This window comes from Mytilus galloprovincialis, chromosome 8, assembly GCF_965363235.1.
Source record: "Mytilus galloprovincialis chromosome 8, xbMytGall1.hap1.1, whole genome shotgun sequence".
In the NCBI taxonomy this organism is placed as follows: domain Eukaryota; kingdom Metazoa; phylum Mollusca; class Bivalvia; order Mytilida; family Mytilidae; genus Mytilus; species Mytilus galloprovincialis.
In genome coordinates this window covers 55,987,318-56,057,935 of record NC_134845.1, presented here as the reverse complement: position 1 = coordinate 56,057,935, position 70,618 = coordinate 55,987,318, and the positions used below count along the sequence as shown (strand labels likewise).

General features: G+C 31.9%; 3 protein-coding genes across 3 annotated transcripts; 1 reads left to right on the top strand and 2 right to left on the bottom strand.

The window, feature by feature from the left end:
* Window positions 1–17,405: 17,405 nt before the first annotated feature.
* LOC143042237 (uncharacterized) lies at window positions 17,406–23,214 on the top strand. Its single transcript, XM_076214497.1, has 2 exons — window positions 17,406–17,610; window positions 21,097–23,214. The coding sequence occupies exons 1-2, from the start codon at window positions 17,598–17,600 to the stop codon at window positions 22,983–22,985; spliced, it is 1,902 nt and encodes a 633-aa protein (XP_076070612.1). The 5' UTR covers window positions 17,406–17,597; the 3' UTR covers window positions 22,986–23,214.
* A 9,297-nt stretch (window positions 23,215–32,511) lies between these two features.
* On the bottom strand, window positions 32,512–41,106 carry LOC143043727 (uncharacterized). Its single transcript, XM_076215909.1, has 3 exons — window positions 41,100–41,106; window positions 33,729–34,463; window positions 32,512–32,528 (listed from the first exon to the last, which is right to left on the bottom strand). The coding sequence occupies exons 1-3, from the start codon at window positions 41,104–41,106 to the stop codon at window positions 32,512–32,514; spliced, it is 759 nt and encodes a 252-aa protein (XP_076072024.1).
* A 3,549-nt stretch (window positions 41,107–44,655) lies between these two features.
* LOC143043726 (cyclic GMP-AMP synthase-like receptor 2) lies at window positions 44,656–51,027 on the bottom strand. The gene is made up of 2 exons (XM_076215907.1): window positions 50,268–51,027; window positions 44,656–44,739 (listed from the first exon to the last, which is right to left on the bottom strand). Exons 1-2 carry the CDS (start codon window positions 51,015–51,017, stop codon window positions 44,656–44,658), a joined length of 834 nt encoding a protein of 277 aa, XP_076072022.1. The 5' UTR covers window positions 51,018–51,027.
* Window positions 51,028–70,618: the final 19,591 nt, after the last annotated feature.

The following is a 70,618-nucleotide window of genomic DNA, read 5'->3' as shown; positions in this document are numbered from 1 at the left end:
TATGACCACCTGAATTTGTGTACCTTCAATTGCAGCTGTCTTAAACTATTACCAATCTCTCCAGTTTCTTTTTCTATAGATGAATATAATCAACCTGTCCAGTCACTCAAAAGTGTTATAGTCCATTGTAAATAAATACACAACACATAATAAGTAACTGGAAAGGTACAGCAGTTGCTGAAAAAAGAAATGCAGAAAAATAAATACATGTACTCCTTGCACTTCACCTTTTTGTATTAACATGGTTAAGTGGACTAGTGACATTAATATATATTTGATATTAGATTGATTTTTTTTTAAATTGTCATGATCAGAATTCCTTTACTCCTAGTTTTTACTTAAAACTAAACAAAAAGTGATCAGCTTACTTTGAACAAAATACATCATTTGTAAATTTTCCTTTTTGAAGAGCACTCTTTGTGTTTATTAGATTAAAAGAAAAAAAAAAACACATCAGAACAATAAAAGAATTTAAGTAGGCAGCTAAATATACATATAGATTCTTACATACAAAAATAAATGTACAATAAATGTATATGAATGGGGTGTCAGACTGTCTGGTTTACACCAGCCAGATGTCTGTATACTATTTTATTTTTTAGCATATAACTGTGCACAAGATGAAACAAGCACCCTAGCCCCCATCCCCTTTGCCAAATTGGCCATATGTTTATGGTGAGATCAAAAGTAGTAGTAGTCTGGATAATTATGACAAAAAAACCTTTCTAGACCTTTCTAGACATCATATTTATTGGTCTAATCAGTTACTGAGTTAGGCTAAGGTTTAGTTTTTTCAAATGGATGTGGAAGATTGACCAGGACTGGAGCAGCACCCCAGCGTTGCTTTATAAAACTCATGAATATTCATACTACCCTAGGCTAGTGCTACGTAGAGCCATAATCGGAAATAATTTCACAGATTATGATTAACTGAAATAATATTCTGAATCATGACATTTTATAGAAATATCATTATTTTAAAAGACAATTATCATGAAACAGATGCAACAACACCAGAAGTAATTTCGCATATATTAATTGTGAAATAATGTCATGATCAATAAGAAAATAAGGAAAGTGAAAAGGTAAAAAAAGAGTTGTTTTCCGAGGGCCCACTGAGAAATGTCAGAAATTAAAGCTAAGAATTAAAAAGATTGAGACACCTTTACTTTGAATTCCAGCTTTTAAACGTTGTGAATCATGGTTTTGACGAGGTCAAATATGTCAGACCACACTACCTAGAAGATTATAGTTAGGACCTTAAAAAATACGTATTTAAGCAATATCCGCGAGTAGTTGGGCTTACATCCAGATCACTACATGCTACAAGTTTATATTATTGTGTTTATATCGATTTTGTAAACGATATCCGTTTTTTTTAAATTATTAAGCAGAGTTCAATCTATAACTATGTGCAGCCGAAGTACTTCCATTATTCATTTTCAATGCAATAATGATTACAGAAATAGATCATTATTCACTTTTAAGTACAGCTCTTTATAAGAACCAGGCAGAGTGCCATATACATGTGATATATGGGGGGTTCCAGATCTTATTTATAATTGGCCTAGTAGAAGCAATAAATGAATACTGCTCATAAAATAATTTTGAGTGTGAACATATGAGTGGTTGCCATGGTAACGGACACACTATGTTTGGGTTGTTAAGCCTTGTAAAATCATTAAAAAAATCAGCTAAATCACCACATTTTAGAGCCTGATTATGAATAGAATCATGCATTTTTCATTAATGTTCATAAGTAACATTTATACAACTTGGTTTAAGCTTCATTTTAGTGAAGATTGCATGTCAACCAAGTTTGTATATTTTTTGAAAAATTTTGCGAAAAAATGCATATTTTCAACATTTCTGAAATTGGGATTTTTTCGAAATTATCAAATTTTCTCAGGTGTTTTTAAAAAAAGTGCAAATGTGTACAGAATAGTTAGCACTGTAGTAATGAAGTTTGAATACTACTTTACCAAATTAAATAGAAAAATGTGTGGGATTTTTTTCAGTTTTATCACCATAGCAACCGATTTTTTCCTTGGAAACAGAGTTTTTATTTGCAGAATATTGCAGTTTTAGAGCTTAAATATCCTGAATTGTTTTATAACCAATAAGAAAATACATAAAAGCCAACGCACACTTTAAATTACTATCGTCAAGTGTTGTTGACTTCAATTGTTACCACGGAAACACATATTATCCATAGCAACATCCACTTAAAAACTGCAAAAATAGAAATTTATGTAAAAAAATACATAAATAGAGGGTGTTTATTTTCAAATTGGAATATGGCTTCATTCTTTGCTTCACTCACAGTCTTGTCTGGGTTTTCTTCCTTCAGATTGTTCAATAAATGTAATATATAATGTAACATTTGGGTTGGAGGGGGGGGGGGGGGGTATGTTGATTTTTTAAAATGTTGCATACAAGTAGATACTTAAAAAGATATTTGCATTTGGTCGGACTTTGTTCCGAGTTCATCATCTGATTATCAATTTTTGGAAGTTAGCAGATGATGAACTTCATGGGTTTACAATAACTGGACCAACCTGGCTTATGGCAAGGCAAGATAGATATGGCCCTAACAATTGTAAGAAAATTCTTAATTTCTTATGGCACACACCCGTCTAAGATGTTATTCCAGCATAAATCACAAAATTGACCTGTAACATAATATTAACAAACCAATAATAGAATCATTTGGTCAAAGCATTTCTAAACTGAAACTTAAGTGTGATGGACGGACGGATAGACGGACAGGCAAATTGAACACATTTTAAGTTGGTGATGACTTAAAAAAAATAATAATAGTCAATTGTTGATCGCTAATATCAGAAGTCCAGTATAATGGAATCCCCTTTAAATATACATGTAGCTATTAACATATCATTAATAACTCCTTTGTTGTACTACTATTCCGCAATTAAAATTCAGGATCTCCGAGATAGACAAATAGAATACATCTGCTAAGTTGGAATTGTGCTAATCCCGGTAAAATAATTTTGCTATTACCGGCGAGATTATCAAATCAAAATTATCAAGCAAAATAATTGTATCAATTATTAATTATTCCTTACTATGCGTCGTTCTACATACATCTCATAAGTTCAAGATTCCGATAACATTATATCTTGTTTTAAGTGTGTGTGTGTGTGTGTGTGTGTGTCAAAAGGAAGGTTGGGATTGATTTTTGGAGTGTTGGTCACAGCAGTTTAGGAATTAGGAGCCAAAAAGGGCCCAAATAAGCATTTTCTTGGTTTTCGCACTATAACTTTAGTTTAAGTAAATAGAAATCTATGAAATTTTTACACAAGGTTTAATTTGTGACCACAAAAGAAAAGTTGGGATTGATTTTGAGAGTTTAGGTCCTAACAGTTCAGGAATTAGGGGCCAAAAAGGGGCCCAAATAAGCATTTTTCTTTGTTTTTGCACCATAACTTTAGTATAGGTAAATAGAAATCTATGAAATTTAAACACAAGGTTTATGACCACAAAAGGAAGGTTGGGATTGATTTAGGGAGTTTTGGTTCCAATAGTTTAGGAATTAGGGGCTAAAAAAGGGCCCAAATAAGCATTATTCTTGGTTTTCGCCCAATAACATTAGTATAAGTATATAGAAATCAATGAAACTTAAACACAAGGTTCATGACCACAAAAGGAAGGTTGGGATTGATTTTTGGAGTTGAGGTCCCAACAGTTTGGGAATAAGGGGCCAAAGAGGTGCCGAAATAAGCATTTTTCTTGGTTTTCGCACCCTAACTTCATTACAAGTAAATAGAAATCTATGAAATTTAAACACAAGGTTTATGACCATAAAAGGAAGGTTGGGATTGATTTTGGGAGTTTTGGTCCCAACAGTTTAGGAATAAGGGGCCCAAAGGGTCCAAAATTAAACTTTGTTTGATTTCATCAAAAATTGAATAATTGGGGTTCTTTGATATGCCGAATCTAACTGTGTATGTAGATTCTCAATTTTTGGTCCCGTTTTCAAATTTATCTACATTAAGGTCCAAAGGGTCCAAAATTAAACTAAGTTTTATTTTAACAAAAATTGAATCCTTGGGGTTCTTTGATAATTATGCTGAATCTAAACATGTACTTAGATTTTTCATTATGGGCCCAGTTTTCAAGTTTGTCCAAATTGTGGTCCAAAATTTAACTTTGTTTGATATCATCAAAAATTGAATCCTTGTGGTTCTTTGATATGCTGAATCTAAACATGTACTTAGATTTTTGATTATAGGCCCAGTTTTCAAGTTGGTCCAAATTGGGATTCAAAATTAAACTTTGTTTGATTTCAACAAAATTGTATATTTGGGGTTCTTTGATATAAAGTTAATCTAACCATGTATTTAGATTTTTGATGTTTGAGACTGGTTATCAGATTGGTCCACATTGAGGTCTAAAGGGTCTAAAATTGAACTTTATTTGATTTCATAAAAAAATGAATTCTTGGGGTTCATTGATATGCTGAATCTAACCATGTATTTTGATTTTGGATATTGGACCATAATAGGTAATGTCCAATTTAAAATTTAAAGCTTTTAAGTTTAAGTTCTGAGACCACATTCATTATGTGTCAGAAACCTTTGTTGTGTCAACTATTTAATCACAATTCAAATTCAGAGCTGTATCAAGCTTGAATGTTGTGTCCATACTTGCCCCAATGTTCAGGGTTCGAACTCTGCGGTCGTATAAAGCTGCTCCCTGCGGAGCATCTTGTTTTAGGTTCAAATTTCAAAAAAAATATTTTGCTATTCTCAACGTTTTTTTTAACCTTTACATGAATTACGCCCCTATTTTCTGTATCTGTCTCTGTAACCTTTATAAAAGACTGCATTAATCCCGAGATTTGGAATGAAACAACTAAGCTGAGAATATTTGCATAAATACAAGATTAATAACAGTAATAATTTGAAGACAAATTCCACACATTATTCTTATTTAATCAAATGCAACACTAGAAACAGCGCAGTACATACCAATGTTATTTTTCTTTGTAATTATCAATGTTTTCTAGTCCCAACATGTTGTAATCATTCATGAATACAAGACTTTATTGTCCCATGTGTAAAAAAAGAATAAATTTCCGATGTCCTACGCGTTGTGCACACATTTGATCGATTCAAGGTACAATGGCAAAAACTAAAATAAACACTTTTATGGCCGCACCGCAATTTGGGAGGGGGGAGGGGGCGTTGTAGTAGGTTTAATCCATGTCCGTCAGTACATTAGTCGTCACAAAGTTGGTTTCTATTTTGCAATTATAGTTTGCCTAACTCAAATCTTATGAAACATGTATACACAATGCTTATTACCACAAAACAGAGATCAAGTTTGAATGTTGTTGGTGTCACTGTTAACTGTATATTTTGCCTTAAATGGCCTGGATAACTACTAAAAGTGACCATTTGATCTTAAGATGTGGTATAATTGTTAATAAGACAACTCTCTACAAGATACCAATGATCATAAGATAGTATCCAGAAGTAAATTTTGTAAAAATAAAATTCTATTTTTTTCCGTATTTTACTTATAAATGGACTTATTTTTTTTTTGCGGGGGAAACATTACATTTACTCTGTGGTTAAAGTTTTTAGAATTTTAATAACTTTCTTAAACTATCCTGGGCATGCTGGGTTTGTACCAAACTTGGACAGAAGTTTATTTATGATCATAAGATAGTATTAAGAAGTAAATTTTGTAAAAAGATAAATCCATTTTTTCCGTATTTTTCTTTTAAATGGACTTAGATTTTCTTCCAGTTAACATGACATACAGTCTGCAGTAAAAGTTTTTAAAACATTTATTAGATTCATAAACTATCCTGGATTTTTACCAAACTTGGACAGAAGCATCTTACAATCAAAAGATAGTATCAAGAGGAATATTTTGACCGATTTTTTTCCTCATTTTTGTTGAGCCTGCGATTTACAGCAAAAGTAGGCGAGACACTGGGTTCCGCAGAACCCTTACAAATTTATTCTTAAGGCATTCGAATGAAAAAAACTTGAGGTTTCCCAAAATCTGACAAAAATCCCAAAACATGACAACTACAATGTACCTTAACTTAAGCTCTGAAGCTAAAACCAAGTTATATCGATGTTATATAAGAAATTTCTGAGAGAAAAAAAATGATTCTATTTATAATCAGGCTCGCCGACCAAACGTTATCTTTTCAAAAATCTTCATGTATGATGTATCTTTGAAAAAATGAACCTACCCCCCCCCCCTTTTTACCTTCTAACCCCAATATTACATTATATATTTCATTTATTTGAGAAATCTGAAGGGAAAAAAACAGACAAGACTGTGAGTGAAGCAAAGCATGCAGTCATGTTCCAATTTGATAATAAACACCCTCTATTTATGTATTTTTTTACATAAATTTCTATTTATGCAGTTTCAGAGTGGATGTTAATGTTGCTATGGTTAATATGTGTTTCTGTGGTAACAATTGAGGTCAACAACACTTGATGATAGTAATTTAAAGTTTTTGTGTATTTTCTTATCGGTTATGAAAAAATCCAAGACATTTAAGCTCTTAAACTGCAATATTCTGCAAAAAAACTCCGTTTCCAAGGAAAAAATCGGTTGCTATGGTGATAAAACTGAAAAAAAATCCCACGCATTTTTCTATTCAATTTAGTAAAGAAGTATCCAAACTTCATAACTACAGTGCTAACTATTCTCTACACATTTGCACTTTTTTGAAAAACACCAGAGAAAATTTGTTAATTTCGAAAAAATCCCAATTTCAGAAATGTTGAAAATATGCATTTTTTCGCAAAAATTTTCAAAAAAATTACAATTTTGGTTGACATGCAATCTTCACTAAAATGAAGCTTAAACCAAGTTCTATCAATGTTAGATTTGAACATTAATGAAAAATGCATGATTCTATTCATAAGCAGGCTCTGAATTGTGGTGATTTAGCTGTTTTTTGAAAGATTTTACCAAGCTTAACGACCAAAAAATAGAGTGTCCGTTACCATGGCAACCACTCATATTTTCCCACTTAATTTTTTTTTTTAGCAATATTCATTTATTGCTTCTACTAGGCCAATAATAGATAAAATCTGAAACCATCATGTATCGCACTCTGCCTGGTTCTTACAAAGAGCTGTACTTAAACGTTTATTGATGAATAGTGAATAATATTAAATAGTTTATATCTCAATATTCAAGTTAAAAAAGTGAATAATGAAATAGATTTCTTTTTACCGTGACACCATGCCTGCCATATCCCGTATTTCGTTGACTAGTTTGTAATTTTGTTGGTTTAGCGCTAAAAACCAGGTTCAATCCACCATTTTCTACATAGGAAAATGCCTGTATCAAGTCAGGAATATGACAGTTGTTCTCAATTCGTTTGATGTGTTTGAGCTTTTGATTTTGATATTTGATTAAGACTCATATCTAGTAATTGACTACGAGGGTTGGTTAAATTAAAACTTTACGACACAAGAGATGATTTCAGCTTCCCAATTGTGACCTCTTTCTGATTTTTAGGCCAAGAGTTCGATCCATTTTGTGAAGTTGAAATCATCACTTTACGTTATATTTTATATGCAGATGATATCGGATATGTTCCTTATGTCGTAACTACAATCCCGTTCCCTTTTTCACGAATGTGACCTACCGAATTAGACTATTTACCGGATTTGTAATAACATCAGCAACACGACGGGTGCCAGATGAACGTTTTTTTTTGTAATAGTGTTTTCTTTCACGTCCGCAATTTAATTTCGATGTTAAAAATAGAACACAAAAATCTATAAATAGATACATGTATAAATAGTATATGGTTTGAAGATTTATAAATGGCTTAGTATCCTAATAGTATTGATTCGTATGGTTGTCTCCTCAAAGAAAATTGTTATATATATATATATCTGGATGCATCAGCTACGTACTCTTGAACCTGATGGACTTAATGAGAGGGATGAAAAACAGTTCTACCCAAAACCAAAGGAATAAATCATGAATTTCATTCTATTTAACTAAAACAACTATTTGTTTAGATTTAAAAATTGTCATGTACAGTAAACGGCAAAAATATGTTGTATATACCCCATCAATCAATATATTAAACTTTTACACAAAAACGTCAAGCTACAAAGATATTTTTTGTCATGCATCCGATTTCATCTAGATAGATGCACACGCCCGATGAAGCTAATTTGTTTAGCGAAATATTGCGTGATTAATATATAAAATATAACAACTAATTTTATAACACTCATTAGTGTGTTAACGTTACATTCTTAGACACTTATATACAAGTCAAAAAGGGTACAACATCACCATTCTGTATCTGTAATCGTAATTCTGCCAATCAAGGCACACCTCCATTCACACAGAGGAAAATGTCAATACGCAATATAACACAATACAACGCGCATCACTTCATATATTAAAATTTTCCGCCACCTCAAGAATTTATGTTACATACACAAAATAAAACATTAGAAAAAACTTTGATAGAAATAAAACTAAAATGTTCTTTGAATACAAAAACAACTCATTCTGGGACCATGTGTGCCCGATATGTACTTGCAAGGCCAATCTTACTAAACTACACTATTAAGCAATTAGAAGTTAGATTTTCTACTGCCTTGCTTATCTATATTAGCTAATAAAGCATAGCGTTTGTTATGCATATTATAAAGCAACTGTCTACACAGGGGTTCCAAAATGTTACTGGTTTCCTCAAAAACAGCTCTGTTTGCATTAATGTCTACATAACAGAACGGATTGATGATTAGTTGGATAAGATCAATTGGAAACGAAGTTGCAACTTTGGCTAGGATCAGGCTTCCATTATCTAAGATCTTTGACAAAAGTGGTATTCTTGTCTCTTCTAACTTTTCACACAATAGAATAAAATGTTCCACCGTTTCATCCGCTTTACCACAGAGTTTACAAGTTGGACTTATAAAGTTATTCTTTGAAAATGATGCCTTGTGGGTTTGTAGGATATAGTTCCCAGTTGAAATTTTAAGACGTACAGGAATTTTTCTGATGTCCTTTAGATTTGCATTAACTGATATAGCTAAAGGATGTACAGATCCAATATTATATTTATGGTCCATAAATTTAAGAGTTGAGTAACCTTTTGACTCATCAGTAATTTTAAATGTCCAATAGTCATGAATTTTGGATTTAACTAGCTTTTTCCATTGGAATTTTGATAACGGATTGGTTAAATAAGCATATAAGTCATTAATTTCATATTTTAAACATAATTCCTTGACTTCAATAAACCAGCTGCAACTATTATGAGATTTTATCTGTAACTGTCTTTCGGCTAGCCGCCATTCAATTGAATCACAATTCGCTCTAGATATGTTTCCAAAAAGATTGATAGCTTTGACGTGGATTTCAGCTTCTATAGGGAGTAAACCAGATAAAGTATAAACTGCAGAATCTGCTACGTTGGAATTTAAAGACAGAATTTGTTTGATCCATTTTTTATATTGAATAGATATATTATTTAGTATTTTACCTTTAGGTAATAAAATTTCCAAACCATAAGTTAATATTGGCAGAATATATGTTCTTATCAATGCAATTGAAGTTTTACTATCTAGACCATTCTCTCCATGGAGGCCTGTACCCATTAAACTGTACATTGCTCTACGTGCTTTCTTTATATTTTCATTTACTGTCGATTCAGCAGAATTTTTGTCAGATTTTTGAATTCCTATGTGTGAGGCGTTCGAAACAATTGGCATGTTTTTTCCATTTAATTTCCAAAATCCATCTTCAATTTCATAAAATTTGCGGCATGTTTTTACTGGAATAGTAACGCTTTTTGTAGGCTGTAATAAATACCCTTCTCTTTTGCTAAAATCCAAAGCAATGTTAATCATGGTTTGTAATTCTAGAGGGTTGTTGGAGACAAGTGCTACATCGTTAGCACATGTAGGAGCACAACAATTTATGTTCCCTACTCTTCCACCAAGACCTGATGTACTTAAAATGTTAAGCAGAGGATTAATGTAGATTTTATATAAGTCAGCGCTGAATGCACCTCCTTGACGGACCCCTTGATCAATAGTGAACATCTCTTTTGACATTATATTATTCCATTTGATAAGAGAAGATGCATTTACATATAGATTATTTAGTAATAGTATGGATTGTTCCGTGAAGTCTATCTGGAACATACGACGGATCAAATTAGCATGTACCACAACATCGAAAGCTGACTTGCCATCTAATAAGGCTATGTAGACTGGAAGTTTAAGGTCTTTGCTTTCCCTTTCAAATTCTTCTATAAAAAGTTCACAAATCAGTGGAGACGTGCCCTCAGTGAATCCTTTTTGAAGAGGGTTTTGTGAAATTATAATTTTTGGATTTTCTCTTTCTGTCAATATTTTTTCTATAATTTTTGAGTATGTTGGAGTTATAGTAATTCCTCTATAATTTTTGGCATTTTTTACATCCCCTTTATTTTTGAACACAGGAAATAAAGTTCCGATTTTCAGTAAATCCGGTATGTAGCAGAATTTAAAGCAGATATTCAACAGATGTTGTAAATGTTGTAATAAAGATTCGCTTCCATGGATAAAATGTTCAGCTGTTAAACCATAAAAATCCTCAGCTTTGTTTGTATTGAGTTTTGAGACAGCTCTTTTTATCTCTTCAGTAGAAATTTCCTGATGAATATATGTATCTTTACATTTGTTAATAATATGGGTAGCTTCTTTTTCAATTGAATTTAGATAAATAGTGTCAAAAGAGTTATTGTTGGACTTTTTTTGCTAGGTCACCAAAATGTTTATTCCAGCCCTTCATTACATTTTCGGGAGATTGGAAAATTTCTTCATCAACAGTTAGTTCCTCAATAAAGCGTGAAAGTCTACCTCTTTGTTTTTTTATAAGGCTGTAGAAAAGTGCCGGATCGTTATACCCTGCATCAATGATTTTCTGCCGTTCTTGTATTCTCTGTAGTGCAGTTTCTATTCTGCATTGTTTACGAAGAGAGGAAGTTGTGATTTTCTTCTGAATAGTAAGAGGATGGTTGGGGTCAGGTGGACGACCATTTTGTTTCCACTGAAAGAATGCTATTTTTTTCTCTGATATTGCTTGAGAAATATTTTCAGTCATAATTTGTAATTTCTTCTTCCGTATCTTTTTTTTCTTTTTGGGAGCAACAGCCAAAGTAGCTTTAGTAAGAGTATGGTTGAGAGTCTGAAAAGCTTGATCCAGTTCATTAGGGTTCATTGGATCGACTTTTAATAGAGCTATGCCTTCTTCAACTAGAATTTTATATCTATCTCTATCTATATTGTTCCATTTGACCTTATGGTGGGTAGTCACCTGTGTTTAACTTACGGAATTAATGCAGGGAAATTCATATTTGAGTTGTAGTAGAATTGGAAGATGATCCGAGACGTTTGAAATAATGTCAGGTTTTTCAATATTTATTATGAAGTCTTTAAATTTCTCTTGGTAAAGTATATAATCAATTGCAGAAGATGATATGCCACTGGTATGTGTATAGGTAATTCCAACTTCTGTAGTAGACAAGTTATGGTCTGACATGAAATCAAGTATATAACTTTTTCTATTAGAGTTATTTTCTTTAAAAATATTTTCATTAAAATCTCCACCAATAATTATCTGGTGAGTGGTTTTATAAACCTCCATGATCTCATGTAATTGGTCAATACATTCATAAAGTTCATTTAGATGGTTATCTGACGATTTGCAAGGAAGATAAATAGAAATAAATAAAAGTTTCTGATTTCCAGACAACTCAATACACTGTATTCTCTCATTTCCAATTGGGAAAGTTGTAACAAGTTTGTCAAGATTCTTTTTCCACAATATAGCTACACCTCCATAGCCACGAGGCATATGAAGAGGTTGAATAGGATCATTAGAATCAACTGCTTTACCCGTTCCAGTAAAATCACTATGTAGTTCTTGTAATAGATTTAGTTGGCAGTCATATAGCCAGTGTTCTTGGAGAAGAAATATATCAATTTTGCTTTCCAACTCTTTAAATAGTGGACCACATGTCAATATGTTTTTGCAGTTAAAATCTAAAATCCTCAGAGTAGAGTTGCTACGTACATCTTTATCTTTATTTACACAATGTACATTTATACAGTCATTTTTAAAATCTAAAACATCGTATTCAATAATTCCATCACTGCTTGTATTCATTTGTTCAGTAAGTAACGTGTCGATGTTTATGACAACATTTTGTGCCTTTCGAATTGGAACAGTTCCTTGTATAAAAAATCCTGCTCCGATTTGTCTTGTGAATAATATAGGGGTTGACCTATTCTTGAACCGTGAAGCATTGGAGAAGTTTTATCTTTCTCTTCTGGAGTGTTCGTTATAGAGGAAGACGAAGAATTATGAAATCTTGCAGTAGATGTTTTTTTTCTACAATTTGCCTCTGTATTACTAGCAGAATTAGCAGAAAGTTGAGTCGGAGTAAGTGAGATTAAATTAGAAAAACAAACATGATTTTCAGCAGAATGCCGATTATGAGAATGATGAAAGGTTTCTGGGGGACGTTGTGGTAAGTCCCACCATTGCCCCACCAGTTACCTTGGGTATAATAATCTGGAGTACTTGTTTCTGGGTAGTAACTCTTGTGGATATTGTCCTGATAATTATTCCAGTTGTGAGAGTGTGGATAGCACGGATCATGACTATCAGTAGGGACGTTGTGGTAAGTCCCACCATTGCCCCACTGATAATGTGATGTACTATTATAATTAGTGGCTGGAATATTGTAATCTCTGGAATAGTGAGTGTTGTATGGGTAGCTCGGAAAATGTGGATTTGCATAGACAATGTTGTGTTGGACGGAACTAGTTGGAGCACTATTGCGATAATTTGCATATTCAACGTTGTGTTGGACGGAGCTAGTTGGAGCATTATTGCCATGTGTAGATTTCTCTTGTAGAGGACTATCTGTATCCAAGGATTGGAGAAGACTAAGTTCCCGATCAACTTTTTTTAGGACGTACTCGGTTACTCTTTCATGTATACCTCTGATGAGATCTTCAGCTGGCTGTTTTTGTTTATGGTTGTCAGTTGTCTTACTATCCACGTGGGCTTGATTCTTCACAGAGTTATCTAAACATTGATTTAGGGTTTTAAGAGATTGTTCTAGTTCTAGGTTTCTACTTTCTGCTTTGAATAGTCTATCTAAAATACTTGACTTGTCATTTGATTTGTCATTTAATATAGCTTCTTTAATCTTTAATTGTTCTTCTTTTTTCTTTAACTTTTGCTCTAGAAGTTTAAAGTCTTTGGCCGAAATTTCTTTACCCTGATCTTTTTTACTTGTTTCTTTTGAATTTGTAACATGATGATTGTGAGGCATAGGAATATCCGGAATGGAAGAATTGGCAGTTTTAGGTACTGCAGACGTGTTGGTACATGCTTATTCAATGTTGTTGTGATTACTCTTAGCTACATGGCTATTAGATTCAATAGATTTGCATGTGGTTTGAACAACAGTTTCTAGATCTGAAAAGGATGTTGATAAGTCTTTAGTATTGAGATTGGGTAACTGTGTGTTGAGACAATCCGAATGGTTTGAAGATTTTGTAGATAATGGATGTCCATCTTGAGATTGATCAATAATGTCCTGTACCAAGATAGAATTTGTAGAGGTATGGAGTTTGTAAACTGTTTCTAATGTATTTGAACTGGACCTCTGATCTAACAAGCCAGCACAAGTGTAACAGGAATTTGTATTGGTATCAAGACAGCTGTTATGACATACTAAATTGCACTCTGGACAGATATTTTCTGTATCATTTAGGGCTTCATCACATACAGAGCATTGTATAAGGTTCTCCTCTATAAGTATGGCTCTTGCACTAGTAATATGTCTTACTTCTGACTGGATGCTATTTCCATATGTTTTTAGATGTGTTTCAGGACTAGTAGTACAAGTTATATGGGATTGGTGGTACTTTAACACAGAAGGGACGTTGTGGTAAGTCCCACCATTGCCCCTCTGTGTGTCAAGTATATTTACCTTTGTACTGTCACAACTTTTACATTGATATGTTTTATCATTCTTTTCGATGGAGGAAATATCTTCTACAGACAACTTGTCACATTTATAATGAACCCAGTGATTGTTATGACACAATACTGCCCTAGATTTGCAGTTCCTATTGCACTTAATACAACGTTCCTCATTTGAACTTTTTGTAGATTTGTTCTCAGGTAAGCCAGGATTCGGTGTTGCTGATTTTTTAAGACAATCTAGTGCCTCAATTAATTTTGATGCTAGGTTTTTATTCAGGAGGTCAGTGTTTATATTTGCACCATTGATTTGCGTATTAGACATGATCTTGTGTATGTGTTCAATATCTCTATAGAACAATTTGTCCACATTTTTCCCATTGATTAGTAAGTTGCATTTTGTTAGGTATGCATTGATTGTGTAACTATCAGTTGGATTGTCAAAAATATGGTAGGTATATTGAACATTATTTCCTCCTTTGTCTGTTGCTATGGTTTTGCGGTAATCATGAAACTTGAAAGAAGGATCGTTAAAATATTGCTCCAGAGCATATATGAACAGTTCAAAAGATATGGTGTCCATTTTGATAGTAACGCCACCGCCAGTATAGACATACTCTATTACAGATCTTTTAGTACTTTCAAGCTTTTTCTTCAGTGATTTTTCTATATTGAGAGTGTAGTTATTGTTGTAACTATTTTGAGCAAGTGCATGTACACTTACCAAGTTGGTTTTCTGTATGTTATCAACTTTATACGGTTGGATATTCATCATGAAAATTCTAAATATTTATGATGTAAATGGTAAGAAAGTTGCAATATTCAATATAAATATTATATGTCCATCAAAATATTTATTGCGATTACTGTAAGGACGTTGTGGTCAGCCCCACCATCGCCTTATACAGTTTTATAATAAAAGTGGAATATAAATTTGTTGTATATTAAAATTTAAAAGAACTAAATTATCTATAATAATATTTTTTTTTTTTATTTTCTTTTACCAACAGTCCAATTTAATTCTGTGAGCTAATTTACGAAGCCTTACTCTGGCTAACGCACTTTTTGGATGAATGCCATCAAGGTATAAGTTAAAACTGTACAAGTCTCTACCATGCCTGTGTGTGTTTTTCGAGTTACAGGAAATTGGATGATATATGTCGGCTGAGAAGCTTGGAGATCTTGACGAGTGATCGTTGTTTAAGGCTCTTATCTGGTCATTTACAACTAGAATTTGCTTGATTAATGTATTGTCGTCTGCTTTAAATCTGTTGGGATCAGGGTGATCATGAAGACGGTTCCAAATGTATATAGAAAATATAGGGATTTCTAGAAATGTGACTTTACATCCAGGATATTCAGCTAGAAGGGTTGCAAATTCTTTTAAATTGTTTATAAGTTGTGATGCTGCTTCCTCAGGGTTATGTTTTAATGTGATAATCTTATCACAACGACTATAATCTGTGAAGTCGCATGTACCTAGCCACACGTACAGGGAAATATTATCGAGATGTCCAATTTTAGACGCTAAGTTGTCTTTTAGCCAAGCAAGACCGCTTGTTGAAGTTTGACCTGACTTAAACCACCATTTGATATCTATCTCGGGAGACAGTTTACATTCACTTTGTAAATATCTTGCTTTGCTGTCGGACAACACAACTGGTACAAGTCTAGACGGACCAATAGGCGGATTGAAAGTTTTTTTGAGATATTTTTCTAGCTTATGTTCAGTCATTTGTGTTTCAATTTAGTACAATATTTGCCAGGTACTAATGTTCTTCCGTATACCCTAGTAGACAGTTGCTTTTCCTTATAATTTTAAAAGCTTAATAAATAATGACAGCTGGAAGCACTAGTGAAGAAGCAGAGTCATGTATTAACTTTATTAATGCAAAAAGTTTAGGTCTATTTGTTTTAGTAAATATATATTTATTTTTATTTAATAATGGATAAGATGTATATAAGAATAATAACTGCTAGTATATAAGTCTTTAGTAGATAATAGATATGATGAAAAGGTTATACAAGGGTGTTAAATGTTTAGTGAGAAGATCACACTAGGTCAGACAATAATTTAATTTATCTGAACTTAAGACTATATTTAAATTATATATAATTATGTATGTACTCCTGAAATGAAATTTAATTGGCAAATAAGATGATAAATATGAAGGAAAACTATACAAGGGTGTTAAGTGTTTAGTCAAGAAATCCCACTTGAACAGACAATAAACTAATTTATCTGAACTTGAGACTGTATTTAAAATATATGAATTTGTATGTACTCCTGAAATAAAATTAATTCAAATTAATTCAATTGGCAAATAATATAATAACTATGGGGATATAAAAATAATTAAAAAAAAAAAATATATCAAACGCACGTGGCCAGTGAAAAAAAAAAAATGTAAAATCGGTCAAGTGCACTTAAAATAATAAAATTTTAAAGGAAATATGCGTAGGATAATATGTAATATAAGCAAATGGAATGAACTTATTACTTATTAAGTAATTTTAAGGGCACACATGGCTGCAGTATTAACTTTTGTAAAAGCCCGCCATTTTGAATGATTGGCGCGTCAGGTAAAATTTGTTTTTTGTTGGAAAAATTGGAAATGTGATCAATTAATTGCAATTTTCTTTTTAAGTAAGTGATAAATATGTATTGTATGCGTATTCCTGCACTTTCAGCCCAATAAGATGTTCAGGTACTCTGTAAAAGGTAAAAATTGTCGCACGATATAAAAACACATCCACCACCTTCAATGCACATACCATTAAATAACTATAAAATGAACAAATATTAGATATTTCGGATAACTGATATCCTTCTTCAATAATAGCACGATGTCAAATGAATCATGTAAAAATTTTCAAACTGAGAAACTTTTTCTAAATCTCGAAATTTATACAATTTAAGCGAACACCACAGACGCTTATACAATTTTAAAATTTCCAAACACGGCGCAAAGATACAAAGATATGCCAAATGAAAATAGTTATTTTCGATGTGAACTGGCACAATTTTAAATTTCCAAAAGGTTGTGACAGTTTAGATGTTATAACTGCATTGAGGGCAGTCCTCAAACAAAAAAATCAAAAATGTCCTAACCGATCCAAGTTTGAATAATATTTCAAATTTGACAACGGTAGGGCAATTGCAACAGAAACTACATATTTAAGCCTCCCAAACGTCACATGAAGTAAAAAAATATTTTTTTGTAAAAACGAACTTTTACGATTATTTTCTGAAAATATATAAAAATCAAACGGACTATATACTGCCTATTGTTAAGAACAAAAGCAATGAATTTAGTTTCATTTACTTAGAGATTCATGCTTATGAATTATTGTAACATTTTAAAATTATTCAACTGGATGACTTTTTTTGGAGGAAGTAGTCTACAAAATATGTAAGCTAAACGTTCTTTATTGTAATATAGATTTAAAAGTCACGCAATAAACTGCAGTCATGTGAAACAAATGTTTAAAATACAGATTGTGTAGATTAAAAATGTGTGTGTAATTTTGACCTTCGTTTTCTACATTTTGAGACCTGGGATTGAAAAGAAATAATGGAAATGAAAGGTAAACAATTGTGCTTATTGTTATTATTTATTACTGAATTGTTGTATTGATTAAATTGTTCAATAAAAGTAAATGTCTAGTTCCAATTTAATATTTACGATGAATAAAAGAATGATAACACGAGAAATGGAAAATAATCATGCTCATTTTGTTAATCATCCTATCAACTTTCGTTTGTCTTATATACCTATATATAGACAGAGAAACGAAATTTCAGAAATAGGAAAAACCCATATGTACTAACGAGAAACAAAACGTCAATAAAAATAAAAAAGATGCGTATTTTTTTTGAAATGGAGTAATATGTTGTATAAACTAAGGACAATATGTCTTCTCACGTGATTTGCAATAACCAAGGAAAATATATATTGCCAATAGGCAAATGAAAATTCATTATCATTTACAAGCTAAAAGTACTACACTTTATTAAAAAAAAAAGATTCTATATTGTTTGAAGAATCTATGTCAGATATGTTATCTTCTGAAACAGTTGTTGAAACAATTGAAATCTTTGTTGTAAGTGTTTTATTTCTTGTACGTATCAAATACACCTGCAGGGCGTTAGCCTGAATCGGTGTATCTAATTTACACCAAGATATTATTGGCAATGCAGAATACTTTTTTTAATAATCTAGGAGGGGTATTTCCTGCTGTTTGATAGTATTTTATTGAAAAGCATGATAGATGCGAGGTATACAAATTTATTTAAAGATACCGTGAGTGCATGGAAACAATCTATATGAAAGCATATGGTTTATATGTTTTATTTAAAGTATAGTCGTGAATTCGGACAACTGTTATCTAAAAAGATATAATTACTCCAGTGCTGAACATGGCATATAACAGCAATTGCTGTACCAATTATCCAATTAAAGAAGCGTTCATATAAATCATTCAAGTGTACATGGAGTAGTTTATTGCTGGTCTGAGATCCCACAAAAACACCAACAAACGTTTAAAATACACTGATATATCAAAATTGTTTATAATCGTTTTATAATGTTGATCGTTACAACTAGCTCTAGCTTCCAAAGTCTAATAACATATAAAAGACTTGGTATGTCAGTCACGCGTGTAGTTTGATAAAGACTTTTCAGTAGCATTCAAAAAATAAACGAACATTAATGGCAGACTTCAACAACGACATTCATTGGAATTGGCGGACTACAGTAGTCAGCTTTATTGGAAAAGCAAATGTAAACGGTTGTTGTTTGTCATTTAACATCCATTTAACATGAAACAGGAATGTTACATATGCACACATTTTACAAATCAAAATCAGTTGAGAATGGAAGGGAGTACTAGTCTGTTCTGCGAAAAGCATAAAAACAACGAATTCAAAGTCTAAATGATAACACTAAATTCTTCTGATAGAGTAATCTTAGTAATACAAAGATGAGTTCAAAGTCGAAATTAAACTTAAATAATAACTACAAATAAAACTGAGCAACCATTACAGATTTAGGATAAACCCGTAGTAATTAGTGCGTAAAAAGTGATCATAGTAATATTACAAAAAAAAAAAACAAAAAAAAAACAGAAAACCAAGGAAACAATTCAAAACGGAAAGACCTTTATCAAATAGCCAAAAAAAAAAAAAAAAAAAAAAAAAGCTGAGACACTTCAAATGAAAAGAAAACAACTGGCATATTTCGGACTTGGTACTGACATTTCCTTATGTAGACAATGATGGATTAAGTCTGGTTTTAAAGCTACCCAAACCTCCTATTTGATTAAAGATGCTTAGAGTTGCATGACCTCGAATAAGTCAAAGATATACATTTGCCAGCAGGATTTAGAACCCTAACAATTCTAAATTTGTTAGAATACGAGTTAAGGTTGATAAGGTGTCTTCCTCCATCTTGGATTTTGAAATACCAGAAAACAATCGGTCTAGATCTTTAATAAAATTTGCAAATTTTGAGAATAGTAGGTAATTCATATGAAATAATTTTCATTTCAATATAGAAAATGACATGTGTTATCATACTCATAGTTGTATTTTACAAAACAACAAAATACTTTTGTTGATTAATTTTTTTCCAACTTTGCCACATAAAGAGAGGCAACTCAAATTTAAGGGCAGATAATTGAGATAAAGTTACTTTCATAATAGAATGTGTTAGGAATTTACCTTTTTTATTATGTAGAATAAAAAAACGGGTACCGTGACCCCATTTTTCATAATGTTAGAGCTATTTTCTCATATTTTATCTCAAAATTATCTCAAAATTCTATAGTGGAGTTTTCGATTTATGGCAGTAAATTGGATTTTCCATGCATTCGTATCATTTGTTAAACAGTTATTCCATAACGGTCAACCAACTCGTGATGGCGTCCGTAAAACTTACGAAGGGATAATTTCAACTTCATCATTTGGAACTCTTGGTTTAATAGCTTCCTTGTGAGCAGAAACCCTCTATCAAGAAAATCATGATAGGAAATGCAAGCACAGAAATATCGTATCAATTGGGAGATATATACCCCGTATGCAGGTGCTGCTGGAATGTTGCTACTTAGAATTGGAAAGTTAACAATTGGAAAGCTGAAATCATATCTGTTGTCGTTAAGTTTTGTTTTCAACCGACCCTCATGGCCAATTTCTAGATGTAAGTCAAGATATGAGGCTGACTTAACTGTATCTGTAGTATCCTTTATCTCTAGTTCGATGGGATAGATGCGTTCAAATTATGAAATAATTTACCATAAGTAACTGGAGTCAGAATATACATCATTCGTGTTTAAACAGAGCATACGTTTTCGGCTACACTTTAAAGAAAGTATCGAATGATACAAAAGGGACATGGCCTATGTTTTAAATTGTTACAGTCAGAAATCACCTTTAAATTGTAGCCAACAAAATACACAAATCAATAATAAAATTCAACAAGATTTATTATACAAAAGTTTACAAGCAGTATTACACAAATATTACTGTCAACTTAACTGTCAAAATATGAGTCCAATCTTTTATCTTTCTCTATATCCGGAAATCTTCTCGGGAATCCAATCAGAATATTACGTCACTACTAAGGTCACAATGTAGTATGCTGTTGTTCAATGTAGAGTAAAAGTGTCAATCCAAATGCTGTGAATACTATCGATGTCTAAGTCTGAAAGTTTGACTTTAGTGTCTGTATATATATAGTTGTTACGGAAATTTTTAGAACACTGTGGAAAAGGAAAGTCCTAGTAAACCACAACGGAAGTTTCTTGAGAAATGTAGAAGTTTAAATATTATAACGATTTTTTTTTATTAGGATCATTTTGGAATCGTTATGTAAGTCAAATGGAAAGTTTCAATCATTCCATCAGTATCTGTGATTGTTCCAGTGATTTCTAAACTGTACAGTTATATTTTGTAAACAACTATCAGGCCACACAACACAAGGCCAACATAAATAAATATAATAATTACAATATCATAACAACATTGATATCTCTTTGATGATTACATTTTATTTAGAATACAATTTATTGTTTCAGATGTGTCAATATCTCTTTACAATTATCTATGCGAAAACATAGTTGGAACAGAAAATCATGTGAAAACGATAAGATTGATGAATGCAGTTTCTGATAATTTATCAAATGACGACATAATTGTGAGCATTACCAGCGGTAGTTTCGGTGAAGGACTACAGATGATTGGAAGTGATCTAGATGTGATGCATGTAATGAAATTCATCGAGGTCCACGATAACATAACATCTAATATTTTCAATCCAGATACAACGTATTTTTCACTGGTGACAGAAGATACAAAACCAGGTTATGTTATGTTACGTTTAACAAGCAGTCCCCATCCCTTTGTGCAAAAAATGTGTGAAAAATTCAGAGGGGATATTTTTCTGTCAAATGCTTTATTCAAAGAATCATTTTTAGTTTCAAATCTTAGTTTAGTTACACATGGACCCTGTTTATCAGACAAACATGGTTATTTTGACTTAGCTAATTGCCTTCATAGTAAAGATTGGGTCACGTCAGCATCACAATGGACCCTGAGGTCAAATAATACATGGCCAAATGAAAAGACAAAGCAGATGATCATGAATCACGGTGTGATCTTTGTACCAATAGGATTTAAAGGGTCACCACATGAGGAATTGGAATGGCGAATGTCATTCTCAGTTGGAGAGAAATTTCTTATCTATACGTTTAGTCACACGCAATTACTTTGCTATTCGCTAATGAAAATTCTTTTAAAGGAAGTAATACATTCTGATAGTAGATGTGAGGATTTATTGTGTTCCTATTACCTTAAGACAATAATATTTTGGATATCAGAAGAATTTCAACCCTCAGTATGGACACCTGATAATTTGATACCGTGTTTTATGAGATGTTTCCGTCGGCTGATTTATTGCGTGGATTATTCGGTTTGTCCTAATTATTTCATTCCAGAAAATAATTTGTTTGAGAATAAGATAGCAGGATTAGATAGGGATACTTTGATTGATACGCTCCGTGTGCTTTATAGCTATGGATGGCGATGCATCTTATTCTCTAAACAATTATCGCATGTTCCAATTTTGTCAAGCAACGTCCAAACTGATCAACGTGCTTTGTTTTATGAAGATATAAAGAAATTGTTAAAATCAAACATATTTATGGGTCTTGCTTCTGTGAATGGTGAACATAATAACTTCAGTAGAGCTGTTTACTACAATTTGGCTTATAACTCTAAGAAACTGAAATATCTTCATGCATATTTCTTGTCAGCGGTGTGCTGCAATACATGTGAGTCCATATACTTGAGCAATAAAATCGGTAATAAGAATCAATATAAACAATATAACACTTGTCAGAGTTATCTACTGATGAACACCAACCACGACTCTGTCTCTGGGTGGTTGATGCTTGCCTCGTTTTTCTACAAGGCCAACGAATATCAGAAATGTCTCAAAGTTATTCTGTACGCATTATCGAAGTGTACACCTGAAAAACTATTCTGTGGAAAAGAATTGTCCGACACGCATTATCTTCTATTCAATTCGCATTTAGTACAAAAGCAAGAAGTGATGAGTTTGTTAAAATACGCACTTATAGATAACGTCATTTTCAATACTTCTATATTTATTCCCAAGGAACTACCAAAAGAAGAAAGCGGTATTGAAATATCACCTGTAGTGTACGCACATTTTGTATCTTTCCTATGTTATTACCATCTGAACAATGTGCGAGAATGTCTAAATTCGCTCCGATATCTTGAATTGACAATTACCGAAGACTATTTCATTATAAAGGATAAACGTATTCAATCAATGTCTTACTACTGTCTTGGCATTGCTTTACAGTTAATGGAAGAAAATAGATCCAACAACCAAACTTTCAAAGAGACCATGGAATTATTATATAAGTTTTCTTTCAGATAAAATAAAATCAATAAAATGAAAGTTGTTATAGATAAGAAAAACTTCACTGTTAGTATAATAGGCTTCTCTTGTGATGTAATTGAGTATAAAAATAAACAGTAGAATCATGAAAATTGATAAAAAGTAACAGAAGAGGCACAATCAAGTCCTTTTCATCAATATTTTTAATATCTTAATTCGTCGCGACTATATGATTTGTGTATCCTACGATACTCAGTGTATTCCCGTCTTTAATTATAGTCGTTGAAATAATTTGACTTTGTTTATATTATGTTGCGCTCAGGGTAGTATTATAAGTGTAATCAATTCAACGAAATACTTTAAAAAGAAAATACAAAATTTATGTGGTTTATTTTTAAAAGAGTGAGCTTTTAATTTTAAATCTGATCATCTTCGATACCTGCTTTCTCTCTTTGATCTTTGATGTTTGAGTAGTCTTAAGCTAACTTAATTCAATGAAATGACATAAATATCATGTTGAAAATATGGGACATGTATATGGAACGCCTGTCTAATGTGGAACTCTGATATTACGTCTTGTTGTTTTATTATTACTTAAAAATAGTTTGTCTTTACATTACGTAATGATTTTTCGATATGGAATAGTGATTACTTAATGACATTTTGATATTACATGATATGGTTTCGTATTGATTTGATATAGTTTTGTCATAACTTAATATGGTTTTGTCATTAATTGAAGTGATTTCACCATTGCTTAATGTGGTTGTGTCATTAGGCAATGTGATTTTAACATTACTTGATGAGTATGTGGCATAACGTTATGTAGTTGTTTCATTACATGCTGTGGTTTCGTTATTTGGTAATGATGATTTGCCAATTCTTTTTTTAGCTTTAACAACATGTAATGATATTTCAAAATTTGTTGATTTTACACTGCATGATGTGTTTGTTTCAGCATTTGATGTGGTCTTGTCATTCTTTGATGTGGTAATCTCATTACTTGACGGTAAAACCACGTGACCATTTCGGAAAACAAATATGTTCTATTTTTAGACCGATTTCCATATGCCGTTTGTGTAATGCACTTTGGAAGAGTACTGCTATTCATTAAGTTTAAGTTTAAATTAAAATTCAATTTGTTTTTTTAGAGTTATTTGGTATGAAAAAAAGGAATGACAGACAAAATTAAGACAACAGTACTAAAAATTAATAGTTATTCGGACATTAAGGGGATATCCCCAAAAGACTTGGCCCTGCCATTTTTTTCTCAGTACCGAAATAGCTATAGAAGCAGTATTATGTTAAAGTTTCTAAGGAACCATGTGGCCTTATTTAGATCTTGAAGAATAACTCCTACACAAGTGTTAAAACAATAAATGGAGGTTTACAAATTATCATGTTAAAACAGTTTATGTCGGTAATATATAAAGCAAACTAAACTTATATAGAAATTAACAAATGTGATAAGATTGCCAATTATACATCTTACAACCACATACCAATTTTCGAGTTCAAATTCAAATTTTAGTCACATTTAAGGGTAAAGGTTCCGAGTTGCAATTATACGTCAACTTTGAATTTGAGTCACTTTTGACGTAGAGTTGAGTTAGACCCTCATTCGAATCTCATTTAGATTCAGATTTGGAGTTCAAATTCGAGTTATTAAATATGAGTTCTATTTAAAATTTTATTTAGGATCAATGGCTTTCGCTCGAGCTTCCGAAAAAAGGGTACAGGGGAAGGTATGCGTGCAAAAGATAAACAATGTCACTACATACAAAACACAACATACACATTGAAATCAAGTAAGATGGGGTGTGATGAGTTTAAATGCAATGGATGTAAGCATTCATAGGCAACCGTACAGCCTTCAACACACCGTATAGTTGGCTACAAGAGACCACCACGTGAAAATATAAAGCAATTCAAACGAGAAAACTTACGGTATAATTTCAAACTAAACAATCTACGAAAAAAAAACCAAATATGACACATGAAACATGAAACACAGACAACCATTGCATTACAGGCTCCTGACTTGGGGCAGACATATAAAGAAAGTGCACGTGACAGAGTTTAGCATGTATGTAAGAGCTAAAACCTAACCTTACCTCGGACTGTAGTGTAACAACACAACATAAGAAGAAAATGTACAGAGAATTTTGATTGGCTCAACTCAATAGATCAGTATAACTGTGTAATACAACTTTATCGGGGTGATTTAGGGTACTTTGAAAGGGTAAGCGGATTCTGCTCAACGTGTGGCAACCGTCGTGTTATTCATGAAAGTACAAACCCAGTGATTTGGTATTATTTGGTAGTTTACATCCGAGGAAATGATGACGGGATTGTGATTACGATAATGAGAACAAATCCATCATCATGTGTGAAATAGGTATTCCCAAAAGTTGTTTTCAAATAGTGCGTGGTATATCAGAGAATGCAATTAATAAAAATGAAACTTTGATGTTCACGAACATGTATGTTCAAATTATCATACATGCTATAAAACATTCTTGTTTCATAAAATAGATGCTTTATCGCTTAATCCCCCACAATGTCTCTTTAACTTAAGTGCGAGTTGATTTAAAGTGTCTAACTTTTAAAAGATAAAGTACAAATCTTTTGATTTTTGTCAAGCCTGTGATATTAATGTACCGACAGTGAGATACAACGCACCTATATGACGTCGGCGGTAGTGGACTCGGCGTCTACATCATTTAGATCGTTAGGTTTCACCTTCAAATTGTTTTTACATTTTTCATTTCGGAACCCTTTTAATGTTGAAGACAATATAGTCACATATAGTTATTAGCTTAGATTTTATTTTTGTTTTGCATTTAACACTACATAATTTAACTTTTTTGACATGATAAATTTGTAAATGAATTATCCTAAAACTTGTATAAGAGTTATTCTTCAAGATCAAAATAAAGCAGGATTCATTTTTTCCCAATCTTTTACAAACTTATTATAAACTGCTTTCATATGAGATCTAAGGAAACATCCAGCTGCGACGAGAGCGCATGATACGCCCGTCGCGTTTTCAAAGAATACAGTTCAATAACTATTTTATGTCATATCAGAAATTAAAAAAAATCCAAAGGAAAGTGGATAATTATACCAATCACCAAAGTTATATGTAAACCGATCAATCCCTTTTTATAAATAAAATCACATAACTCGGAAATTTAAAAAAAAAATAATATGAAAATCGAATGGAAGCTTACAATACAAAATATCTATTTACCAAATTGTCAGGAAAACTGCTCAAAGCAATTTTGAGTAATTGCCCGAAAACTTGAAAACCCTCTTTTTGTAATGAATAAAAGCCCCATGACTCGAAAACGTAAAATTTAAAATTCATTTAATTGGAAAGGGAGCTCATGTCAATATACATACAAAATATTTACTAATATTAATGTTTCAAAATGCCAAAAAAAAAATTAAAAAAATTGACGTGACTATTTGGTTTGTCCTTAGACGGTTTTAAAACGTTGACCTTCCAATCGTTAGTTCTGTTACAAGTATATAGTATTGATTATGTGTTTTTTTGTCAGTCTTTCAGGAAGAGCCATATCGATATTTTTAATTTACAACTATGATTTATTTTTAAAAATGCAACATTATATATTGTAAACCATGTCGGACAAGTTTATTTGTTTCATAATATCATATTGATTCAAAGAAAGCATACTTTAATATCTTTGTACGTTTTTGTCAAGGAAGTTTTATATTTTTCTCACTGAGTACTTGCAAAGTAAAACTTGATATTTAACTATTTTGTAAAATAATTTCCTTTACTGTTAATGATATATTTATGAATATATTCAAAGAAAGATGATGACATATTGTGAACTGATGTCAACCCTTTAATTTCCCCCCAAAAGTTACTTATTATTGTTATAAATGTAATAATATAATGATAGATTTAGAACATCTGGACACCGTCGAAAAACAAAGTACAAAACCTGTGAAGCAAATGTTTCTTTATTGACAATTTTCTGAATTTACACAGGTTGTGTTATCATGTCATTATTTGGCCTTTTCAACTTTTTGGGGTTCGAGCGTCACTGATGAGTCTTTTGTAGACGAAACGCGCGTCTGGCGTAAATATAAAATTAAGTCCTGGTATCTATGATGAGTTTATTCAGATACAAACTGTTATAACCAGAGAGAAAAAAATCAACATCTTGAAGTTTTATCACAAAAAAAAAAGAGAAATGCTTCTCCCCTCTGCAATTGGTATCCAGCACCCAAACATGTGTAGGTTGCACTTTGTAAATACAGCTATTTCTCAAAACACGCCCCTTTTGGGGAGATCTTGAATATTCATAGAAAGTTCATACTGGTTCCCAGTTATTCTCTCTGTGTTCCATCTCATAGAGACATAACTTGGGAACCATCTGCTTGTACCGTTGTGGTAAGGTACAGCAAGAGGAGATCCTGATGTGAAATTGATTAGCAACAACATGTTTCAACATTCTTTTTTTGAAATGTTCTCATGGCCCAATTCAGATTTTTATTGCACAGGCTCGGCAATATGTATATGCAATACTGTTTTACCGATTTAAGTATGAGTAATAATTTAAAGAATTGTTTCACGAAGAACATAAAGAATACAACCTTAAAAAAAAGAAATCATTGGTTTTAAATATCGCTTTTAGACATTCGTGCTACTTTAATTACCTCCGGTAAGTCAGGTATTTAATTTGTCTAACCAGAGGGAAGTATGACAACCAAGGAGTCGTTATATGGGAATCAATGATTTGGTAAAAAAAAAAACCCACCAAAATGTGTGATGCTCTTTTATATAAGCTTTGGATTTCAAACATTTTGGCCACGAGCATCAATGAAGAGACATGTATTGTCGAAATGCGCATCTGGTGCAGGAAAATTGGTACCGTTAATGTTATTACTACCACTGGATCGATGCCTCTGCTGGTGGACTGTTAGTCCCCGAGTGTATCACCAGCCCAGTAGCCAGTACTTCGGTACTGGCATGAAAATACGGATTTTTTGTGTTATTAAAATTTGCTTTAACAAAATGTTAGAAATTACAATAAATTAAGGAATGTATCTTCCTCATGCAAAGCGTTTGATTCCTTTCACGGAATTGGCTATACTTTTTGGACCTTTTTGATTATAGCTCTTCATCTTTTATATGAGCTTTAGATTTCAAATATTTTGGCCACGAGCAACACTGAAGAGACATGCGCATCTGGTGCAGGAAAATTGGTACCGTTAATGTTATTAAAGTCCTTCAGTATAGAAGGCATACAGGACCATTACTTGATCAAACTTGTTTCATTTATGAGACCATAAAGCAAACACTGACTCATATGCCAAGAAAATTAAGAAATGTTGCATGAATTCATAATTGCGATTGTTAGAAAAAGTGGTTATATGAAATGCAGAATACAATATGAACAACTTATGCTAACAAAAGTTAAAATGCGATTTTTTTTATATTTTCTTCTGAAGCATATACTGTCGCCGTTTTGTCAATACTAAAATTTGCGGATACATTCGATTATTCACAAAACTGAACTAGTAACATAATAACGAAATCATATATTTCAATAAAAAAAAAATGATAAAAAGAAACTTGTTTAACATGTTTTTGTAATTTATACGTGTTTCTCGTTATTCGTTTTTTTAATATAGATTAGACCGTTGTTTTTCCCGTTTGAATGGTTTTACACTAGTAATTTTGGGGCCCTTTATAGCTTGTTGTTCGGTGTGAGCCACGGCTTCGTGTTGAAGGCCGTACATTGACCTATAATGGTTTACCTTTTTAAATTGTTATTTGGATGGAGAGTTGTCTCATTGGTACTAACACCACATTTTCCTATATCTAATTAATCTTATCTTTCATGTTGCGTCACCACTGCATACCATTCTATTATACAATGCACTTATCTATTGCGTAGAATTTCAGTTATATTTAACTTTGAAACCAATAGTGAAAATTGAAATAAGGTGTCGCAGATTTCGGGGAAAGATATCGAACCCACGCCTTTTTTAACATTGCATTCTGACCATTGAGTCAACATATGAAAAAAACCCATAAAAGTCTTTAACAGTTTAAAGTGACAAAAACGGTATATACTTCCCAATATAAATAAACTGATTCACACGCATCAGTTTAGATTATAAGGTCAGTATTACATAGACAACTGATTTCTATTTCCGGGACGCTTTTGTCAAAAAATGTTAGTCGCATTATATTTGAATAAAAGGATATTTAAAAAAAAGTCTTACATTCAATTCTTTATTCTTTGTGATTATATTGAAGAAGACACTACATAGTGCGTTCTTATTATAATTACTCAAACAACGAAAATCAAAAATTGCGAATTGTGGAAAGCTTTTTTATTCAGATTTGTTAAAAATGGTTTGTTTCATTTTTTTGTCTAAAATTTGAACATCTGATTTTAAGATAAGTTCTCTTCCTTTTAAAATGGTTAATTTGATATATTACGAATATTTATGCGTCGTCATTATTGTTGTTTAATCAAAACATTATATGTATCAGACCAATAATACTCATATTCTAGTATGTTTAAAGTGCAACATATAACTCGTTTAACTATCAAATCCGCAAGTGACCTTTGTCGATCGGGTTTTATAAGCGAAACAATACATTGATGACAGTATATAGTCTTAATAATCAAATTGTGCTTTTTCTGGTTTAAATGTTTCTGAGGTTATTAACTTTATACCGCGTCAGGTTGTTTTTTCAACAAACATTTTTTTGAAAGACGTGACAATGTTCCTATATATTGAATATGTTAATGAATACACACAATCATGTGCCACTTAAACATGTTCTACAATTAAACTATATATTTTAAATTTGATGGGATATTCTTCTAATTTATATTTTAAAACTTTTGCAACAAAAAAGGTCAATCTGCATTTTTCTTTCTTTTTATGAAGTTTGTTTTCTTTCGATTTATAAATCATTTTCATTGGGTTATCAGCAATAAATTGGTTTTATTAAATAAGTATAAATGAATTATCAATCGAAAGAAAACAAAGATAGTGTATGCTATATATAAAAAAGAAGATGTGGTATGATTGCTAATGAGACAACTATCCACAAAAGACCAAAATGACACAGACATTAAGAACTATAGGTCACCGTACGGCCTTCAACAATGAGCAAAGCCTATACCGCATAGTCAGCTATAAAAGGCCCCGATAAGACAATATAAAACAATTCAAACGAGAAACTAACGGCCTTATTTATGTAAAAAAAAAAAAATGAACGAAAAACAAATATGTAACACATAAACAAACGACAACCACTGAATTACAGGCTCCTGACTTGGGACAGGTACATACATAAATAATGTGGCGGGGTTAAACATGTTAGCGGGATCCCAACCTTCCCCCTAACCTGGGACAGTGGTATAACAGTACAACATAAGAACGAACTATAAAATCTTTCGCGTACAGTATCATGACAATGTATGATTCCGAGTTTTAGTTGGGTTCGTGTTCCTCAGTTTGTAGTTTCTGTGCAATAATTTGTAGATTATTTATTGTCATTTTGTTGTGAAATTTAGTTTATGGCCATATCTTTTTCAAGTTTCCTCATCTTAAGAGTTGTCAATATCTCTTTGTTTTCTGCATATTGAGTATTTGCTAATTGATGTTATGTTTTTTTCATTATTTTGTACTATGCAAATATGCACATCAGAGTACCCAAATTACACCTATTTTGCAAAAATTAACAGCGGAAATCTTAGAAGATGATTTCCTAGAGACTAAACAATTATTTTTATGATTTGATACTATGTACATGTACGTCTCTTAACATGGGTAAACATATTTAAATATACACAAAACGTTCACAGTATTTACCAACAGATGAATTGTTTACTGAAAAAGCAAAATGAACGGATATATCGCCTAGCGACGTCATCAAAACGTCATAATTGAAAAATTAGTAAATACAATATGTTACAACTATCCATTTCTTTAAAAAATGAAGAGTAAGCATGAACTAATTGATCAAAATATTTGAAGAAATTAAACAAAAGATCTGCTATTCGACTTTGACGATGTGAATTTAAACATGGATGCAATTTGGGTACTCCTCATTTCAGAAGCATTGATGGTCTGGAGGTCAGTTCAGACAAATTTTCCTATGATTTCATAGGGATTTTAATTAAATTGATGAAACCATATAGTAAATATTGATACATAGATCTACAAAATAAACATTTAATGAAAACTTTTGTCTGAAGCATTAATAAACGTAGGTTAAGACTGACAAAATAGGTGCAATATGGGTACCCTCATGTCAGCCACACAAGATCAACAAACAGCGGGAAGTGTCAGTTGTATCTTTATTAGACTTATTGTTCCTGAATGGGAATTTTACTTAATTTTTTATTTAGACTCATGTTCAACGTGTTCAACAAATATATCACCATGGTATATAGATCTCTGTTTGTCTATCTTCAACAATCTGTTTGTTCATATGCATACAAAGAAGACAGTTTTATGAGCAGACGTCTTGAAATTTCTTCTGTTTGTCAACATTTTCTGGACTTAAATGTCCGATAATTCTTATTTAAGAAATCCCCTTAAACCATGTAAACAGTGTACATATAATGAAATATTAACAATATACACAATTTTTAATATATACCAAACTACGGGATTAAGAAAACAAACTACATGATTAGTTTATGGCTGATGCCCCATATTTAAGTTTGAGTAGGTCGTTTAATCAGACTCCGCTTAAAATGCTTCCTTGACAGACTATAACGCAATTCCATGTACGGTAAGTTCAAACATGATAGTAAGACACATATTATTCATTACATAAGGAGAAATATATTACACTTTTAAACGTTTAAAAACAAAAAATACATTTATAATTATAAAATGATACAGGTGGTTTTTTTTATAACAGCATCATGAAGACTAAAATCCTTCAAATTTTATCCCTTTTTGATTGATTATAAAAATCAAATTAAGAATGTAAATATATGAAATACTGAAGTTATTTAAAGAAGACAATAACCTAACTAATTAGAGGGACTGGCTTGAATTAGAACATAGATCAAATAGAAATCACTCTTCCATATAAATGACACATCAAAAGAACATATCATTCAAGCTCTAGTTGCTATGAGAATTCAAAATTATCAGTATACGCAATAGCCGTTTATCTATTGAATTTTGACTGCTAACAAATGCTAAACCATTTAACATTATGATTGTTTCAAAATTTGTTCAAGAATGCAAAGATCAATGCGCGTCAAACAACTTGATGTTCCTAGATCATAACTAACATGACTAACTTCTTTACACATTTCTATAGTATATTCTTTTAATCATTATATATTTCGTACTATTTTAAGAAATGATACAAATATTATGCTTGAATTCATTAACTAAAACAATATGATCAATTTAACATTGTTAATTGTTTTATCCGCGTAAGTTTTGAGGTTGAGAAATCTTTCCAATTAATATATAACGAAGTACCGATGTCCCGATATTGTCAGATAAAATCGCTAAATGATATTCATCAAAATTACTAAGCACGTAAATTATCTTGATTAAGTGATTTTTTTTACAAGGAAGCTATCATAGATAGTCTTTTCAATCGCCTAATCAACAATGGTAACGAAGATAATAATTTCACTGTCTCAGAGAAAGCTTGTTTGGCTGATAATTTGTCTCCCATTAACTGTAAAGCAGTACCGAGACAATAGTAAGATGATGATCTAACAATTACATCCTCCCCAATGAAGTAGTCTTCGTCAATTGTCAATTTAAGATCTTGAATGGAATTTCGAAATTTTAGCACGTTTTTTAGATGGTAATGGCATAGGAAAGACAAAAAATGGGCATAAACTACCGGCGGTATTGCAATAACAGTTCTTTCGATTAGCAGTTCCATTGGAATAAATGTAGAAGTTTTAAAAATGACATAATCTACCAGTACTTTTTTTAACAAATGAACCATTCCTAGCTTTTGTACAAAATGCCATTTGACTATAAGACGTTGCATGACTGACATTTCCGCTCCGCGGAATAGTTTTTCAGGTGTACACTTCGATAATGCATACGAGATAATTATAAGAGATTTCTTATATTGGTTTGTCTTGTAGAAAAACGAAGCAAGCATCAACCATCCAGAGACAGTATCATGGTTGATGTTCATAAGTAAATAACTCAGGCAAGTCTTGTATTGTTTATATTGATTCTTATTACTGATTGTTCTGTTCAGATAAACGGACTGGCAATGTTTGTTGCACATGATTGACATGAAATATGCATATAGGTATTTCAGTTCCTTGGAGTTATAAGACATACTGTTATGAACAGCCATACTTAAAGTTTTGTATTTGCCACTTACTGAAGCAACACGAATAATCACGTTTGAGTTTAACAATTTGTGTATATCTTCATAATATATTTCACTGTGATCATTTTGAACATTGCATCGCAAAATCGAAACATGTGATATTTGTGTAGAGAATAATATGCATCGCCATCGATAGCTAAATAGCACATGAAGTGTATGTATTAAATTAGTCCTATCTAATCCTTCTATCTTATTCTCAAACATATTATTTTCCGGAATAAAATAATGTGGACAAACTTGATACTGCACACAGTAAATCAGCCGACGGAAACATCTCATAAAACAAGGAATCAAATTAGCAGGTGCCCATGCAGATGGTTGTATCTCTTCTGATATCCAGAATATAATTGTCTTCAAGTAATAGGAACACAATAAATCTTTACATCTACTATCAGTATTTATTACATCCTTTAAAATAATTTTCATGAGTGCGTAGCAAAGTAACTGCGTATGACTGAACGTATAAATAAGAAGTTTTTCAGCAATTGAAAATGAAATTCGCCATTCAAATTCCTCGTGTGGTGATCCTTTAGCACCGATTGGTACAAACAGCATGCCGTGATCAATGATCATCCGCTTTGTGTTTTCATCTGGCCATGCACTATTTGATCTCACAATCCATCCTGATGCAGGTTTAAACCAAGATTTACTATGGAGGCTAGGAGCCATGTCATAAAGACCATGTATATCGGATATGCAAGGTCCATGTACAAAGGGACCTAATTCGTTTAAAAATGTTTGTTTGAATAAGACATTTGACAAATAATTGCCCATTCTGCATTTTTCACAAAAGAGGGGATGAGGACTTCCGATAAGTTGCAACATTACAAAACCTGGTTTTGTACCTTCTGTCATCATTGAGAAATTCGTTTTTGAACGACTAAAAGCAATAGGTGTTCTGCTATCGTGAACCTCGATGTCCTTTAATACAAACATAAGATCTAGATCACTACCGATCATCTGCAGTCCTTCACCAAAACTTCCGCTGGTAATAATCACTTTTATGTCGTCACTGGAAAGATTATCACAAATTGTGTTCATCAGTCTTATGGTTTTAACGTGATTTTCTGTTCCGACTATGTATTTGCACATATGACGATAAAGGGATGATGACACACCTGAAACAATAAATCATCAACACTACTGTATTTAATTATCAACAATAACCTACTTCATTATCAGGAATAATTTATTTATTTATCAGAAATATTTATTTAGTTATCAATTGCATATCAATGTAAAACATATACCATGCTTGAGCGGTTCTGAAAACGTACGTCTGCAAATGAAAACAAATTGAGAATATAAATGAGGAATGTGTTAAAAAGACAACAACTCGATCAAATAGCAGAAAACAGCTCAAAGCCACAACTGGGTCTTCAACAAAGCGAGAAAAAAATATTTAAGAGATTAAAAAATGTATAACTTCGATATATTTCTCCATGAAAAAAAGGGATATGTCTATATTCTTCATGTTGAAACGAGAGTCGGTTGATCTTTTTCCAGGTATTTTTATTCCACAGGTTGAGAGGCAGAGAACTACATGTAACAATAAACATGTTTTATATAATTATACGTTTGTGATATTTGAATTTTCCATTTTTTATGTCCAATATTTCAGGTATAAACTAATCTATATATTAACATGATAAATCAACTTGTTTGTTCATATACTTATGGATGCTTATCTTGCCATTTTCAAGGATACCATGATTTGAATAATGCAATATATCTATTTGTATGTATGGAACGTATACGCAACACATCAAAGTCTTACTCACATTGATATTTCATCATAACTTTATTCTATAAACAGGTAGGCTGCACATATTTTTTGAGGTCAAGATGAGTATATACCAAGATGTAAGAGGAAAAAGCCTAAAAAAAAAAAACTAGCTAAATAATTAAAAATAATTTTACCGTTAGTTTATGCTTTAAGTAACATATTGTGAAATTAAGTTAATGTTTAAGCCTTGGTCACACCTTACCGGATAGCACGAACGGACGCCTAACGGATGAAAATAAAAGTTGTCCGTTGACAAATTGTTATCCGTTGGGAGTCCGTTGTTGTACTGACCGAATAAAACGGACGTGTAACGGATGCCTAACGGACACAAACCGGATTTGCAACGTACGAGAAATGGAAACGTACCGGACAGAACGGATGTCGAACGTACATCCAACGGACGAGTACCGCATAAAACGGACGCCTAACGGAAGCGTTCCAGATAAAACGGATGAACAATATATACGGAAAAATTAAAGGCGACAAAAATAATACAAGTACATCGCATAAATATTCAAAATGTTTAGGTGTAACTGGTTTTGTTTTATTCTTCAAAATACCACAAAAGGTCAGTGTCTGACCTGAATAAGAGCTGCTTGATTGTGAAGAATCGCCTTTACTCTAAGGTCGATTATGACTAATAAGAATTCATGAACCTTAAGAAATCTGACATACCAATAATTGGCATTTCTGATGCGAAATTTTCAATTGGCATTTATCCGTTTCAGATCCGTTCATCATCCGTTTTATCCGTTATACGTCCGGTAGAAATCCGTTTCTCATTCGTTCAACATCCGTTTTATCCGTTAAACGTCCAGTAGAAGTCCGTTGGTGAATTTATATTTCCATCTTTCCAGACCTCCAACGGATGTATAACGGACACGAAACGGATACAAAACGGAAACGAAACGGACGAGTACCGTACAAAACGGACGCCTAACGGACTTTCAACGGACATTTTATCCGTTGGACGTCCGTTCAAAGTTTTCAACATGCTCAAAATTTTCCACCGGACAGAACGGACGTCGATGGATAAAACGTACGCTTAACGGACATGCAACGGATATGGACGGACGTCTAACGGATAACAACGGACGTCTAACGGACATGAACGGATTGTCCGTTCGAGCTATCCGGTAAGGTGTGACCGAGGCTTAAGCATACGTCCGGTAGACACCAGCCAATGCAAACGTTACAAACAACCAATTATAGAAAAAGGTAGGAACAGGTAATATAAAGCAACAGGCGCGTTTAAAATTTGTTATGGCCACAATAGTACTGTGTTTATGATTAAAAAGAGAATATCTGAAGGAATATATCCCAGATCTGTCATCAACACCAAATGAAATAAATGATAAAAGAGACACAGATAAATGTAAAAAATATTCATTGAGCAATGTCATTACTAGACTTATCTTGGGAAAAAATGAAGGAGTAAAACAAAGTATCCTGATCTCGGTAATCGAAATAAAGAAAATACTAATACTGCAAATCGATCACTATATAAACTTAATAAACTTTGTACTTTTGGTATGAGTATTTACCGGAACAATAGTAAAAGTACAAAGTATATTCATAATATCGTATGCGAAAACACTCTGAATGAACTCTTATAATCTACACTGTTGATGTTGAACCTAAAGGTCCTAGCTAAAAATGTAAGCGTCTAAACTTATGAGTACATTTCATCTAACCAGTAAAACAAAGTATACAGTAGGGCACGAACTTATGAACTTCCTTGATAAAATCAGCATCCTCATCAACTACAGAAATAAATATCCAGTCTTGCTCATGTTGCTTCACCTAATCCGTTTAGTACTTAGTAATCGATGTGAAGAGGATCGGAACATGAATGTTTCAACTAACTGTATCGACCTATTAATTTTTGAGGACAAACATGACAATGCATGAGTGTAAGTATTGGGGTTTGAAAAGCATACACTATCTTCATGAATCAAATAATATGTAATGGAAAAATACATGTATTGTAAATGTGATGGGAAAAATACAGGACACATCCCCTATCCTGGCCTAAACCCAGGCTTTTCAAATAAAAACATTATAATATACCTTTATTGGAGGCACCCATTCCTTTTATATAAGTTTTTCACTGAATGGACAGTCTAATAAGTGGACCCATTGTCGTGCTGAATGAAAAATCGTGAAACTATGTAGTATGCATGGTTTTCGTGTTCTCCATTACCGGAAATTAGCTTAGCTGATAAAATATTGTTATGCGTGTTTTTACTGTTTTTTGTTATAGCTGCATTGTCGCCTTATTCGCAATAACAGAACTATTAGAAGCATTGCTGAATTTATAGTATTGAACTTTAAGTACATTAGCATTTACAAAGTAAACTATCAATATAATCTGGCTTTGTCCTACCTTCCATTTTGTTTCACCACCTTTAATATAGATCTATTACAACAGATTTACACACTGTGCAGAATTGTACAGAATCTCTTTGAAAACAAAAGCTTAAATAAGTGTAAGGTGTCGCTAAGATCGAAAAAATAAAACGGAATTCACAATTACACCTGTGCTTGTTAGTCCGTTGATTTCTTACTTCACAACTTGTAAAAGATACACATATTTTTATATCCTGTTTATAATTTACAACAAATGGTAAATTCTTCCTTATAAAAAAAAATCAATGCCGAGAAACATTATCTTTTTTTTTTTTTTCTTTTTTTTTTTTTTTTTTTTAACTTTAATGGATTAAGTTCACCAGGACAATATTTTAACAAAACTGAGTTTTATTTCCGGGAATGTTTTTGCCAAAGTTTCATTTTATTTACTTAATATCTAATATTGGATTTTTTTTTACATATATTCCCTGACTTTTAAAGTCTCATACATGTTATATACATATTTAAAACACAACGATACATATTACTCAATTGTATGCACCACACATGGGGTCATTTTAAATAACAAACAAAAAAAAAACACTTTACAATATAAAAAGAGAATCACATATTAACTGAATTAATTTGTACCTCTTTTTTTTATGTTTGAATATTAAATATTTTCAGATAAATTCCTAAACATTCAATTATTTATTTATTTCCACAACATAAACGAAAAGGAATCGTTGAGAAATGAAGTCAAGTTTTTCATTTTTTGATCAGTCATAAAAGTTTTATTTGTTCAATTTTTTCAAATTTTAATATTGGAATATTTTCAAAGAGGTTCCCTCACAGATAAAACAAAGTGAAGCCAACATAAGCCACCCTGATGACAGCATCACGATTAAGGTTCATTAATGCGTTAGTAAGACACGTATTGTGTCTTTTATATAATCATACTCCTGTAGGAATTGCTCAGATCTATGAAATGGGAAACTTGACAACATATCACAGATATGAAGTATGAATGCATTGCATTTTTTAGAACGGTATGAACACAGTTGATGTACAGCTATACTGTAGTTTTTAAAATGATTAACACTTAGAAACGCATTATGCGCTAAAATATTTTTGACATTGGCATATGCTATCTTTATTTCTGATATCCTTATTTATAATACCCTTTAACAAAATTTTCATGAGAACATAACAAAGTAGCTGTGTATGACTGAATGTAAAAATTAGAAGTTTGTCTCCAACTGAAAATAATATACGCCATTTAAATTCTTCGGCTGGTTACCCTTTGATCACCAGCCCAGTAGTAAGCACTTTTTGTGCTGACATGAATTATCATTGATATGGTTACATAAATTTTATAAATTAACTGTTTACAAAATATTGAATTTTTGAAATACTAAGGCTTGTCTACCTCAGGCATATATTACCATAGCTGAATTTGGCAAAACTTTTATGAATTTTGGTCCTCAATGCTCTTCAACTTCGTACTTTATTTGGCCTTTTTAACTTTTTTTGGATTCGAGCGTCACTGATGAGTCTTTTGTAGACGAAACGCGCGTCTGGCGTATATACAAAATTTAGTCCTGGTATCTATGATGAGTTTATTGATACCAACTGGCGTAAACAGCACTTCATGATTTACGATCAACTGCTTTGTCTTGTGATATTACCAGGAATTATTTGACCTGTTAATCCACTGTGTGGCAGGTTTGACCGAATAGTTACTATGAAGGCAACGGTCAAGGTCGATAAAGCCATTCCTGTCGATCACACATGGTCCGTGTAAAATGGGAGTAATATCATCCAAAAATACATTTTTGAATGGGAGATTTGACAAATAAAATTCAACTCTGAATCGTTCACATTTTTTGTGTGGCATTTTGGAATGCTTACTTCAGACATAACATTGGAAATAAAACTGAGAATGGAAATGGGGAATATGTCAAAGAGACAACAACCCGACAATAGCGCAGATAACAGCCGAAGGCCACCAATGGGTCTTCAATACAGCGAGAAACTCCAGAATCCAGATGAGTCCTTCTGCTGGCCCCTAAACAAATATGTATACTAGTTCAGTGATTATGGACGTTAAACCTGGTTTAATATCTTCTGTCTTTGATAATAAAAACTTCTTCGAAGGGTTTGTAAGTGCCGATGTTATTGTATCAAGATATTGTCACACTTGCGATTTTTTTAACTTTTTTGTCTTCGAGCGTCACTGTTAAGTCTTTTGTAGACGAAACGCGCCTCTGGCGTAAAAACAAAATTAAATCCTGGTATCTATGATGAGTTTATTGAAAACATACATATTATCCATATCTTTCCCACGCATATCGAGTCCTTCAACAAAACTTCCTCCGGTAATGTTTATTGTTTGACCAAAACTAAATAAATTATCAAGAACTGTATGCATCAATCAAATTGTGTTAACATGGATTTCTATACCGACTTATTTTGACGCAAATACTGATACAGGAATACCCATACGTCATTTAAAAAATCTAAGGAAAAACAAATGTCATGACATTCTTTTATCAGATAATCAGTGTACTTGTTAACATTAATGGGTACGCTTAAAAAGCAGCATACACTGTATGTACTGTCCGCAAACGGAAAACGTATATCTTAGCTCAAAATATTGTGATTTAAATTTTATATAGCTGCAAACATTTCCTTTAATAAAAATAAACTTTTACATATCATTTTGAAAATACATTGTGAAACAGAATGATTTAATAAATGTTATCGAATACACAAAAGAAATACACAGATAATGCAGACTTTGAAGGAAATATCTATAAAACTGCAAGTGTCATTATTTGTTTTGAAATATTAAACTTTCACACACTATAATTGGCATGGCACAGGTAATTTGACAAATTTGCTTTTTTATTGTTTAAAAAAAAATACATTATCTTGTTTGTCATCTGATATAATGCCCTGTAACAAGTAACAAAGTTTGGCACAACGAAATTTATACAATATATTTGGTTTACAGTTTGACTCAGAAGAAACACCGACGTAGCTAGATAATACAATGAATTATCTAATTACGTCTACAATTTGATATTAATAAGTATCGTTATTTTCATTGTTATTGATTAATGTAATATCAATATTACAAATCATATCTTAAATCAATTCCAGCGATACTCTACTCTTGCCTTTATTTATTCGTTTTAATGTGTGAACACAAAACGATTTTCAATTTCATTTTTGAACATAAAGATATTCAACATTGATATTTCGAAACAGATTAATAAAAAAGAGTTTCACACAGGAAATCCTAAAATGTGTTTACTAAAAACAAAGAGTTTGAAGAGCATTGAGGACCCAAAAATTCCAAAATGTTATGCCAAATACGATTAAAGTAATCTATGCCTGTGATAAGTAAATCCTTAGAATTTCAAAAAAAAAATCCAACTTTTGCAAACAGTTACTTGACACCTTCGTTTAGAGTTATCAATCGAAGAAACCCGGAGTTAGCATAGGCTTATATACTGTTTACATACTATTTTGTTTAAAGTTGACTGGTATACATCAATGAGATAATAATGAAATAAGTATTCAAAAGAATATAAATTGAAAACACAAATCTTACCTGCCATGTTGCTTCACATGCAATCACCTAGTTATTAACCCAGCATTTTGATATCGTGCAAAATATTTGCTTTTATATATGATAACTGTGTGTCTTAAAGAAAAGTTCTATGCAAGAACACACAGAGTTCGAAACATATTTTTATATCTACTCTTTTCATTTTTTTCAATCCCCCTTTTGACTTTAGATTTGTAAACAGGTGTCATTATCTACGTTATATATTTCATCGTAAATAGTAATATAAGTAATAAAGCATGTAACGTAAAAAGATTCTTTCGTATCTTGGACGGATTTAAAGTTTTAAAGGACAGCATTTAAGAAATCATATATTTTAATTTCCGTGTACTTTTTTGTAAAGGAAGTTTGATTTGATTCTCATTCAATGCATGCATTAGTTTGATATTTAACTATTTCACGAATAATTTCTTTAACCATCAACTATATTTGTATACTAATTTTTCAGTGCAAAATAAGAATGCATCTTCCTGGTTATTATTAAAAGAAAAAAAGATGACATTATTGCTAACTGCTGTCAACCCTATAATTTTTCCGTAGAAATGCTTGATTATGATTATAAATCTTAAAATATAATGATAGGATTAGAACAACTTGACACCATCGAAAAGCAATGCAAAATACCTGTGATGTAAATGATTTTTTGGGGGATAATTTTCTTTACTGACCATGATTGTGTTATCATTTAATTCAAATCAGTTGTACCGAGTATCGAATAAACACAAACACTTTTCGACTTATCGGTTTGTATGATAATTGCTGTATTCTTTATATAAAACTGATCATCTTGGGTTACTTTCAGAAAAGTGATTATGCATCACTGATTAATCATACTAATAAATGAAATAAATTTTGTTTTAAATACTCATGTTAAATTGTCATTTAAAATGCCTCCAAAAATACGTGAGCTATACCTAGGCTAACACTTAAAACTATCATGTCTTGGCCATTCCGTCACATCGGTACCGTCAGAGCAAATATTCTAGTCTGCAAGACTGTAATTTACAAAGTTGAAAAACCGGCTTTCTCCAATAATAATTTACAAGAAAATGGTTCCAACAGAACCTGGTCAGGAATTATAAAACAGAGCTTACTGGAATAGAGGTGCACATCACGTAAGTTGCAACATAAAATGAAGAGGAGCACAAAACATCATCAAGCTTAAGGATTACAGGCTTATCAACTATCCATTTAACAACTTCATACGGTTTGGTTTAAGTTTGATTTGCAAAAAATAGCTCTGAAGATGGATGAAATTCCGTAAAAAAGACATGCTTGATTTAAAATATGGAGTTGTGGTGTGATTACCAGAGAGAAATATTTGCAACAGTTATCAAATGACGTTGATGTGGATAATTGGCTGGCCTTTAACAACTGGCCAAACCTACACGTATATTGTTTAACAAGATATGAAAGGTCACGAATTTACAAAACTTAAGATAATTCCAAGCTCCACTTCATTTGCGTAGTTTTAGATGGAATAAAAAAGCAACTCAGAAATAAAACAATAAATCAAATTATAGAGACATGCATAGGTATTGACTGAGTCCCATGTGCATTTTGCTGCATATCCGAACCCAAAAAAGTTCGTTCAAGATTGGTAAAATAAAAAAAATATGCAAGCTATGTATTGTCTTTGAAACATAACTTTAGGTCTTCTGGACATTATATATCACACATAACTCATTTGCAGAACTTTTAGTTTTAGTTAGATAACCACTGCCACAATTTCATGTGGATAACTTTCATTTGATTTTTTTACAAAAAAGAAGTGCCCTACACTGCATATTCCGTTTCCGCGAATATTCGAGTTATCATGCCACCATAAACCATTCCATCTCTCTGCCTCTAAATGTTACTATAATTCAAATAGACATTTGCTTTAATTTGTATGTCAGCCGTTTAATATCTTATTTTTTGCTGTGGATTTACATTTATCCCGATAAAATTGAAATATTTGAGAACTACGGTAATTGTCTTCATTAATTGCAAAATATCAAAAAATGAAAATGAATTCAATACAATGTACAATATCATTATATACGTTTGTCATAGTGAAGATACCTTACCAAACAAGTATATATTACAAGAAATGGGATCCAACTTAGCCTGTGTTCTGATCCACTTGTTCCTTAAACGAAAGGAAGCAGACTCCATACAGGAGCTTATTATGAATGATAAAGAAAGGCTAACATTGTCATTTTACTTCGAGTTTCGCGTTTAAACCTTTACTTTAAAGTATATTAATTATGTTTAAAGCACTGTCAATCGCGTTCAGCTTAAAAAAAGACAGACACCAGATACATGTAAGTATTACTTATTAATGTCTTATTTATGGAGGGCTTTGGGGGAAAGCAAAACATTTTTTTTTAATTTATTGACCTAAACACCAACCTAATATACCCTAGGTACTAACTACAGGAAAGGAGTGATCTGAGAGACTGTACTTCTGAAATATTGAGTCTTTTCATTTTAAAACCATAGAAAATAATACTTCAAGTGACATATTATATGATGTTTCATAATGAAACAAATTAAGCAAATACAATGTATAAAGGAAGACTTTCAAATCAAATTTAAGACACCACAGATAATACAACATTATTATATTTCCAATAATTGGAAAACAAATTAACTGTTTTCACATGAGATATAAACCAGCTGAAGGTATGCGAAATGCAAGTCATACATATTACTATGTAAATAATATATTGTGAAAATATATATGAGGGTAAATGTTGGGAAAGGGTGTACATAACAATTGTAAGACAAGCAATCCAACTACACCAACAAAATTAGATATTCAGATGTCACCTGGAGAGAGGTTTAAGACATGCATTGCAACTCATATGTATTACATTGATGTTTACTGGGTGTAATTCAACACAAAATATTTTGTTCGGTTGCCCTGTCCCAAATGCTAAGAAGGAAAAAATATTGGTACTTGAAAATTGGCTTTCTTTTATAAATTTCTTTTTTTTACTTATTAGTCTGACAGTGGTAATTTTGAGCAGATCCCAGGATGTTAGTATCTGACTTAAAAGCAGTAATTATTAGAAAAAATATTCCAAACTCATTTAGGCTCTAGTATATATACTAGCTCACTGGTGTCATATATAGCTTTAATGTTTTATAAGAAATCATCAGTTTGGCATAATGAATAACGGGAATATTATATTCTATATTTAATGCTCAAAGTGACAAGTCATGGGCAGTATAACTAAATATATTGTATCTCACTGTCTCTAGTCAGGTGTGTGTGTTTTGATTTTAATGATATTTAAGGGGGGGGGGTAACACAATCAGAGACATAATGTTTGATATTCCTTTTAACTTGATAAGAGTTCAATTCCAAATTTTATTTTCAAGAAGAATAATTTGAAAAACCTGGGTGTTGTTTAGGAAATTTCAATTCCAAATGTTAAAGTCCAAGTGTTTTTAGACAGTTCAGATAATATTTAAGTATCTGGTGTAAATCATATATATGCAACTATAAATAAATCATCAAAATTCCAATGATAAGAAAGTTAAGGTAAAGATTTTATACTCTGACTTCTAGATAATCAAGACTGACAAGGGACCGTTTTTCTGTAATTTTCTCCAAAAAAATCAGATGATTTTGATGCTGAAATATTAAAAAAAAAAAAAATGCTTCTACGCTACTTATATTGTTGTATTTAGAAACGTGCCCTATTTATATAAATAACTGGGGAAAGCCGATTCCAAATCGAGTCAAGGTCAACAATGGCTGCAGAAAAATGTTGGACGCTGACAAAATATTATGATTCTTTTCAAAAAGACTTCTCCTGTAAAAAGTTCCGTTTTTTACGAATGGACTTAATTCTTCCATAGCTTTACTCAAATTAAATATTTATTTTACACGTATTTACGGAAAAATACGACAGAACAGTTCATATATTATTCACTTATCGATGTTTAATCAATAATTGCACGACAGCTCCAGGAAAAGAATCAACACGTCGGTTTACGAAATGTCCGAAATGACAGCAAAAAACACGCACTTTTATTGAAATCAATTCGGGCGAGTGACGGTCGCGTGCAATTTTGATAATCTCATAAAGACGTTTAATCCAGTTCAATCCGGTAAAGAAAGTGTTAAACATGTTGCAAAAACATAAAAAAAAACAAAACCAAAAAAAAAAGCTATCAACCTCGTTTTCGTCCCATTTAGACATAAAAAAAAGTTGTGCTAGAAAGAACAAATAAAAAACTATATCATGTTGAATCTTCCTAGCCTTTTATATGTCATACACCTTTTAAGTAGCCAAATTAACACATTATTTTTTTAAAATTTAAACAAAGTTTATATCTAACACGTTTTTTACTTTTCCTCATCAACATTGTAGTATGCATGCTATGCATATACATTTTATTCACGGTCATTTCAGTGTAACCATGTCAATCATGACTTGTCGTCAGTTATTTTGAATGGTATAATTACGTTTCTTTCTTTTGTTATTCAATCCTCCCATGCAACATCCTTACACCTAGCGTTTATGCAAATTTCAAGCTTTATTATACTCTTGGTTCACATGTATATCACACGATAACGTAATTGCGGACGAAGATTATGGAACTCACATAGAGTAGAAGGAGAGATTAAAAATAATACTATACGAGGTAAGTGAACGTATTGTATATCTAATGCATTGATTTTGTTTAACCTTCTTAAAGGATTTAGTCAACTGCCGTTTGAGACTGTTACTGGGAAAACAGATACAACTGACAAAATGATTGTGTAGTTTGCTGTTTTGGACCAAAATATCCAATTAAAGTAAACCATAACGATTACTGCCTTTTTCCTTAATTAGCATAAATGTGGAAAACAAAATAATATGCTAGTGCATATTACCACAATAATTACTGGTAAGCACACAAAAAATGAAGATTATATTTTGTTTAAAAGTCAGAACCACAACAACAGAGGTAAATATATTGAGTTCGGTTTTAGCGAATGGCGTCTTTTTCCAAAATAGAGTATACACTACTAGGATGACGTATACAAAAACAAATTTATAAACATAAATGCGTCACTTAGATTTAGGCAATTACCTCTACACAAAATATGTGTTACACGTAGATACGAAATCGAGTAGTAAGTACACACAGTTTGCAATTTATAATACATGACTATTGTCAAAGTCAAATAATTCATAGAGTTTTTGACCAGGTAACACATTTGTACGTATTCATGAGTGTTATTGTAGATAACAATAGTACGTGTATTCCAGTGTGTCAATGTTTGTGATGTCCTGTGGTGTCTGTCGTTGATGGAAGATGTTCGTTGTTGTTTTGCTGTTTGCAGGTTGTGTGGACTATTATATTATTTGTTTATGCGTTTCTCGGTGATGAGTGGTATTGCGTATGTTTGTACTGCATTTCTGTCACGTAGTGTTGTCATTTTAGCGATTTTTGTTTGCATTGTCATATAATAAAAGCAGGAGGTTTGGTTAGCCATAAAACCAGGTTCAACATACCATGTTTTCTTAAAATGTCCTGTACCAAGTCAGGAATATGGCAGTTTTTATCAAATGGTTCGTTTTTATGTATGTTGGCGTTTGTTTTTGTTGCACTTTTGTGTTCCTGTTGTTCCTTTGTTTTCCTCTTATAGTTGATGAGTTTCCCTCGATTTCAGTTTGTAACTAATGTTGCCTAAATTTGACAGTTTAATAGATGGCCTTGTAGCCATCCACATAATGGTCGTGATGACATAATAGTATTCCTTCGCAATGTAAGTCGGATATGATAAGAGTACCATAACTAAATATGAGATGCTACTCATTTGGATATGAAATCCGCCTGAGTATAAGTGAAACAACGCATCGATGAAATTATGAAATATTGATATTGGATTTTGTGTTGTCTTGCTTGGTTTAAAATTTCTGAGGTTATTAACTTTATATCGGGTTTCTACCGCGTCCAGTTGTTGTGGGATTTATTGACATGTGAATCAAATTTTCAGATAAACGGAAAATGCAATACATACACATATTCCTGTGGTACATATACTTCTGCAGAACTTTTTGACTTTTTACATATATGATCTATGGTGTGTCAGTTTAAATGAGAAACACAATTAATCTGCATTCGTCGTTTTGATAACATATTTGGTTATAAGTAAATTACATACTGATTTAAATGCAACATTATTTCAAATAGATTTGAATGTTTTCAGCAAGTATGATTTTAGCCGAAAACACCCTGTGAATTATCGGATATAAAAATGTTTAAGACGAGGACTGGTAATTCCTATTTTATGTAATTCCTAATTTAATAAACAAATAAAATAATAACACAACATTAGTAGATATTTCTGATTGGTGCCGCTTTGTTTGATCCTCTGCATTCCGTTCCGTCCCGAAATGTCTCGTTTTAATTTGCAATGTACTGATATCGTTGTTAATATCTTACTATGGCAAATGCTGTTTATTCTTACACTCAATTGTCTCATGATAGGAGCGTTCGTATTAAATCTCAAGATAATGTAAACATACTGTCCTTTGTTGAAGGTGCTAGGATAGAATAAAACACAAGGGAAAAACTATCATCAAAGACGAAGTCGCGGGTGAAAATTGTTCAACGAGTGTGTTAATCACCCTAACACCTTCATCGAAAGGCAGTATGTGTGTGTTATTATACTGAATGCCTTATGATTCAAGAATGAACTATGATATTATAAGGACAGGTGTAAACAAATAAAGATATACTTTATGATAGTTTACTGATAACATTTAAATGGCGGAAATGATGTAGAAATAGGAATCGGTAAAATTCGGTTGGAGCAGTTGTTAGTTGTTACAGATCGACAAACGTCAGGCTCTGCGGGTGTTGATTGTAGGCATTAATACCCGTTGCTAATATTATCACATGTTGCTATGGGTTTGGCGGGGCTTTTGAAAGGTTAGTGAAAATTAACAAATACCGCGTGTCCAATGAAATGAATAGATGATATAACAAATTTGTACAACATATAATAAACACGCTTGATATTTTTTTCTTTTTTTAAGTAATACTTCCTAATGGCCGATAGAATAAACTTTGTTTGCGTCTAGCCGGAAAATACAATTTTCTCTATTTTTCCTCTTGAACTGAAGAAAAGCAAGTACCTGTTTCATATAACCGAGTAGGCCTAGTGGTCTAGGGAGAAGCAGGGGACCCGTAGAAAAAAATGTACTAACCCAACATTGTTCGGCTAGCTTTCAGACAAAGTATTTGTATACTAATATAAACCAATATGAGGGACGGAACAGATGTAAAAATTTCGGTTAGGACCCATCATTGATCGTCATAAATTTGGTAGTTTCTAGTGAAATAAACTTGTATTAGAATGTAAACTATAACCAACTCAGTTTTTAAGTGAAATTGCACAGATATTTTCAAAAGTAATTCAGGTTTCCATAAACATTGAAATTTTACTTGTTTATACAAACTTTTGGTACTCCATTATAGTACACACATTTGTGTGTTTATAACCAATCATAGTCATTCGGCTAGCAGTTTACACTATTGAAGAAAAGATGTTATATTCTTAAAGTAAATAACTTAACATTTAAATTTGAAGCAATTATGTTATTATTCATCAACTTAAGGATGTCTGCTGGTCATGTTTTTGAATTCTTGTCATATTTTCGATTTTCTCAGGTTTTATCCATCCAAATGTATTAAATTTTTTTTTCCACAACACCCCACTTTTGTCTTCATAAATCTGTTCAATAGATCATTTAAGATTTAGTGATCCGGCGGCATGAAATCCTTGTTATTTTTTCTTGGTTTAAAGGGTAAAAAACAATTCCAATGTTAACAAATAGTAAAGTCTGAAGAAAACCCTTTTCCCGCCATTTTCTAAATGTCTCGTAGTTTGAAAACTACACACGAGACTAATGATTTTATTACTTTATTTTGTTTAAATATCAAAGTTGTTTTCATTTTAAGCAACCACATGAAATCCTTGTTATTTTAAGTTAGAGCAGCAGACATCCTTAACCAAACACGTAACTCGTATTGTTGATTATACATATATTCTTCACATCGAAGCTATCATAACAGTCTTTTTAATCGCTTAATGGCATAAGGATACCGACTTAATAATTTCACAGTCTCAGTAAACGCTTGTTTTGCTGATACTTTGTCTCCCATTAACTGTAAAGCAGTACCAAGACAATAGTAAGATGAGGATTTAAGACTTTCATCCTCTCCTATGAAATAGTCTTCAGTTATTGTCAATTGTAGATCTCGGAGAGAATTTCGACATTCTCGCATATTTTGCTGATGGTTGTGACATAGGAAGGACAAACAATGAGCGTAAACTACAGGCGGTATTTCAAAACCACTTCCTTCCATTATCAGCTCCGTAGGAATAAATGTCGGAGATGCAAAAAAGACACTATCTACCAGGACGAATTTTAACAAATGAAGCACGGTTTTCTTTTGTACCAAAAGCGATTTGACTTGACGTTTTTGTGTGACTGACAGTTCTTTTCTATAGAATAGTTTGTCAAGTGTACACTTCGACAATGCGTACAAAATAATTATGAGAGATTTATCATATTGATTTGTCTTGTAGAATAATGAAGCCGTCATCAACCACCCAGAGACAGCATCATGGTTGATGTTCATTAGTAGATAACTCAAACACATGTTGTATTGTCTATATTGGCTCTTATTACTGACTGTTCTGCTCAGATACACGGACTGACAACGTTTGTTGCACACCACTGACAAGAAATATGCATGCATGTATTTCAATTTCTTAGAGTTACAAGTTATAATGTTATGTACAACTCTAACGAATTCATTGTGTTTACTTCTCATGGAAGTAACATTAACACATATGTTTGACTTTAACAGTTTGTTAATATCTTCATAACACAAGAAACTTTTATCATTTAGGAATTTGCATGACAAAACCGGAAAATGTGATATTTGTTTAGAGAATAAAATACATCGCCATCCATAGCTAAATAACACACGAAGTGTTTCCATCAAATTATCCCTATCCATTCCTTCTATCTTATTCTCAAACAAATTATTTTCTGGAATGAAATAATGTGGACAAACTTGATACTGCACGCAATAAATCAGCCGACTGAAACATCTCATAAAACACGGTATCAAGTTTTCAGGTGTCCATACTGATGGTTGTAATTCTTCTGATATCCAGAAAATAATTGTCTTTATGTAATAGGAGCATAATACATTTTTACATCTACTGTCACTATTAATAATATCCTTTAAAAGAATTTTCATGAGCGCATAACAAAGTAGCTGCGAATGACTAAACGTATAAATAAGAAGTTTTTCTCCAACTGAGAATGACATTCGCCATTCCAGTTCCTCGTTTGGGGACCCTTTAGCACCAATAGGTACAAATAACACCCCATGATTGATGATTGTCGGCTTTGTTATTTCATTTGGCCATGTATCACTTGACCTCATAGGCCATCGTGACGCTGACCGGACCCAATATTTACTATGAAGGCAGTTAGCAAAGTCCATATGACCGTTAATGTCGGATAAACAAGGTCCATGAACAACGGGACTAATTTCGTTGAGAAAGTTTTGTTTGAATAAGACATTCGATAGATATTTGTCCCCTCTGAATTGTTCACAAATATTTCGCATACGAGGATAAGGACTACTTATCAGACGCAACATTGCAAAGCCTGGTTTTGAATTGTCTGTCATCAGTGAGAAATGCGTTTTTGTAGGATCAAAAGTAATAGGTGTTATCTTATCGTGGACATTAATGTTTTTTGTTACAAACATAACATCAATATCACTACCACGCATCTCCAGTCCTTCACCAAAACTACCACTGGTTATGATCACTTTGTTGTCGTCACTGGATAAATTATCACAGACTGTGTTCATTAATCTTAACATTTTTACGTGATTTTCTGTTCCAACTACGTGTTTGCACATATAATGGTAGAAGGATAATGAGAAACCTGAAAGAAATACAGTTTTAACATGATTGCATTTAGATATCACAATTATAACCAAGTGAAACATAAAACATGTATAACATGTTTAAGTGTGCATTGAACATGTTTCCTGTCTGAAAACGAATGATGTATATTGTTACTCAAGGAAAACATAAAAACGTCAGCAATAAATTTATATATGTCGTGTACAAGTTACAATTTTGTACAGGTTATAACATGTACAAAAATATTGTACATGTTATAATTTGAACAATGCCAAAATACAAGTTATAACATGTACAAAAGTACCTCGTACATGTTGTAACATGTACAAAATATTGCTAAAAATTGTTTTAACCTGTACAAAATTTAAAATTTAATTATTAAGCTGAATATACATTCACAGTTGAAATTTATCAAATAATAAAGAACAATAATCAAATGCTAAAGAAGGTGCATAATTTACAGCATGCACAAAATACTTCATTTTCATATATTTTAGAAACAAGTTTTTTTTACTTGTTGCTACAAGACCTCAGAGACATCTGACACCTTTGAGTTGCACAAAACTTCTTCATTTTCACCTACCACACTTACAACTACCTTTCTTACACTGAAAATGCACAAAACTTGCACTCCACTTACTAATATCTTAGGCCCAATCTCTGTCACACTGTCCAATTTTATAGCCGCCATGTTTATTCACATTCATCACTACGTCTGTTATGTTTTTCTCATCGGCAAGGCCCATATCAATGGACGGCATAGGAATGATGACCTTATCTACTTGGGAGAGAACAGTTAATCTAGTTTTAGAGTTTTTTGTCAAGGCATCAGGTTGTACCTGCCGGCTGGAAACGGCCCTGTTTTATGCACGCTTCATGTCAATATTTGAAATTTCAGAAAAACTTTCACTGGTAATTTGACAGTAGGAACATTACCACTTGAAAGCGCCCTCTTTCGATAAAGTATACCAGTAGATGTCATGCTGATATTTCCTCACCAACCATGCTAGCATCACTTCATTCAATAACTATTGTTTTTGTTTCTAAATCAATTGTTTGTTCCTTGTTGTCTACTGAATCATGACCATTCAATTCACCATCAGTTTCAGTGTTTGTATCAGTAATAACGTCCGTCTCTGACATTGTTTTGTCAGTTTCAATTTCAGTGTCGGTATTATGTTCTGTCTCTGTAAAAGGGTTTCACTATCAGTATTATTGGATACAGAACTAAATTCAACTTGCGTCAAAGATTGCTTCTAAGTCTTCTTTTATTTGAACACCAGCTAAGAATACTGAATGTTTATTGACTACATGTGTATTTTAAAAGTCTTTAAGATGTTAAATAATTATAAAAACTATTTATCTGGCCATTAACTGTATCAAAAAGGTATGACACTAACATGCATGTACAATAACAAAACAATGATACAAATATAATTGAGGTTAATGGCTTGTGTTGTAATGATAGAAACATTTTTTTTATTTTCAAATTTTGTACTAGTTAAAACCATTTTTAAGCAATATTTTGTACATGTTATAACATGTATGAGTCAATTTTGTACATTTTATAACTTGTATTTTAGCATTGTACAAATTATAACATGTACATAATTTTTGTACATGTTATAACCTGTACAAAATTGCAACTTGTACACGACATATACATTGACATTTGTAAAATGCATTGTGTAACTGATAATGTTATTTATTCAGCTGAGGCTAGAGATCATTGCAAAATATAACTTGACCTATGTTTAATTGGTTCTTAAATACAAATATCCCTTAGTTTACAGTGAATTGAGGGTGCGATCAATAAACAGTTAATTGTCCTATGGAAAGTTGTATTTGTAGAGTTGTTTTTGTAGGAGTAATTAAACCCATATTCCTTTCCTGTAATTAACAGTTGTGGTTATAAGTCTTAGGGTAGCATATATATCTTTGCCGTTAGCGAGGTCATGCTTTCCTCGGACAGTTTATCACGCTTAGTGTCCTAAATCCAGTGGAGTTGCTCTCATTGGTCTAAAGTTTAAGAAAACAATATTTAAAACCGGTAGTATTATTAATTCGGCTTTGACCTAGTTTTTTTAATTACTTAGAGCATTCTAAGATCGGCGATTAGTGTTTGTCTTTAACTGTTTATTAGTTGTTTTTGTGCTAAGTACCAATATGACCAATAAGACTTTCCATTTTTCCACTTAAGGTACTTTCCATTTACTGGAATTTCATTCTTTCAAGTTGTTTTATAACATTATATCCCAAATCAAATTATAATTTGATGTATTGTGTTGTTATTTTTGTGTACAAAGAGATGAAAACAAGATTTCCATATGGAAAATAGCAACTTTTCTGATGAATGGTCTTAACACAGTCACATTGGCAACGATCAGTCTGAGGAAAAAATAATGATAAAATGTTATTTTACACTTAAATGGATATAACAACCCCATTTGTTTACTAAATATTGAAAATTCGTTATACCACCCTTTGCATGATTCTTTGGAAGACCTGTACTTAACAATTGAAAAATGTATACACGGCCAAATGTCGGCTAGTATTTATGAGTGTACTTGTTCTAGCATGTTTATCTATTGTAAACAAAAATCATATTATCAAATACAATTAATATATTTGGCTAACTAAGTCCTTATTATTAAATAAAGTAACATTAATTTGTAATGGAAAATTGTTTTAATTTTAATTAAGCTGTAATTGAAAATTGTTTGTTATCACCTCTTTGTGATTGCAGTAAGATAACTGTGGTCAATTTTCCCAACAATTTATCATTCCGGTTAGATTATATAATTGTTTTCATAGATAGTCTTTTTAAAAATAGTTCAAATGCTTCATAATTTCTCACTAAAGCATTTGACCTTCGTTTGAAGTTTCTGGAATCAAGTGGTGGTTATGGTGTTCGTATTTGTGTTTGTGTGTATGTGTATCTTGTGTGTGTTTGTGTTAGAAGGAGTGTGGGTTTACACAGCATTCATGTATATGTCTTTAGGGAATCAGGTAATGCAACATGTCTTCTTCATTGAATTCTGACATAATTATGTACACCATATTAAAACAATAAATGCTGGTTCAAGTAGCAGGAGCAATGCTGTTGGAGGTAAGATGTTGCGGAAAACATCTTAAAACAGTGTATTGTTGACACAGCAGAATTAAACATGTGTTATTTACCATGATACGGCTTTCTAACGTAAACAATTCCTGGATTAGTTTGAGTAGATGTACTATCTATTTAACATGATATCTAGATAAATTATGTAGTCGCACTATCTAGGGCGTAAATGAATAGAAAGTAAAAACACAAAAATACTGAACTCCGAGGAAAATTCAAAAAGGAAAGTCCAAAATCAAAAGGCAAAATCAAAAGTCCATCCACATCAAACGAATGACTAACAACTGTCATATTCCTAACTTGGTACAGGCATTTTCTAATGTAGAAAATGGTGGATTGAACCTGGTTTTATAGCTAGCTAAACCTCTCACTTGTATGACAGTTGCATCAAATTCCCTTACATTGTCAACGATGCGCGAACAAAACAAAGATAATCAAAGAGTAAAATGTCAAAAATAGGGATACAGCAGTCGACATTGTGCTATCATAGTTGACTATGTAAGTCTGTGAATACAAATGGTACACACACTCATAGTTTATTATAATTCGTAATTAATCTGTTTGAAAACGAAAACACTCATATGAATTACGAATAAAATCATCTCTACTTTAAAGTAAATCCAAATAAGACATAAATTAAAAATTAAAAAAATCATATCAATATGTATTCAATCATAAATACAGGCTAGCACAATTACATTTATAAAATTATGAAAGGTTCTTTATATTAGTATATACTAATTTTAAACGTTTCAAAACAAATAAATTAAATTATAGATATACATAAATGTCTTTAATAAACCAATGATAAGTACTAAGATCTATAAAATTTGAAAATGTTGTAATGATCTAAAATCAAATCAATGAATTATACGTAAAGATGAAATTATGGACCTGTTCAAGGGAGACAATTAACGCATTGATTCGATAGACTTTTTGGAATTGAAACAGAGTACAAAAGGTTGTCACATCAAACGAAGTTATCAACACAACATTCGTGCTACAGCTTCTCCAAGATTCTAAATTATCAATATAACCAACAGTTGTTAATCTATAGGACAGTGACTGCTAACGAATGCTAACCCACTGTAAAGTATATTTGTTTGATTTTGTTTTTTACCTTCTCAAAAAAATGCACGAACTACTTGACTTTCATAGCTCGTATTTAACGTGTTTACACGATTATGTAATATAGTTGTTAAACATTATTTGCCTATAACAGTATACGACACAATTGCATGAACTTACCCAAATAAAGATTTAATTTAAGCCTGAACATTTTGACATTGTTTACTTTTTTTCCGTGTCGGTTTATTAATATTTTCACAACTTCCTGTTAAGATTTGACTAAATACCCATATCCCGATATTGTCAGGGAATCCGTTACATGTACAATAGAAAATGTCGAAGAAGGAAACGTGTTTTTACTATCACATTACATACATGTATTACTTCCAATCTGTAACCTTTTATTCGTCTTCGAAATGTACATGTCCCTTCCTTAATGACATCTATACAAGAATAAGGAGATGTGGTACAATTGCAAATGAGACAACTATCCACCAAAAATCAAATGAAGTGGATATAAGCAATTATAGGCAACCGTACTGCCTTTAACAATGAAACAAAAACATACCGTATAGTCGGCTATAAAAAGTCCCGACATGACAAATATGAAACAATTCAATTGAGAAAACTCACGGCCTAATTAATACGTATCAATTTACGAAAAACAAATATGACAGACATGAACCAACGACAACCACTGAACAATAGGCTCCTGACTTGGGACAGACACATAAAAAATGTGACGGGGTTAAACATGTTTGCGGTCTCTCTACCCTCCCCTAACCTCGGACAGTGGTGTAACAGCACAAAATAGGAACAAAATATGAAAATCAGTTGAAAAAGGTTTAACTCATCAGATCGATACAAAGCAGAAAAAACACAAAACAAACACAAGGACCGGACGTGGCAAGGTATTTATCCATCCCTCATTCCAAACAACAAAAAAAGACAATAAGTACAGATATGAGAGTTCTCGGAGTTACTGACAGCTAGTTCAAAGCCAATAACAACTATTAAAAAATCATGTATCTTCATGTATATATAATTATGTCGTTCGACAAATTCAAAATGTGATAACCATTATTATAAAATTTGATGAATACACAATTTGATAGATGACGTCACCAGTGTATGGAATTACCTAACTTTAGCAAAAAATATTCAGAAACGATTATGAGGCTCAAGTAGTATAGAGCACAGCGTCACCAAAAGGAATTATTTGGCAACAAGAAGATAAACTCAAAGATCAAATCCTGTGTTAATAGAAGCTTAGGTGGCTCTAAATCTTCGAATGGCAATGTTATTTAGAATTACTCTTCGTCTCTCTATTCTATATAGACACATAAACGTGCTACCAATAAGTGTTTAAATGAATTTTAACTGGTGACACCACAATTTGTCTTCATTTGTTGTTGTAATCCTATATAAAACTATTTAGTGTAGAGACGAAAACCAGAAATATTGACCTGAAAAGTGAAATATGATGTACGGTGTTCTCTTCATATCCGTTCAAATGAAAAAAAAACAAAAAAAAAAAAAAAAAACATGGCATTTATTTCCTTCTAAATATTAAGGTAGATTAACTGTATACTGCCATCTTGGATTGTAAAATAGCAGTCAAAATCGGTCTAGTATTTTGCTTAAATTTGCAAGTACTCAGACAGATTGCCAATGTATGTGTAAAACTGTGCGTTTGAATAAAGAAAAATAAGTGATTTATTGCATTATCCGGACTGTTTTAACAAAAACTAAATATTTGTTTTTGTTATATTCAATTTTTGTACTCAGCCATATAAGGGGAGACTTTTATAGTAAAAATTGTAAACTGGAATGTTAGTGAAATTTTCATTGTTTACTTGTAGCAATAAAACGAGTTCGGTGACACCATATTTTCTTTTTATTTTCTTAAACCATATTATAAAACCTTTCTTCTCATCGTTTATTTCAAAATTCTATCATTTTTGTACATGTTGTAGAAAAAAGTGTTTTTTTTCATGAATAATCTATGCAAACATTGGGCAATCTTGGACGACTTGTAGCTTGAAAAATAGCACGATGACCCATACTTTGTAATATGTAAAATCGTACTACTATTACTGTCTTGTAAAAAAAAGTGGAATAAATGAGTACTCTGGTAATTCAGCGTACAAAACATATCATTTGACAGGGATGAGATATTGCCGAATCATAAGACATTTTTGGCTTCAATGAACATTACATTGAATAGCAAATCTGAGGACTTACCTTGTTTGTATTGGATACCTAAGCTTCACAAAATTCCGTACACACAACGGTACATTGGCGGCTCTTCTGCATGTTCTACATTGAAATTATCCACTTGATTGACAAAAATTCTGTCCGCAGTGAAAAAGGGTCTTCAAAAGCTGTTTACCCGCGTAGTGGTATTATCCATATGTGGATTCTAAAAAACTCTAAAGAACTTCTGGATAATTTTAAACGTTGATCTTTCTCTGAAATTAATTCTATCAAAACTTTTGACTTTTCAACCCTGTATAGCACCATGTGATATTGTAAAATCGATTAAAAGAAATAATCCACAATGCTTTTCAGTATACAAATGGTAGCATACGCTATAACTGTGGTACTTTGAGATACCATACGGCATATTTTGTTAAAAGTGAAAAAAAGGGTAAAACATGCTACACAGAGGGACAAGTGATCAGTATGCTGGAGTTTCTTATTGACAACATATTTGTTGAAGTTAGACTTTTTCAACAAATAGTCGGCATGTCTATGGAAACGAACTGTGAGCCTTTCCTTGCCGACCTCTTCTTATTTTCATATGAGTCGGAGTTCCTTCAGACAATCCAAACTTTTCTGATTGGGTTCCATTAATATATCATGAAGACCTTGCTGATAAATATTCCGTATCAACTTTACAAATAATACATGATGGTCTTGAGGTATAGATTCTAGGTACTGACATTGTTTGTCATCTTAACTGCGTGTAATTGTGTTCTTTTTTTTGTCTTTGTAAATTAATAACCTTTTCTGTTTATTCCATTTTTGGTAATATCCTTTTGTTTATATGCGATTTTGACTTTCTTTGTTGATATATTTGTTAGTTTTTTTTATAGAGATTAAGATTATAACACCATGTTGACTGCTGCACCCCTATTTTGACATTTTTTTATTTTTATATCTGTTTATTGTGTTCACACATTGTTGTAAATATCATAGAATTATATGCGACTGTCATACAAATAAGATGTTAAGCTAGCTTTAAAACTAGGTGTAATCCATCATTTTTTACATAAGGAAATGTCTGTACAAAGTCAGGAATATGACAGTTGTTTTCCATTCGTTTGATGTGTTTGCGCTTTTGATTTTGCCTTTTGATAAGGGATTTTCCGTTTTGAAGTTTCCTGGGAGTTCGGTATTTTTGTTGTTTTACTTTTGATTATATTTTAAACAAAGCATGGGAAAATCTCCATTATAAGGAAATTCTATCTAAGGAAATATATACCAATGATCCACCTTAACTGAATAATGACAAAATTGTTTTCTTTACTGTCTTTGACAGAAAAAAATAAACGGATATCAATCCACAAACAGAATTTTAATTTCCGCCAACAGATGTACGATACTATTCTCTTCATATCCGTTTAAATTAAAAAAAAAAAAAATGGTATTTATTTCCTTCTAAATATTAATTGAATAATGCCGAAACGTTTTTCGTTTCTATCTTTGACAGGTTAAGTTAAATGGATATAATTCCATAAAGCGTAGTTTAATTTCCGTGTACTATAGATATTTTTTTTTTATTTGAAATAAGATATTTTTAGATAATTTCCCGTGCATTCAATTGTTAGTTATAATTATATAATGAAGGAAAACGAATTTGTGCCGTCAATAATGTTAAAATTGAATATGATCATGAAATATTTGAAAATTATGTCAAGCCTTTCGCTTTGAATAGAAAATTCATTTCGGATTATAGACCCCTTTGTTGTTACAGTGCGTAACATAGTGCCATCTTATAGAAAATCCAGTAGTTACAACTGCACCCACAAATACAAGATATCAATACAAAGCGAAAAACTTCATGCAATACTTGAAAAAATATCGCTAAACTATGTATACTATGGTAGGCTCAACTTTAGTGATTCAGCATGAGGTTTTTTTAGATCATACAGTTCTATTTTCTATTAAATGCAAAACAACAGTTAATATTATTTATTTGAATGATGTTTCTCGTAATATTTGTACAAGATGGCTTGTAGATGTTATCAATTTTCATTACTGTGTTAATAGTATTGCACTTTGAAAGCCCATAACACACATGTCTTGAATTAAGGGTCATTAATCTAAAAATTATGATGTCAATTTACGAATAATTAAAAAAAAGTATTTGGTCAAATATTACAAAGCACGACATCCGTCATTCATCACACATGTGAAGAAAGAAATTGAAAAAACATCACCAACAAGATACACAATGACTGTAAATTATGAAAACAAAGGAGAAATATAGAACTTATTATATTGTTCCTCTTTCTGTTCCTTCTTATGTAAAGTACAAAACGTACTGTACATGTGTACTGGCCATGTTAATATATATATATATAAATAAATAAATGTCCATTGTCCATGAATTTACACAAAAGGTATATACCAATAAAACAAAAACAAATTATATTGCCGATATTCCAAATGTTTACTTCCATGATTAAATTTCACAAACGGTAATGATAACGTTTATTACCCTATTTACACTAGAGCGGTGGAGACGCATACATGTAATAGCTCAAATTGCCCTTTTTGGGACAATTTAAATAAGAATTTAGCTAACAGGAATGCGAAACAACTTCACTTGACGCTAATTCATAATATAATATAATTCAACGGGAGAAAAATACACAAAAGATGAATCGCTCAAACGGAACGTGTAACATTTGTAATGAAAAAGATTCACTATTTCATCTTTTTATATACTGTAAACTGGTGAAAGAATTTTGGCGGGAAATCTTTTAGAAAATATGGAAATTTTGCGATAAAAATTTGATATGCGAGTTTTTATTTTTTTTTCCAATACATGTAGTGCCACCAATTTTGGAATAATAGAAATAATAGACACATTTCTGATTTACAGTATTGAACTAAAGGTACATTAACATTTGCGAATTACACATTTACATTATCAATATACACTAGCTTTATCTTACCTTCCATGTTGTTTCACCGCCGTTAAACTAGATCTTTTACTATGGATTTACATATTGAGCAGAATTTTACAGAATCACTTTGAAACCAAATTGCACCTTTCATTGACTTTCATTTTCTGGCCGTTGACTTCTTATTTGACAACACATACAAGATATTATTCGTTTTATATCCTTTTTAATTTACAATAAGTGGTAAATACTTCCTTATAAAAATTATTTCAATGACGAGAAACATTATCTTTTTTGAAATTTTGATGGATTAAGTTTACAAGGACAATATTTAAACAAAACTGAATTCTATTTCCGGGGAACAATTTTGTCATAGAAGTTTCATTTTATTTATCTTTTTATATTTTAACATTGACAATTTTCAAATAAATTCCTCATCAATGTTTTAAAAAGGAATTGTATTCCATTTTATCGATCAGATTATAGTTGGATATTCTTTTTATGCCCAACAAACTAGAAACACAAATTTTGTTTCCGTATGTGAAACACACAAGTCTCTTGGTAATTTTTTTATTATTTCAACTTTATAAAAAAGGGGTGCTATTTATTCTCTCTTTTCTTGATTTTTTTTACGACGGAAAGAGCCTGAATCGCTCACCTGTAATGTTTTGCTTTATCTTTGATCATTAATGAGTGGATTAAAAATACCATTTAATTGTTTTTTGTATCTGTCATATTTTCTTCAAAAGCCACCAAAAAAATTGCATTGTTCCCCTATTTTAACAATAGTGGCTATATTTTTAGTTCTTTTTTGTGTTTGAGTATTAAATATTTTCAAAAACATTCCTAAACATTCAATTATTTGTTTATAATTGTATGTACAACGAAATTATTATAGTATTACAAAATAAAAGGAAAAGTAATTATTAAGAAATGAAGTCAAGCTTTTAATTTTTGATTTGTCATGAAAGTTTTAATTCCTCAGTTTTTTTTTTAAATTTTAATAAAGGAATTTTTTTCAAATAAATTCCCTTACATTCAACATGTTAAAATATTATTTATCATTATATCTAAGAGGACAATATTATTGTGTCCTGCTTATTATTGTAAAAAAATGTACAATATGAAATATTTGAAAAACTATTTGAAAACAATGTCCAGCTTTTCATTTCACATATTGTATTCTTTGATATAAGGACAAAGAGAATCAATTTAGGAATCTTTATTATTCAAAATATTCATCTGGTCAATAATTTCAGAACTGTAACATGTTGTATAATACACAGCGGGAAAATTTTCCTTCATTACAAAATTTACAAAAAAAGATAAAACACACCACCAACAACCTTTTTCGTTCTATAAAACATGTAAAAAATCACAGGGTTAACACTCTGTTGTACGTCCTAAAGTACACAGGAAGTCATACTAAATGTATTCCATCTTGTATTTACATATCTTTAAACTGTTTGGGTGTGATATACTTTAAATAAATAATTTTGTTACTGTTTTAATTAAAATTGAGAATGGAAATGGGGAATGTGCTAAAGAGACAATAACCCGATCAAAGAGCAGATAGCAGCAGAAGGTCACCAACAGGTCTTCAATGCAACGAGAAATTCTCGCACCCGGAGGCGTCCTTCAGCTGGCCCCTAAACAAATATATACTAGTTCAATGATAATGAACGCCATACTAAACTCCAAATTATACACAAGAATTGTATTGATATACCTCTTTTTTTAAATGTTTGTGAATGAGTATCTTTCTTACTCTACGGCACTTCAAATCCATTGAATGTAATTTTCTTTTTGCTTTTGTTACTCTTCCTCTTTAGTAATTTTGAAAACTTAAAAGACATTTAGAATAATAATTTCAGCCATTAGGGACCTTTTCGCTCGCTATTGATCTAAATTATCATACCAGGTGAAATACTTTAGATTGGGACAAACTGTGCTTTGCTTATGAAAGATTTGTTCTTTTTTTTGAATTTAACTCATAAACACTAAACTAAATGCTACTTCATGGATATTTTCAGTATAACTGAATGAAAATTAGATGATGAATACATGAAATCAAAAAGTGAAATCACAAAAATATTGAACTCAGAGGAAAATCAAATAGGAAAGTCCCTAATCATGGCAAAATCAAACGACAAAACCATCAAAAACGAATGGACAACAACTGTCATATTCCTGACTTGGTACAGACATTTTCAAATGTAGAAAATGGTGGATTAAACCTGGTTTTATAGCGCTAAACCTATCACTATGTACGACAGTGTCATCAAATTCCTCTATATTGACAATGATGTGTGAACTAAACAGACATAATGAGGAAAATAGTCAAAATATTGGTACAACAGTCATCATCGTGTTACAATTTTAAAAGAAACAACAAGCATCTATCAAATTAAAAACACATTCATTGCTGTGTCTGACGTCAGAATATTTATACGTCACAGATTTTTGTCGTTCAATGTTTACAAACAATTTTGAATTTTCACGTGGGCAAAATACATGACTAACTGGATTTTCTTCTCTCGCGTTGTTACTATTCCTTATGTACGTTTATTCCTTTATATATAATGGACGCACATATTGCAGATGGCTAGCTATGCACCTGACAATCGTAATCATGCTAATCTTTTCTTGTAGATTATTTTCTCGATTCATCGAATGAAATCCCTAAAAATTGCATCTACATAAATCGATTTAGAATGTGCAGAAAAACAGCCTGATTGAAGTTGAATATTTTGATTTCGAGTTGTCTAGAACAATTGGTATTAAAGACAACTATTGAACGCATCCTTTTGTATATATATGTCATACCTGATACTTTAATGGATCTTCCATCACTGTATTGGATACCTAAACTACATAAGTGTCCTTAGAAACAACGGTATATTGCTGGGTCTTCCAAGTGCTCCACGAAACCTCTTTCTAAATTATTAACATCTATTTTATCAGCAATCAAAGACGGGCTTCAAAGTTATTGTGAAACTGCCTATTCTAGAGGTGGCGTGAATCAGATGTGGATACTTAAAAATTCCAAAGATATTTTAGAGTACATACAATCTAACTCTCTTTCATCTTGTAACAGGATTAAAACATTTGACTTTTCTACTCTTTACACAAGTATTCCACATTCCAAACTAAAAGACAAATTGAAAGAGTTGGTATTGCTTTGCTTCATAAAAAAGAATGGCCAACGTAGATACAAGTATCTTATCTTAGGGAGGGATAAATCCTACTTTGTAAATGATCACTCTGATTCAAGCAAAAAATTCTCTGAAACTGATATTATCAAGATGCTTGATTTCTTGATTAACAACATATTTGTTTACGTTCGGAAGACGTGTTTTTCAACAGACTGTCGGCATTCCAATGGGAACAAACTGTGCCCCTCTATCTGCCGACTTGTTTTTTTATTATTATGAGGCTGACTTCATGCAGGAACTTCTTAGGAAGAAAGATAAGAAGTTAGCTATATCCTTTAACTCTACTTTCCGCTATATAGATGATGTTCCTTCACTAAATAATTCAAAATTTGGTGACTATGTGGAACGCATCTATCCCATCGAGCTAGAGATAAAGGATACTACAGATACAGTTAAGTCGGCCTCATATCTTGACTTACATCTAGAAATTGTCAATGAGGGTCGGTTGAAAACAAAACTTTACGACAAAAGAGATGATTTCAGCTGTCCAATTGTGAACTTTCCATTTCTAAGTAGCAACATTCCAGCAGCACCTGCATACGGGGTATATATCTCCCAATTGATACGATATTCCCGTGCTTGCATTTCCTATCATGATTTTCTTGATAGAGGGTTGCTGCTCACAAGGAAGCAATTAAACCAAGAGTTCCAAATGGTGAAGTTGAAATCATCCCTTTCGTAAATGTTACGGACGCCATCACGAGTTGGTTGACCGTTATGGAATAACCGTTTCACAATTAATATCGGATGTGTTCCTTACGTCGTAACTACAATCCCCTTCCCTTTCATGAATGTGACCTACCGAATTAGACTATTTACCGGATTTGTTATCACATAAGCAACACGACGGGTACCACATGTGGAGCAGGATCTGCTTACCCTTCCGGAGCACCTGAGATCACCCCTGGTTTTTGGTGGGGTTCGTGTTGTTTATTCTTTATTTTTCTATGTTGTGTCATGTGTGCTGTTGTTTGTTTGTCTTTTTCATTTTTAGCCATGGCGTTGTCAGTTTGTTTTAGATTTACGAGGTTGACTGTCCCTTTGATATCATTCGTCCCTCTTTTAAGATATGAACATAACGTACATATATTTCCAAAATCGCCCATTGTAAAATTGTACCTATAACCATATTATTCGGATCTGCCATGTACCTCACATATAAAATAATAACTATCGTAGTAAGAACTATTAAGACAGATGCATGCAATAATACAGCACTGGGCATATCATTCATTAGTCCGTGTTGGGACTACTCTGAACAATATCACCTTCTCACAGGATAAACGAGGATAAAAGGTATGTTTATCCACATCATATGAGTTATTATTAATACAATTGACTGAGTAAACTTGATGATGGTATATGCACATTTGAAAAAATCAAGCCTCAATTTTTTAAAGTGTTAATCTAATCAGATTGAGTTGTAGTATGAACAATAAAATGAATGTCAGACAAAAAGACACCGTAGATTAAAAATGTTTTAGTCGTAATAAGATTAATCATGGACATCAAGTTATTCTAAAAACAAAAAAGCAACACCACAAAAACAACAGATAATCCACTAGTCCAAAGTTATGTGACAAACATGCAACCATATTTGTCCTTGAGGATATTCTTTTGTCAATTAGCACCTCTGCAAAAACAAAAGGTATAATACATTTCTATATTAATTTTGTAATAAACCTGTTCTTGACATGCAGATACTTGACAAATGTTTATAAAGTCAATTTATCTTCAAAGTAAGTTGGTCACTCTCTTTAGAGCAACTTGACTATATACATGATATAGTGGTTATCGTTTTTAAGTATATAAGTGTATAGCTTTCAAATGTTTCGGTTTGAAATTCTTGATTAAGATAAACAGATAAAGTCGTCTCGGACGCACGAAATTAAAAAAGTGTTATTTTCATCTACTTACACGTGGTTTCTGCGGACATCAGCTTAGCATGACATGATTAATTACATATTTTATTCTGAAATTCCTTGTTTAACTATACATCAATAAAAAACTAAGTTGCCAAATCTCACAGGCAAAGTTTAATCTAACAGATTGAGGCTATATTTTAGATGTTACGTTGTACCTGTTAATTCAGAATTTATTGAGTACATTATTTCAAATTTTAAAAAAATGGTCTAAAATGAAAGATTAACTATTGTGATTTCAGGAAATCTCCAAACAGCTGTATATATTAGATATCAGAATGCGCGATTTTATTATTGCGAAACTCATTCAGTAGCATTATTCGCAATAATTGTTAAATTTACAGTACATCATTCATCGTTTATACGAATTTACACAACAAGGAGCTTTCCTAAGGTAGATAAATTAAGAAACCGCCTTGGACACACGGAATTTATAAAGTAGTATGTTCGTTCACTAGCACTTAGGACGGCAAAAGTGGAGGGGTGACAATTATTTGCTAGTCAAAGACAAATTAGCGCAACAGTCACTGCATTTGGTAATGTCATGATGTCCTTTTTTTCTAACTTTTAAATTGTACACTGAAAGTAACTCCTGTAGGAATCACGTACGAATATAGGATCGATTGTTTTATAACAAAAAGCGTTTGAAGTTGATGAATTAGTACGTGTTAGGTCTTTCCACCTTTCCGTGGAAAGACCTATTGAATTTGTTCTGATTATTAAGTCTTTCCACTTTTCTGTGGAAAGACTTATTGTTTTTCTTCTGATTATTTTTTTTTCTTCCGCCAAATTTTGTTCTTGCGATAAATGTTTGTTTCGCAATATGTCGCTTAGATATTTCTCATATGGTATCGTATAGTGTATGCGCTTTTAAATTTCACCCTGCTAAAGCAAACCATTTTCTTTGTAAGAGTTATCTCCCTATTCACTGTTTATCATGTGTGTGCATCTCCTTCGTAACAAAAAAAGATAGCGACAAAATTCCTTTTACAAATTGTTCGTTACATCATCAGTAATTTTTGGCTCATTTGGATCGAAGCGATTCGATGAAATTTTATAGGAGTTATCTACCTTTACAAAATAAATTTGTCGGTATGTTTTTTTAACTCATAAACAGTTAACCGTATAACCCTGGAATGTTTTATTTGAGGCCCTAGGTCCTAACTTAGAAAATGATGTCAAGGTCAAAGGTCAAGGTAAAGTTCTCAATTGTAACTTTTGCTTGTTTTTGCATTTTCTCCGACACTTTGAAAGATACATATAAAAGAACAAGTGCAAAATGTTTGCTTTATTGTAATAAAGATATGCTAGGTTTAGTCTTATACAATTTAATAGCATCTTATAGGAGTTGGTGCCCCTGAAATGTCTTGATATGAGGTTATTTGATTATTACTTTATCTAAGTTCATTATAAAGGCATTTGACCTTGTACAAAAGGTTAGATGACAAATGACCTTGAAAAATGACTATCGGAAGTGACCTTGAGAAAACCGGAAGTAGCCTCTTTTGCATAGAAAAGTACTCAGAATCCATATGTTTTGTCATATAGATACATCAACTGATTACTGAAGACTAAAAATGACTTCCAACAAACCGGAAGTGGCCAATTATCTCCCATTCTACATACAAAAGTATATAGAAACTTATTATTTTTAGAATCAGTGTGAAAGAAGCTATCATATGAGACCGGAAGGGACATTCATTTCACCGGAAGTAGCATATTATCTCCCTTATATCGCTCATTAATATAATTATACCATTATTTATCGCATCAGTATGAAGAAACTATCTTATCAAAATTTCTTTGATGTGGAAAGACTTTCAATTGTTCTCTGAACAATTGGTTTCTAATTATTATTATTATTTTTTTTTTCTTCCTCCTAAATTTTTTTCTTGCGTAGTATTGATGTTTCAAAAGATGTCGCTTAGATATTTGGAATATAATATCGTAAAGCGTATACGCTTTTAAAACTGACAACTGCGTAACCAAATACTTTACCTTGTAAGAGTTATCTCCCCAAACACTGTTTTTCTTGTGGCCACTACTCCTTTGCAACCGTAACAGATTACGACAAATTTATTTTACCAAATTGCTCGTTATATCCTCAGGATGTTCTGTTTTATTTTGACCGAAGCCGTATAGAGATTCCATATGAGAGTTAGTTCCCCTTTTGTATTTGAAATTTTGAAATGTATTTTAAACTGGAAAACCATAAGTGATAGAGACCTAGGGTCTTTTGATTTGAGATCCTTGGTAAAAAAAAATGAAAATTAGACCAAGGTCAAAGGTCAAGGTCATATTCGAAATTTTGATTTTGGCTTATTTTGGCTTTATTTTCAAACACTGTATAACATATTGACAAATTATTTTTACTAAATTGTTAGTTGCGACATGTCGTTACTTATATATTTTGGTTGAACGGGTACGTAGACAATTAATGGGAATTTTCACCCATTCTTTATTTAGAATTACGTGTAAAGTGATAAAACTCATTAACCATACATATTAAAGACCTAGGGTCTTTAGATTTAAGGTCCTTTGTTAGTGACCTTGAAATTTAGGTCAACTTCATAGGCAAATTTGACGTTCTGGATTTTGACCTTTGCTTTAAATTCATATCTATACATCATAAAGCCATTGGAACAGACATTTTATACTGATTTTTAATATTTTAATATCAAAATAGATATTTACTGGTGGAAAGACCTTCAATTGTTCTGTGAACAATTGGTTTTTAATTTTGTAATTTATTTGTTTTCAATATGCAAGTAAAAAATACGGATTATAAAAAAAATTATAAATATATGTAGGACTCGGAACCGCAAGGGTACTCCGAACCACGACGGTCATGCTGAAGTGAGATAGTCTACGCTGAAGTTTGATGGTCAACGCTGAAGTACGATGGTGACATTGTGCACACGACGTTTACTTTTTGATAACTATCTACGCTGACATGCGATGGTGGTTACTCCGAGGTGCAATGGTCAGTCTGCGACATAGAGTAAAAAGCAAAATTACATGAGATGTTTCTATGAAATAACATTATTTAGATTTTACCAAAGTAGCTGCTTTACTAGCATTTGAAACATCTGTTAATATATGTGTAGTTCAAAACAAAGACTTTGAAATCTTCATTAAAATTTGTTTTAATCAAATTTTGAATTAACCAATTCTTCGATGAGTATGCAGTATTATAGAATTAGAAAATATGGTATTCACGGCGTGTATGTCTATATAAGCGGGGCAAATATTCCAGAGGGACAATCAAACTCGAAAATGAACTGACAAAGCCATGGCTAAAAAAGAAAATGACAAACAGACAAATAATAGTACACAGGAAACAACATAGAACACTAAAGATTAAGCAACACGATCCCACCAAAAACTGGGGGTGATCTCAGGTGATAATATAACTTGTCACGTTTACCACCAAAAACTGAAACAAGCTGATTCGCCGCTGATGAGTATACAATATATAGGGAAGTAATCGTAGGGACCAGTCAGGTTAATTTCGGCTTAACATATTGTAGAAATTAAATTAAACATTGTCACCACAAATAGAATAAGGCTACAGTCACGGTGTTTTTACAAATCAATTTGATATAGCAAAAGCATTGATAATGCTAGTAAGAAATTTCATGATTATATTGTCCACACACAATTCGTGTCAAGCATACTTTAAGAGAAGTCAAAATTAATATTGAAATAAAGACATTTTATTTGTCGTACAAAACATTTGCGGCATTCCTCAGAACACTTGTAAGCTCATCTGCAAACAAAATTCATCTTTTTGCCGCTTTGACATACTTTAGATATTTATGTAATATCCATCAACACTTTTTCACTTCGTTTGTTCGCATGAAACTTTTATCAACAAAATCTTATTCTCCTGCCTGCGAATCTATCATGGTTTATTTGATGTAACATTGTATATGAGAAATATCAAAATGTCATGCAGTTAAGCGTGACCATCGCACCTCATCGTCCCTATCGCACCTCCGAGTGCTACATAAAGATATATACTATGAAATACATTAGTAGCCAATTACCATTTTTAGACATTTTTATAATAAAGAACGGAACCAACATAGAAACCGATATTTTCTATAAACCGACAGATTTTAACCAATATCTGCCTTTTACATCAGGTCATTCAAAACATACAAACGCATATGCACAATAATTTCAAATCCAGCAATAAGGGATACACGATTAAATGAATCGAAATACATGCTCTTGAACTAAAAAATACCCGAAGAGAATATATTGATGACCGCATATCTAGAGCAAAATCTTTAAGCTTACAGGAGTAACGGGAAACTAAATCCTAAATCGCATTCAAAAGAAAACGTTTTACCGTCATTTCTACTCACAACCCAAGAAATAATGAAGCTTTCAACAATATACATAACAATATACATACAGTACTTGCAACCTTAGGCGTTACTGTTTGACGTGAACTTGACTGATCGGTGAATGATCGGTGACGGATGTTTGACTGATCGATGAGTGATCGGTGATCGGTGACCCATAGGATCCGTCAGATAAGTCATATAACATATATGAGAGTTACCCTGACAACTGTCACCGATCGATCAGTAAATTAAATTTATGCACGGATCGGACGGATACGTATATATTTAAAATTCTTATGTAAACCGAACTCCTCAGTGTTTACAATCGATGAAAGCGGACCTCTACGAAGACACCCTAATTTACACGTTATAATTTGTAATAAAATTAGTTGCAATACAAAAGTAAAAATAGTTTAACAGAATAAGATGCTTAGAGCGTTAAATTGTTTGTGTTGATTAATATTTTCGTATTAAATATTATAAACATCAGAGACATATAATACATAATTGTATTATATGACTATGTTAACATGAACTTATTTCTATGAAAATGGTTATTGTTGACCGCCATTGGATTTTTGAACTTTTAATAGTTTCGAATAGGTTGTTTTTTCATGAAATTAAAAGAATGTCAAAGAAATGATATTAAAATTTTGTTCCCATTGTTTAGAATTACAAACATTAATATTCTTTTTATCAAATATTGTACTATTTTATTTGCAATCAGTTATTTTTACCA

Bases quoted from the DNA above. Each gene is read 5' to 3' on its own strand.
- LOC143043726 (XM_076215907.1), bottom strand. From the start codon at position 51,017: ATGTTAAGATTAATGAACACAGTCTGTGATAATTTATCCAGTGACGAC. The intron at 44,740-50,267 runs GTATGGACACCT...TTAATATTTCAG, and splicing joins CAGAAGAATTACAACCATCA to CATCAAAATCATCTGATTTT.